Raw genomic sequence first — 54429 nt, 5'->3', positions numbered from 1 at the left:
AGTTTTGCAAATCAATTCATGGCCAATGCAACACTAACAACATTACTGCAGTTAGCGACTTAAACAATTTAGATTCGGATTGGATGCCAATATCATATTCGACTAATCAGTAGGGATGGCAGTGAATTGGGGCTGGAGCGGGGAATAAGGTCTCCACTCCCGCCCCGTCTCAAAATCTTGCCTTCCATTCCCACATGGGTTTTGATTTTAACCTTCATCACCTCATGTCCTCCATCGTCGGTCCAAACAGGGCAAAGCGAGGCTGGGCTCCATTTTCCCTTAGTCCATTGTCATCCCAAAAGAAGGGGCAGGACAGGGCAAGGCGGGGAGCGGGGAGTGGGGCGGGGGAAAGCATAACTCCATCCTTACCTTCATTCCCACACGGGTTTTGATTTTAACCTTCATCCTCGTTTCATGTCCTCCATCCTCGGTCCAAATAGGGTGAGGAGGGGCGGGGTGTAACGACCTCAACTCGTACCCATTAAAATGTGACAAAATTTTATTTATTTTTATTTTTTAACATAATTATGAAAAATATTTTGAGAGACCCGGAGCTTTTACAGTTATAATACATCCACAACCATAAGGGATCTTATACCCATCATTCAAACCAAACCAACTTTATTAATTGAATTAAAATAGTCTGAAAGTAAGTGCAAAATAATATAAATAAATCAAAACATGGAGCCACGATGTCTCAAGAAAATATTATGTCAAGTAGTTGTGCAGCCCTCCTAGCTCCTCGCAATATCAATTCTCTTCATTGGGCATCAGAGACTATAAAAATACAAAAGTAGGGGTGTCAAAATCAAAGATCATGCGTACATGTCTTTCTAATGAATCAAATAAGCAAAAAAAATATAAATAAGAATCATGCAATATTTTAGAAATATGCAACTATGGTAAATTCCTAATTCAATTAATCCTTCAACCAATAAAAAACAATTGCTAAATAATAGGAAACAACTAATAAGTAATAGAGAACATTAATTATGCAATAAATACATTTATCATGCAATAAGAAGCAAATATCATGCAATCACCAATACATCATAAGTAAGAAAACAAGTAATTATGCATGATCTAATGCATAACAGGAATAAATATGATTTCAGTGCACATGCATGAATAAATTATTATATTTTATCAGAGTTTTCTTTTATATACGTGTCTCTATTAAATGACACAAACTTTAGTTTTTTTATTATTGTTGCTCACGGATACTAAAAAATGGGTAAATAATTTTTGAGGTTAAGTTAGGTCTCCAGTTGTAACTTAACACATAACTTATATTTTATTACTAGGTTTCACACTTAGCCCACGATTGATATCAAGAATCAACATCATCTATCGTAACATTAGAAATCAACATCTAATGTCGAGACACTATAGAAATCAACAACAATAATGTCGTTTTCTTTGTATACCAAAATAACATTTGTGTCTACACACCACCTCAAAACAAAGTGGCAGAATCTTCCTAAAGCCGTGGTCGAGCGGTGAACCTCAATATTGGGTTAGGGATATAACAACGCACACAAATTTTAGTATTCTCACGGTTCCCAAAAATCACAATGTTTGAAATTCTTATACTAAAGAAAGGACATCGAGAAAGCGTAGATTACATTGTTCTCTTCTTTTATATTATCATTAATTCAACTTATTTGTTTTGTAAATTAACATGCAAAATTAATAACGCATATTCGCAAATCAACATGTGAAGCTCATCACGGGACCACAGCCCGTGGGAACATGGAACAGAGCAATTAGAACAATAATATCAAGTTTGATTTTTGTCATGCATAAACAACTAAACAAATAGCAACATATTCCCAAGGCTCACATGGCCTACGATGATTCATTTTTTATCAATGATGCATCCATATACAAAAATCACAAAGAACATGCCAGTTATGCATTCTTTTTACATGTTTTTCAATGCACAATCATATATGTTAATTTAGGAATGCACATGAACAACAATATTCATATGCATATATTGACATAATTATGCCAAAGTACATGCTTTTATTCATGAATTTTCTCAAAGTAAACTAGTGAACACCCGCGCAATGATGCACATGCCAAAACACATCAATTTCATGTATATATATGCATATAAGGTAACTTTGCATCAACAACTTGAGCATGCATAAGATAACAAGTTTAAGCATATGAGAAATATCAATCCTTTACATGGATAAGGCTAGCTATACAAGTATGAGCAATATGCATGAACTAAAAGATTTGATTATGTAACAATGTGCATATTATTTAGTCACAAGTGTAAACAAATAATATCAAACAGAATGGCACGCATTATTATTTTCTTTTAACAATTTTTTTGTAGACACATGACTCAGCTGACCCAGTTGGTAGGGTCTGGTACACTGTCAAACCCACCCAGCCGACTGGGTCGGTTGGGGGCTGACCTAGCCAAAATAGCCCCAACTGCCAATAATAAAGAAAAGAAAATAAAAAATCTATTTTAAAATGTTTTCCTATTTTTGTTTTTTAAAGACCGTGTATCAACCCACTGAAAGGGGTCTTTATATATATTTACTTTTTTTGTTTTTTTTTTTGTGTTTTTATACTTCTCATGTTTTTTTATACACTGCCTAGCCAACAAATGACTGGCCTAAACAAGATCACCAAGGCCTGACAGGCCAGTCGAACCTAGTTCGGTTGGGTTGCCAACCGACTTAAAGGTATCTATATTTATATCCAGTCAGCTCGGGTTTTAAAATCCCAACAATCACCCTGCTGAGGTGAGTCTTGTGCAGGTTTGCCAATCAACACAGCAATGCTACACGAAAAAATATGCAAAACTTCAGATGTGCATGAACTAATTATGTTCTATTTTGGATATGCATGCATTACAAATTCATATGGCCAATAGTCATACAAGTTCAGATGTTATGTTAATGTATACATATGAATGCCCATTTACAGTCATACATATGCAAGTTTTTAGCATTTAAAATTTCATATAAATCTAAAAAAATAAATTGACATGAAACATACAACAATACATGTTATCCTAGCATGAACAATAATCAAAACATAATTTTTGTTCTAGCACCATCATAAGCATACAATGAGATTTTTTTCTTTCAACTACATGCAGATCACCATCTATTTTTCTTTTTTCAAACCTTTAGAACACGAGATCTAAACCAAATCTTCACATGTTGAAAAAAACATGGCAGATCAGTCCAGCTCCATGGATCTGCGGCACATTAAAAAAAAGTTATATATATATATATATATATATATATATATATATATATATATATATATATATATGTGTGTGTGTGTGTGTGTGTGTGTGTGTATACTAATACATATTTTTAAACCAAAATAGATTTCAAAAAAGGGGAAACTACATTAATCCCATACGTATTTCTTAAAGTAAATATTCATATTTACTCATTTCTTATGGGTTTTTACTAAAACCTTGCATAAAAATCAAATATATACTCTCTTTCTCATTTAAAACAAGAAAAAGAACCCGCACCTTTTTTTTTCGAATTGCAAAGCCAAAAAAATCGATGAGTGTTTGGAGAAGAAGCCCTCTTCTTCTTCCTCCTCCTTCATTTTTCTCGTTTCCTATCTTTGCCTCTCTCTTTCTCTCTTGGAGTCCATTGTTTTTTTGTTTTTTTGTTTTTTTTGGGGGGGGGGGTAAACAAAGAGTAGGGGGTGACGCCCACCCGGGTTGGAGACAGAGAGCTCTCTTAATTGAGAGTCTCTACTCTACTTTCTAAAAATTTTAAAACTCTATCTTTGACTTTTCAAATCTTTTTTTCCTAATTCAATTAAACTTTCTGAAACCTTCTTTACCTTTCTTAAACCTATTTAAGGACTCTAATAAGGAGTCTTGATTAGTTTACAAAAAATTAAATTCATAATTAATTAAAAATAATTAATCAAATATTTATTTTTTATTAATAATTAAATATCTAGAACTTTTAGAGGGTACCTTATCCCTTTGAGAGTTTTTTTAACTATAATTAACTTTAATTTAAATATAAAAGTTGAATTTAAAGCTATAATTTTGTTGGGTATGTGTTTTAGATGTGGATACAGATCCAAGATCCAAATCCATATTCAAACCTCGATTGGATCCTGAGCTGGATTGAATTCTAATTAATATGGATCTTGGATAGAGTCTAGATTCATGTTAATTTGGATCAAAAGCATTGGATCTAGTTTAATCTAAATTTAGACCTGGCCCGTCGAGGCAAGCCTATTTTGAAAATATGTGATTTTTGGGCCAACTATAGCTCGAATTCAGAAAAGTAAAATGTCGTTGAACTCAGATTTTTTAAGCACATCTAACAATATACAATTCAAAATTTGCCTCCAAAATTTGCCTGAATTTAACCCAGATTTTGCTCAAATTGAAAAGTTAAAAATAAACTTTTTATCACATTTGAGTTGGCTCGTTTAACCCTTGTCGATAAGATCTGGGTCAAGTCTAGACTCAAATAACATATACCTAATATCGAGTTTTTTTTTATATTTTTACAACACTTAGATAAATTTTTAAAATCTCAAAATTTAACTAAGTATAAAAATACACGATATTACACAGGGCCCGTTTCTCCCCAAGTCCACTGCCATCTCTACAAATGAGATGTTGGTTAAATGGAAATTGAATTTAGATTCATATTTGGATAGTGAACATACTGGTTTAGCTTTTTTATATGTAATGGATTCCGATATTAGTCAAAATCATATATTTTTCATATTCGATAGCAACAAGTCAAAACCATATATGCATCCGACTATAATAAGATTTTGTTTTGTCTTACCAAATACAACTAAACCGAAACAAATTGGGTTAGATATCATAATTGAGAGATTGTTAGCAACCTTTTGGTGCAAATGGATTGATATCACCTTATTGTCGACCCAAATCCAATGCACTGTTTTTGGATTTGGATCATAAAGGAATCTAGAATGTACACTTGGATAGGAGTCACACTTGCGTAATATAACTTTTTCAAATATTCTTTTGTATTTGATTTGGTATTTTCTATTGGATTTACATTTGGATTTGGCTGACCTCTAATCCTTTTGCATTTTCTATGAACCCTTTTTGTTGGATCCTTTATGATCATGTCAATTATGGATACAAAAATTATTATTTTTTTTGTTATTTTGAATATTTTGCATTGTTGTTAAAATCAGTGGGCTTGAATTGGTCTGAATTCTTCCATTAAAAAAGGGTTGATTCGCGTGTCATTTTAATTCATGTTTTTTCCAATAGGTTAAAATTTTGACTAATATTGTTTAATACTTTTTTTGTTCAATGACATGTGTAATCCGATTTGATTTTCGGATTTTTAAAAGAAATTTCACCTACTGAGCTAATTTTGGCAACATTGATATCTTGCATGTCAACCTTTGTTAATGTGATTTGCATGATTTTTTTAGTAGAAAACATTGCTCTAATTATGAATTTGTGGCATGCAAATAGTTGATTAAAGGTTTTAAATGACTTATGGCTTACAATACACTAAAATGTTATAGCTTTAAATTTTATAGTTTTAGGTCAATAAAGCACGATCTGCAAGGTAATCACTATCCAACAAACCTTGTTAAACACATTTATATGATCATATCGTGTTGATGTGGCTTACAACAATGATTTAAAACTCAATAGTTCAGTATTTTCATTACTAAGGAATATTTACTTTGTGAATATGTTTTTGTGTGTGTGAATGTGTAAGTTGCCCAGTTACCTATTTTGGACCCAATATATTGTCAATGTATGACCTGCAAAAAATTTATGATTATTTAAAAACAATAAAAACTAATTTTATTTTAATTTTTAGATTTTAAAATTTATTTAATAGAATTTGAAGTGAATGAGAATCTAAATTATAAATTCAAATTAATTTAAAAGTTTTAATGAATTTAACTTAAAATAGAATTCTACGAGAATTTGGAATTTGAAGAGAATTTATAATTAATTTCAAACTGAATTTGGATCTAATTAAATTTAATTTGTTCTACTATTAAGATTTGGATCTCGGATAGATTCGAAATCCACTTGAGATTGGGTATGGACAAGTGTCTAATCCAAATTGGATTGGATTCAATCCAGACCCAGGTTCAAATAGGAAACCCATGTTAAGTATTTAATTCAAAATTTATATTTAAATCATAATTTTTTTTTATGGTATAAAGGATCCCCAAGAGGATGGGACACTTCTCAAGTGGGACCATCCTACTTGGTTTTAGTCTTATACTTCCAAAACTTGGAATTTACCATAAAAAGGATTTTATAAAAGCTTTCTAGAATAAAAATAGGGTTTAATGCTATTATTTGTATTTTTTTTCTAAATGGTATATAAAGGGATGCCCTCCTAGGTGGGCCCCTCTCACATAATGGGGAGTCTACTTTAAGCAGACTCGCCCTATTTAAACCAAGAGTGTAAACCCTGCAAAATCTTAATATTTTTATAGGGAATAAAGGCACATTTAATGATAAAATATTATTTGAACTTAAGATAAAATTTAATTATAATTCAAGCTTTATTTTGGATTTAGAATGAATCTTAAACTGAGAATTTATTTTGAATTGAGTTTTGATCTTTAATCATATTTAATCTGGATTTTAAGTTGGACTTGATTGAAATTTAATTTGAGTTTCAATTTAGTCAAGATTTGAATTGAGTGTGCATTTGAATTTGGAGTCTCGTTGAATTTTGATTTTAATTTTTGAAATTTAAATTCAAATTTGGATTTCATTTAGATTTAATAAATGGATCTTGGATATTCTGATTGAATTTAGATTTGATTGAGATTTTCATCTAAACTAGAATTAAATTGAATGTCAATTTAGAATTTGAATTATACAATACTTTGAATCTTTGTTGAAATTTAATTTGGATGTAATACATGTAAATTTTTAAGGTATTTTCAATGTGAATAAAATCATATTAATGATGTTTTTTATGAAAAAGAAATATAAAAATACAAATCATCATAAGATGAATGATAAAAAATAAAGTTGATTCTAAATGATTTTAGTAAAATTCATATTCAGAATCAAATTTATGAAAAAATATAATTTTAATAAAATAATTAGAAAATTTCATCAAAATAAAGTCGAATTTGATTTGAGATGAATTTAGGTTTAATTTGATATATATATATAATGTAATTTTGTTAAATTAAAATTTGGTTGATGTAGATTTGAAAACAATATTCTAAAATAACATAAAATATTAAATATAAATTTTATGAAATAAAAATTTTGAATTAATTACACTTTATAAAATTGTAAAGGTCCATAGGGTGAGGCATCCTTTTATGTGGGCCCATCCTATGTGGCTCCTCAAGTGAAATTCAAAATTAAAGTTAAACTTTTAAAAACATAAGAGAAATACCTTTTTGAAAGTTTTCCTAAAAACAAAACATATGTATCTAAAGATTTTGACATCGCAAAAAAGAATGGTGGTGGCAGTTAAGAAGAAGTACAATATAACTTCAGAAACTCATATCCAGTTTCTCCTCAAGCAGTACAATTCCTGCAAGATAAAAGAATAAAATAATATTGTTGATCATGTGAATAAATATTGGTAATGGCTAGGGACTTAGCCATAGCTATAAATGATATTACCAAGTGAATGTAAATTTTTATCATATTGAACAATCTTTCTTCAAAATGAAAAATGGTGTCAATTGTCATGAGACTTAACCAAAAAAGTCTATCTCTAACTAAGCTCTTTCTGCAACTGGCTCTTGAGCAAGAGAACATGACCAAAGAGAAGAAGGGAGAAATCACTAACACCCAAGAGTCCTTTCTAACAACCTCTTGAAGGTTCAAGCCTAAGGCCCCATTGTCCAAATAATGTAAGAAGAATAAGTTCAAAAAGGGGCGTCCAATGCAAACTAAGAATCCTGAGACTGTGACAAAGGGTGCATGTTTTTTTTATTAAAAAGGTTAGGCATTCCAAGAAAGATTGCCCAAACAAGTTCCAAAAAGACAATAAAAGAAAATAAAGAATGGGAGAGTGTGAAATTGTCTGGATTGTATCTAAGGCACTTACCACTGATGGCGATCTCCAAGGATGATAGATTAACTTAGGGGCAACGCCACATGTAACAAAGACAAATGAAAGACTTGTAGAAATTAATGAGTCAAAGCCTAGAAATCACAAAGTGTATATAAGAAATAACACCTGCAATGATGTGGTTAGGATAGAGACCTATAGGCTCCAAATAAAAGAGACTACTCTACTACTGACAAATATACTACATATACCTTCCATGAGAATAAATCTTTTAGTAGTACGAGACTTTGCTAAGAAAGGCTTCAAAAATCATTTCCGGGGTGATAATGTCACTATTGAAAAAGATAAAAAAGTGAAGCTCACAGGTCGCTATAATGTTGATCATGGTCTATTTCATTTAAATGTAACTCCTTCAATAAGTAATGCAATGAATGTTTCTGGTTATATTGATTGTGCACTTAATGTGAATGCATATTTATGACATTTAAGGTTAGGACATATTAATGCTACCAACATTAAAAAATAATTCACATTGAATTATTATCTTCACTTAAAAATGTATAATTTAAAAAATGTGAACCATGCATATCAGAAAAAATGATTAGACAACCTTTTCCTAAGGGTAGCAGGGCATGTGACTTACTAGTACTAGTGCATACATATAAATGTGGACCCTTAACAGTAAAAATATATGAAAAATCACATTTCATTATATATAGATGATTATTCGATGTATGGATACATCTACCTAAACTCTAGGAAATCTGAAGGTATAAAAAAGTTTAAGGTATATAAACATGAAGTTGTAGGATTATTAAAGAGAAAAAAAACAAGTTATTAGATATGACAAATGAGGTGAATATAGCTCTGATGGATTTAAGATCTTCTGTAGTGATAATAACATAACTTTTTATGCAACTATACCTTATACACCTCAACATAATGGTGTAGTATATATAATAAATAGAACCCTAATAGATATGATAAGATCCATGTTGGCACATGTAAATATTTTCAAGAAATTCTAGGAAGAAGCAATATGCATTGCTATATATATTCTCAATAAGGTTCCTTATAAAATTATAGAGCTTACACCTCATGAGTTGTGAACTGGCAGGAAGCGAGCCTTGAGTCATCTACGAAAGTGGGATTCGTTTGCTCATGTGTTGATTCCTAGTTAGATGAGAGTCAAGTTAGATAGCAAGACTATTAAATACATCTTCATGGGGTACCCCAAAAAAATAAAGAGATATCGTCTATATAATATTGAGATATGACCTATAGAAAGTTGAGAAGTTGATTTCATGAAAATCAAATGAAGTAGTTTTGATCCTGAAGATGATGGTGTCCTTTTGTATATCATAAATGATTATTGGGTACCTACTCAAGAGTTAGAGCATAATGATACAATTATGAATAATGAACAAACTTCACAACCAATAACTTAATAAAAAAGAACAAAAACTCCTTTATTTTATTTAAATAATTATTATATGTTCTTGAGTGAGAAATTATATTATCCCATGAACTTGAATAAAACTCTTGATAACTTGAGTTTTTAGGATACAATTGCTTCTAATAAATCTAAACATTGAAAGGAAACAATAAAAGATAAGTTGAACTCCACATAAAATAATAAAGTTTGGGAACTAACTACTTCACCTAAAGAAAACAAGGCAATTGATAGTAAGTGGGTTCTCAAGAAAAAGTTAAGGTAGATGAAACTATCGATAAGTTCAAGGCAAGATTAATATCAAAAGGTTGCTCTCAACAAAAAGGATACAAGGCAATTGCTCCATAAAATCATGGTTGGGAGGTAAACCACCATATCGGGTTCAGCGGTACAATCACACAAAAATTTAGTATCCTCATGTTTTTCCCAAAAATGTCATCCAAGATTCTCACACTGAAAAAAGAACATAAAAAAAATCATTAATTACATTGTTTATCTCTTTTGACTTTTTAACAATAGTCATTTTTTTTACAAATGAATCATTTTGCAAATCAACATTAAAAACACAACACGGGACCTTGGCCTGTTACAAATTTACGGTGCAATTAATTTAGAATGCCAATAATTTTAAAAGTGAATTTTGTAATGCATAATACTAATCTTGGATCTACACATCATCCTGACCTACAATGGTTCACATTTGACTACCGATGCATCTTAAGCGAAATTCTCAATGAACATACACACACACAACTATCAAAACATGTTCACAATGCACATTCATTCACACACAATAAAAAATACACGTATAAAACAATTTGCACATGCATAAAAACACTTGCTTGCAACATACATTTTGCTTTCATGATTAATCTCATGCACAACATCCAAACATGCACATGATCATGTCAATATAATATTGAAATAACTTTAAAATTTACGTATTTATGATATGCACATTTATACCTATCGAGGCTTGAAAATGCTTCGGAGAGAAAGGTTTAGAGCGATTGACAAATCTTTTTGACAATATTTGGCGGACAAATAAGATGCCTAATGAGTGGAGGAAGAGTACTTTGGTGCCTCTATACAAAAATAAGGGTGATATACAAGATTGCACAAACTATCGTGGTATAAAACTAATGAGTCATACTGTGAAACTTTGGGAGAGGGTGATTGAGTCTAGGTTGAGGAAGGTTGTCATGATATCAGAGAATGAATTTGGTTTTATGCCTGGAAGACCAACTATGGAAGCTATACATCTTCTTAGACAACTTATTAAGAGAAATAAAGAGAGGAACAAAGATTTGCATATGGTTTTTATTGATTTGGAGAAAGCATACAATAGAGTACCTAGGGACATTCTTCGGTGGACAATGATGAAGAAAGGTGTTTCTCTCAAATACATTAGTATAATTAAAGATATGTATGAAGGAGTAGTAACCAATGTCCGCACTTGTGGAGGGATGACAACCAATTTTCCTATAACGGCTGGGTTACATCGAAGATCTGCTTTAAGCCCTTTCCTTTTTGCTATAGTGATGGATGCGCTTACGAGATCAATTCAAGAAAATGTGCCGTGGTGTATGTTGTTTGCTGTTGATATTGTTTTGATTGATGAGCATAGAGTTGGGGTTAATGCTAAGTTAGAATTATGGAGACAAACATTGGAAGCAAAAGGTTTTAAGTTGAGTAAGAGTAAAACAGAATACATGGAATGTCGGTTTAGTAAGCAACAAAGTAGTGATAGGAGTTTAGTGAAGCTTGGTGAGCAAGAAATATCGGTGGATGATTGTTTCAAATATTTGGGATCTATCATTCAAAAGTATGGAGAGATTGGTGGAGATGTAAATCATAGGATAAAAGTTGGGTGGATGAAATGGAAAAGTGCAACTGGAGTGTTGTGCAAACGTAAAATGCCATTGTGGTTGAAGGGAAAGTTTTATAGGACGACTATTAGGCCCGCTTTACTATATGGTACGGAATGTTGGGCTGCCAAGAGACATCACATTCAAAAAAATGAGTGTAGGTGAGATGCGTATGCTGAGATGGATGTGTGAAAATACAATAAAAGATAAGATTCAGAACAAGGAGATACGTAAAAAGATAGGCATTGCACCCATTGAAAATAAGATGAGAGAGAATCGTTTACGGTGGTTTGAACATATTCGGCGAAGGCCTAATAATGCTCCAGTTAGAAGGATGAAGAAATGGGAAAATATATTAATTAAAAGAGGTCGGGGTAGGCCTAGGAAGACATGAATGGAGGTAATAAGAAAGGATATGAATGCTTTGAACCTCACTGAGGACATAGCATTGGATATAAATGATTGGAGAAGTATTCATGTGGAAGACCCATAATGATTTTCTTTTTTGGTTCATATTGCCGACCCCAATTGTTTTAGGATGAAAGTGTAGTTGTTGTTGTTGTATGATATGCACATTTATGCCAACATAATGTCCAATTGCATGAGTATATATAACCAATAACACTTTTGCCATTCATACAATAATTTTGGGCATGCTTGTGGCACAGAACACGAATTTTATATACCATAGACCATGGAAATCTGATTAGATTTCACAAGGCATGCCATTCAACGAATCTGATAAGAGCACACGAGTGCAATAATTGTCAAACCCATTCAGATTGCAGACATTCAAGCAATGCACAAGCATGGACAGCTTGGACACTTGCAAATAGCAACTTGAGCTGATAATAAGCAAGTACAATTCATTCTACACCATAACATGTTGTAAATAAGCACATTACTGATGCACAAAGGCAAGCAACAATATGAAGCAACAATATGCTGCTAGCAGCACGCTGTTGCTGCCCACCGTGCACCGTAGGGTGTTGTGAACAACACCTAAGGCTATACACAAGTTCAACTCGACTGCCCTGGCAGGTCGCCATTGTATATACTAAGCATGCAGTTGAAGACAGTTTGCACTAAACAAAGCTATCAACAGTTCAAAATAGCATAAAAAAAAATCAATTTTTGGTTTGCATATTGATAACATTATCTAGTCTTAGTTTGCATAACATTAAATTGTTTTTGTTTTGTAAACAAGACAACAAGTCACCCTGTAGAGGTACGCAAGACAACATTAAAAAAATATGATTTTAACCAACCTAATGACATTAAATACAATTTTAATATGAAACAATTATGATAGCATCAAAATATCTTCACTATAACATGTTACAATGCTGAAAGAATTTGTCATTCATCTTAATAGAAAATCATGTTCTCTTTTCTTTTAACAACCAAGGATTTTAGTGTATGCACATAGGCCTTAATGAAAATTTTTAAAACACAGTCAATAAGCATAATGGGATGTGAGAAAGGTCTGTATTCAAACAAAACAAGCGTATATGGTAGATCTATCTATCTATATATATATATATATATGTTGTAGATCTGTACCAGATCTGCATACATATATACATATATGTTCCATATCTGTACATGTATATGCCTGAATAGATCTGATAACAAAAAAAAATTAATTTCAGCTGCAAAAATATAACACTAAACATATCTGAATAAAGGCATATATGACTGCACACACACACACACACACACACACACACACACACATATATATATATATATATATATATATATATATATATATATATATATATATATATATATATATATATATAAACATTGTTGATGATAGTTTAAAACACAGTAAATTTCAAAAATAATCATATTTTTGCACGTATATGAATACTTTCAATGATAGTTTGCACATGTAAATAATGTTGGAAACTAACTTCATATCACTGCCCACTATGACCGAAAAGCACCACCACTTTATGATATAGCCAACCAATTTTCAGTGTTATTAAAAATGTAGAACAAATCAATTTTGCAAGCATATTTATATCAGCAGCTATCTATAAAAAAATCAACATGCTGGGGCTTTGCAACCGGTCTGGTTTTGGATAAGATATTATCCAATATTGGACTTTGAATGGGTTAGTCGAATGTACATTTAGTCCCCCCCCTCCACACACACACATATACATATACATACATATATATATATATATATATATATATATATATATATATATATATATATATATATATATATATATATATATATATATATATATATATATATATATGTTGGACCTATGGTAGGCCTGATTTGGGCCAAGTATGATCTCAAACCATGGCATCGACATATAGGGGGCTGATCCTTATATATATATATATATATGCCTATTAAGCAACTATTGTTATAAAATCAAAAGTTTAAACATGAATAAACAGAACACAAGCCCTGTATAAATCAAAAGTCAAGATTCCTACCCTCATTCATCAATACATGTGATTGAACATGCTAAAAAAAAAAAACAGATTCATGGTTTTCATCTAAAATCCCCATATAAGTATGATTTAGACTTTTTTTCTCCACTCAAATCAGTAGAAAAGCTCGTTACCCTTGAACAGAGACGAAAAAAGACTGGAAATATACGCCAAATGTGCGGAACGAAAGGAGATTCCTCTCCTTCTTCTTCTTCTTCTTCCTTCTTTCCTTCCTCTTTTTTCTTTTGTTTCTTTCTTTTCCCTTCTTCCTTCCCCCTCTCTATGTAAAGAATGAAATCTAGAGAGAGGGGAGAGTTAGACCATTTTATAGATTTTTTTTGTTGTCTTCTAGAGAGAGGGTGACGTCCCTTCTCAAGTTTCTCACCCATTTGGCTATGAGATAGAGTTCTTCTAATGTAGAACTATATCTCTAACCTTCTCTTAATTTCCTTTTTAACCATTTTTTTATCCAATTGGTATTTTATTTTGTTTTACTATTTTACCTTAACCTTATCTGCGCGCTTCTAGAACCCCTACGTATTAGGTAGCTACCATATTCAAAAGCAAATTTGAAACTAACTACTTTTTAATACTTAATTAATTATTATTTATTAAATAATAACTTTTCAGAAAGTTTTAGAGGGTATCTCAACCCTCTGAGAGTCTTTTTAACTTTGAATTTCATTCAATTTAACCTTTATATTGAATTTAAAACCTTAAATTTATTAGATTTGGATTTTGAATTTAGATCTGAATCTAAGATCCAAATCCAATATCCATATGGATCTCAGGCTAGACCAGATTTTAATTAATTTGGGTTTTGGACTGGGTCCCGATCCATATTAACTTGAGTTAAACAGACAAGATCAGATCAGTTCTGATCCAATCCAGAACTGGTTACATCGAAGCATGTCATTTTTGGAAAATGCAATTTTTGGGCCAACCGTAACCCAAATTCAGAAAAACAAAATATCAATGGTTTCAGAATTTTGAGACACATCTAATGATATATTACTTGAATTTTGCCTCTAAATTTTGCTTGATTTTAAAAGTAAAAAATAAAAAGTTTTACCAAATCTTAATTGACTCGTTTAGGTCTTGTCAATGGGTCCTGGGTCAAGGCCAGATTCAACTGACTCCATCTAAAATCGAGGATTTTATCAATTTTACCAAAAGACTTAGTCAATTTGTCATAAACTTTAAAATTTTAAAATAATAGAAAAACACACTATATTAAATAGACATCCTAAACCAGTGAGATTATTATCATGATATATATTTAACACTTCACATTTTATGCCATTCAGTCTCTTCTACCTTTTCTATTATGGCGAAAGTAGGTATTTGACGGATCCAACAAAACAACCAATTTGAGTGAATTCAATTAAAAAAAAAAGTCTTCTTATTCAAATCACTGGGTCATTTTGCTCCCAAACTCTGTTGCTTGCAGCAATTGAAGCATGAAAAATGGCAAATGCCACACGTTGATAGTGCTGAAAAGCTTAAAAGCCTGTGATGACAAATTTTTAGGAAAGCAGACCTGAAAACAAGGAGGACGATTGTTGGAGGTCATGAGGCTAATGGACAAGTCAGCTAATATTTTCCCAAGGCATCATTCATCTTTCGCAGACTCGAAAAGAGCTCTTTAGAGCTTCGTAGAGTCTATGTTCTGAAGACTCTGCTTTTGAGAGTGTTATCCTTTCTCCTAACCGTCTATTTCTTTTGGCTTCACTTGACTGACTTCATATAGATAGGAACTAGATAAGTTTTTTTAGTGTGAGATAGACTTGATTACTTAACACCAAACATGTTTTTATATCAGTACTGCTATTGCAGTTCATGCACTTAACTTCTTATCTTATCAATTATTATATGATAATTTTTTAATTTTTCACATATAAAAAACAGAAACAGATAGAGGGGAAAGATTGAATCAAGTGAAGTGTATGGAAGGCAGCTGCATAACAACCATCCATCTTGGCATTTATCGAGACGAGTGTGTAATCCATTTCGAGAAATGTTGATATGGATTGTCAGTACTATGCAGCGATGATGCATCATGCATCACCCACGCTGCCACCTATCTTGGCATTTCTCGAGAGAAAATGTTGAAACGGGCGGCTGTCAGCGGCACTGCATCATGCAAATGGAGCCTAGCAGCATAAAAACAATGCCATCCTTATGATCTTGAAAACAGAGCCTGTGACGTCGCTCACATGAACCTTGCCAAGTTCACGATATCAACGGGCTCTCCCGCCCCTCGTTCATGAACTCGGGCGAATTCCTGGGTAACTTCCAAACAGTATCCAATTCCGATTAAAGAAATAAAAAAAAAGCACTTTCTCTGTTTTGCTTCGGCGAGCCAACTGGCTAGAGTATCATTTTCCGATTAAAGAAAGAGAACTAAGGAAATTAAAAAAAGATCACTTCTGTCTTTGGCTTCGGCGAGCCAAATCATTTTGAAAAATCACGTCTCTCTCTCTCTCTCTCTCGCGTATACGAAACCCACCACCATCATTTTACAAATTCAATTGAATCGACCGATCGTGCGGTCCGAGAGACATGGAGCTGACGGTGATCGATCTAGAGCCGTACCTTCACGCCACCGGTAAAATTAGCTCCGCCACCAACACGGAAGAACCGCCAAACGTGACGGAGGATGTCACCCTCAGCGGCCGGCTGAGCAACCTCTGCTCGGAAGTCAGCCGGAGCCTGAAGGAGACGGGGGCGTTGTTGATCAAGGATCCCCGGTGTTCCGTCGATGACAACGATCGGTTTCTGGACATGATGGAGAGGTACTTCGAGAAACCGGATGAATTCAAGCGTCTCCAGGAGCGTCCGAATCTCCATTACCAGGTTTTCTGCGCGATCCTTTTTTTGGGGCTCTGCTGGTTGTGTTTTTTACTTTTTTATGGAATTATGATATTGATTATTCTTTCGTTCTGCTGTATCATTTTGTTGTTATTGATGTCAATGTCATTGTATTAATTAAAGTATTTTTAAAAATCTGTAATAAGCGCATCCTTTTTTATGGTCCCATTGGTTTCTTTTTTTGTGTGTGTGTTATTTTTTCCATGATATTCTGATATTATTTATTTTTTCCTTCTGCTACGCTATTTTGTTGTGATTGACGTCATGTCATTGTATTAATTAAAGCATTTTTGAAAATTTGATAGCAAACGTTTATGGACAAAGTTCATATTTGTTGAAACCAAGAAATGATGAAATTTGCTAATAAAGAGATTGTATTTGAGGCATCGATAAATAACTTGTGATCTGCTTTGTTTACTGCTTGTTTTGTATATAGATCCTCATCAATCTTAAAATCAATTGTCTCGAACTATGGGCAACATGTCCATTTTGGAGCTCATGAAATCCTCACCTAAACATTGGGAAATGCTTTAAAATGTTATTTGAACCTCTGAGCCAGAGAAGCTTGCCTGCCTAGTACTTTCAGCTCTAACATTATCCTTTATCCTGCTCCATGAGAAAAAGCCTAAAATTCCTTTTCACAATACTATAATCCAAATCAGAGGTACATTGGAAAAAGGGCGTCTGTTATCAATAAGAACGGGGCATCCACTATTTCTGGATGTCAAGAAGGGAATTTAGAAATAACGACTTTAGGCTATGATAAGCACAGTGGTAAAAGAAATCATCAGGACAAGAGGGACAGAAGAAAAGAAGAATTTTTTATTAAGAAACCCATGACAGGAGGAAAATCGGTAGAGATTTACAGAAGAAGCAGCAACATTCATTCAACAAATCCTCCAGCCAATAGAGGAACTAGCGATCCTTCATGATTAGGACCTAAAGTCCTTGAGTTCAGAGACCCGTGCACCCAAGGATGATAAAAAAAATTGTTTCCTTCTATATAGACACTAGATGGGAAACCCAATGTCATGACAAACCATGTTGTGTGATTGATTCTACCTTTTCCTTTGACCCAAGATAGAAGCAGCATAATGAAGTCAAAACTTGGGCGTCTCCCTCTGGGATCGGATAAGGAGATCCAACTCAAAAAACCTGTACATAGTCTAATTTAAAAACCCTGAAAATGAAAATGATTTAAAATCATTAAAATCTATAAAATAAAAAAAATCCCTAAAAACTGAAAAAAAATAAAATTTGAAAAAACTTTGAAATTTCCAAAAACACTGAAGAGGAACAAAAATTCCTTAAAAATTGAAAATTCTCTAAAAAAGTCCTAAATTTTTTTTGAAGGAATCAATCATCAAGGAACATCCAAGTCCAATTTTTGAAAATTCTATTTTTCTAAAAGGCTTTTGTTCAACATTTCGAAAGAATTTCCTAATTTTTTCGAGAATAATCATTTATATGGTCTGCTAAAAGGTTGCTATCAACACAAAAAGTTTGCTAATCATGATTAAATGATCATTCAAAATTTGTGATTTGGTCTTTAAATAGATAAAAAACGAACATTTGCCATCGAACAAGCCTTCAGCTTCTTAACCCAGTCAATTTCATGGAAATTCATTCCTAAACTATGGGCAGGAGCATTTCTTTTAAAAAACCTTTTTGAAATAGATCTTGAGTTTTACAGAGATGCTTTATCCTCTCATTTTCTAAAACACGACGGCTTTTAAATTCAGTCAGTCTTAAAAATTCAAATGGATGGCATTATTCTGGATTAAGGAATTTGCCAAGATGCAAAGAGTTTTAGCCTAACTAGACTGATTGAAAAGACTAAAATAACAAAGATATTAGTTCACAAAGGAACCCATAAGTGAATATTTGGTGTGAAGTTTTGATGGTTAGACCAGACAAAGTAAGATGTCATCATGTCAAGGTTTAAACATCTTGCGGAACAAATGGAATCCGGCGATATGCATCTTGATACTACACATTTTAACTACAGAACAAGCTTGCTGTATATGTTTTTCCATTCCATCATGACTAATCTTAAACGCTCTCTCTGGTGGTGAAATATAGCAGAAGATAGGGAAACAAAACCACTAATAGGGGATCCTATTGACCAATACAAGAATTTATTTGAGTTCAGTAGGAAAGTTAAGCACACAAGCTTAATGGAAATCCGACATAAATACAAGGACTCATCGAGCAAGCATAGAAGCCATTACCTGAGAAAAGAATGAACACGGGAAGGAAATTAAGATGTTCACATGATTTTGATCACTTGCATGCTTAATTGGTGGCTGGTATTGCAGGAAAATTTTAGCCATAGATAGCAGCACAAAATTATTAGCCATGTAAAATATGAAAAATGTAATGATTACTGTAAGTAGTTGATGATAAACCATTGACTCATGATTCACATATCTCATGGGGTTGTGGTAAGGTGGAGAGGATTGGGGGGAAGTGGTGGGGTGTGCACATGTAAAATACATCTAGGCATTAAACCTAATATTTTCTTGAGTAGGAAATTAAAACCCAGGGCGGTGACTGAGAAGGGTTAGAGGATGGGTATTGATAACAAATAGGAAGATCAAACCGAATAAGACCTTCTTTTATGAAAGGAAGTGAACTTATTGGCTTAATAAAAAGTTCGTTGGAGCCACCTCATTTGTAAGGTGAGTGCAATTGTTTTCCAATGCATACATGATTGACTAGATTTTGATAGGCAAATAGTTATTAGAACTCTTTGTTAACCACTCCCTCTCTTTTGGAAGAATGTTCCTTGATTTTTATTACGTGTCAGTAAATACATTTGAGTCTCATTGGCACTTGTCATGTGCACAAATATTCAGTACAAAATTTATCTCTCATTATTAGCTCTGGGAATTCTTTTGAATAGTTAGATATGTACTACAAAGCTGAGGGTAATGTTTATGGCACTCCATGCTTAGATATTTCACTTTCTAACATACACAATTTAGTCATACTGTGTGTTAAACAAGATTTTTTGTCACTTGAACAGGGGATATTCCTCCGATGAGATATGCTTCCTCTTCTTTTTGAGATTGTGGTTTTCACATTGGAGAAAACAAAAGCTCCTGAAGTTCCTTGTTTAGCAGCTGTGCTTGATCCTGGACAACTTGCATGTGCATTTTTTCCTTGTGATTTTTATATTGGTTTTTATGACAGACTCACGTTACTTGTCCCAACCAGCTGTAAAGCTGAGATGGCTTGAGTGGTTGGCTAGTATTGTGACACAACAAGGAAACATCCTCATGAAACCAGAACTGAGAAACCATGGTGCTTGCTTGTATGTGATCTAAGTCAGACAATAGCTTGTTCCAAAACTGACTGGAACTGCATATTGGATAGTTTCTTTAGCCTTTTCCATAGCTTGTTATAGGAAAGATTCACTTAGCTGCATTGCAGGATCAGATCCTGATACCACCTTGTCCAGATTAAGGCCAAAGTTCCAAGTTCATGTGATCATGCTCAGATCGTTAATGCATCACAAAAATCTTAGCCAAGACTCTCACTCGACATAGTTAGGACCTCAAGTAAATACACATGGTGTGTGTGTAGAGCTAAAAGCTAAGTTATCCTCTGAAAGTGCACTGACACCATGTTCACTAGGGACCCTCCCACACACACACAGACACATAAAAACACCCAAGTATATCAGGTGTGTGACTGTGACATGATAGTGTTTCTGCCACCATCCGGCACCAACTTGGCTGAAAACTGATGGAATAGATACTCTCTACCCTATATGGTGCTTGATCACTGATTTCCAGTAACTCCAGTCCGAAGTGCTGCTGGTTAGAGGGCTCATTGGGCAGTTGAAACTAGAGCTGAGCTGACCTCTTCCACTTTGTGGAATCCATTGGTAAAAGTTCAATCAGCAGCCATATTGGAAGTGACAACAAGTTTTCTTCCTTCTGCGTGACATCAAACTTTGTGCTCCATATGCCCAGATACTAGTTGTGCATGTTGATGCTCCAATTCTCTATGGTACCACACACAGAAAAAACACTTGTACAAGTGTGCTGCACACACACCATTCACAGAGAAAAACAGAAACACAAACATGCATGCTTATACTGATACACTCACGTGAATGATATTGCCACATTATGGTTATGTGCATATATCTGTATCTAAGTTCTGCTAGCCATTTAGATCACTCATACAACATGTTTCCTATTGGATCTCACTTCTAACATTTATGAAACATAGGTATAATGTGTGCAATTAGTAATACTGTCCTTTGCATGCGATGTCATCTACGCCTTGCACTTCATATATCCTTCTAATGTCTCAGACTCTCAGCATAGTGTGTAAACATATTTCTGTGATTGTTTGGCTTTCTGGGAAAATCTTATGGACCTTTTCTCAATAAAAGACCTCCACCTGACTAGTCGCTCATTTTGATTCCTGATTGTTTAACCTAGCTATTGAAGATCATGGTTGTTAATTAGATTTTGTGATTCTCAATATAATCTTGCTTCTTGATTATGCTTCCACTGTGACAGATATAGGCTTCTTCTGGTATGCCGTTATCTTGTATCATGTTATTTATGTAGGTCAATGCCACTGATTAACTTAATGTGGTTCAGAATTACTCCCACATATGTCAATCTCTGTTCGGTATATTACGTGAACTTTGTGGTAACTTGGTGCAGTCAGCTATTGTTTCTAATGAGTGTTTTCTTCTTGAAGAAACTATGAGAATTTTGTGTATCAACATTTGGTTCAAAATTACTGTGATATCTTTATTACTTAAAACTTTGTGGTTACTTGGTGCAGTCAGCTATTATTTCTGATGAATATTTTTCTCTTGAAAACTATGAGAATATTGTGGATCAACATTCAGCAATTCCTTGAAGCTTAGGTTTCTGAGGCATGCTATCTGTAATTATATCAGAATTTTAAGGTTGTGCATGCCAATAGGTCTCCTAAAAGATTTGCATAAAATACTTTACAGACTAGATATATTCTTTTACAGGTGAATAATTGATGAACTTGCTTAATCCAAATTCATTTATTCATAGATATTCAATTTTATTTATAGAAATAGCTTTCTGTGAGTGGTCATGACAGGTTGGTGTGACGTCAGAAGGAGTTGAAGTCCCTCGTAGTTTTGTGGATGGAGAAATGAAGCAGAAAATAAAACTGATGCCAGAGGAATCCCAACCAGTAATCCCTACAGGCCCAGACCCTAAGTGGAGGTACATGTGGAGGATCGGACCACGCCCACCTCAGACTCGCTTTCAGGTGTTCTTCCTTTTCTCTGTGCTGAAAAAGTTTCCAACTACATCAATAGTATTATTTGATCATTATTATTGTTTATATGTAGGAATTAAACTCAGAACCTGTTATACCTGAAGGTTTTCCTGAGTGGAAAGACACCATGGATTCTTGGGGATACAAAATGATATCTGCAATTGAAGTAAATAAGTGTTGCTTGAAATTCTCAATCATGCTTATAATGATCTTCAGTGACAATGAGCATAAGTTTCTTTTAACTTTGATGATAATGCTACATCATTGCTCCTTCAATAGGTTGTTTCTGAAATGGCAGCACTTGGTTTTGGCCTTCCGAAGGATTCATTCATTTCTTTAATGAATCAGGTAACTTTTTGATACTATAGGATTTCTGTCAATGTGATATTTCAATTTTGGTTACATCCAATGAAGTTCCCAAATGCACTTTAATTTCAGCGAGGCCATATGCTGAAAACACTGTTTTGCAGTTCCATGCTTTCTTGGCAACTCTGGTATTTCTTGAGCATATCCTTTCACAAGATGTTAATTCTTCTGGGGAGACTAAATATATCCAATTTCTATGACGAGTGGAAAGGAAAAAGTCCTGGCTTGACCAACTCAAGTTGAGAACATTGTGTGTGAATTATTTACATGATTCAAGTCCATGAAAGCACCAAAATGGAGCAAAGAAACATTTTATGATATTTCAGTTCTAAATATTCTCTGTTGGTGCATCTTCTCAGCTTTTAACTTGTCTGAAAAAAATGAAGTTTGTTCACAGTTTTGTTTGTGTATGTACGTGTTGGTGTGTGACAGAGTGAGTAGTGATGAGATAGCGCCTTAAAATGTCTAAAATTCAAGGCAAAATGTAATGGTTCTGCCATGTGTGAGGTGACAGAGACAGTCAGGGAGTTTGTTAAAAAGGTTGAAGTGGCTTTTTGAGAGGAAATCACACTATAATTTTGCAGGTGCTATATAAATTTGCAGCAACTATTTTTAGCCTGATTTTGCATTCACACAATTATATACATATGTGTGTATGTGTGCATGTTTGTGCATGTGTGGGGGGAGGTGGGATATGATTCTATACAGTTGAATGTAGCCTATACGCTCTAGCATTTCCTATGGCGGTGATGCCATAAAGTTGGTGAGATTAGGACCTTCTCAAAGGATGGTATGCCTTTCTGTCCTTGCCGTGGCTTGAAAATGGTGGCAGGGTGGGTTCTGGCAAATCAATAGTCTATCACTTGTGTGATGCAACAGTCAAGTATGTGAGTTGGTTTTTGCTACCTTGGAGTGTACCATCTAGTAAAACCCTTTTTTATAGCATTTCTTTATTTTCTTTTTGTGGATCAGGACCTGTACCTATGGCCTACATGGTTTATTTCAGTTTTGAGCTGTCCAATTTTGTATTTTGTAAGCATGATTCTTTTAAGAGCTTCAGAAATCGTCAGCTAAAACACCAATTCATGATTTTAAAATTTTTATGTTTACATCAAAACAGTCAATCCAATATGTGATTCCTGGCAACATACCATGCCAAAGACATGTTTATGGTCTGACTGTTAGGTGAATCTCGCAACCATGACCTTGGTATGATGGAGTGACCAATTTTTTTTCTTTAAAGTAAATCTGATTGTGGAGATGTGTTCTACATGCTTGCTTTTGTAGGAATCCGCTCTTGGATTGTCCAATTATGACATGTGAGCAAGTTTTTGAAGGGCTTGAAAAATCAACGACCTGCAATCTTTTTTTGCTATTTTCAAGGCTAAAAAAGGTGTGTGTGTGCGTGTGTGTGTGTGTGTGTGTGTGTGTGTGTGTGTGTCTGTTTGTTTTAAACATGATCCTGGTGCCGGTTCCTAGCAAATGAACATGCTGAGCAGATCTGTGGGGTCTGATTTGTGCAACAACATCCAGAAAATGGATTTCCAGCATCATCTGCATGGCATGGATATTCGTGCCTACACCTCTCTCTGTATATATATATGTATGTATGTATGTATTATGAATTTGTTGAGAAATATAAAGATTGTTCACAATCTTGTCTCTGCACAGGTATCCAAAGGAGATTTGTGTAACTGTAGACTGTAATAAGATTCCCTATATGATTGTGACACTATCACAAACTTATGAAGTGGCATACAGGTGACTTCATCCATTTTTGTGCCTCTCTTAAGTTATATTATATGATGAACCAACAATTGGACCAAAGAAAATCATAGTCAGGTGTGATACAATATAAAGGGACTCAGTACCGTGATGTTGAGAAAGATTAAGCATATGGCATGACAATTTTTATGAGAAAGGTGTATATAATCAGGTGTCACCGATAAGTGTTCTGTACATCTCAAGAAAGCTTATACATATCTCGTGATATGTATTGTGGCAAAAAGTAGTATGTACAACTGATGACTTTCCATCCCTGGAATCTCTGAGAGCCGATCATAAAGCCTTGCAATATGCTTCCTGGTCGGTGGTTTCCATCTAAAAGATGCATGTTGCTATCTCCTTGCTATGGATTGAAAAAAGAATCTCCTTTCTATGCAGAACTAAAGATGTTCTGAAAATGAAGTTCAATGCCAACTGATGAGCAATACCATTTGATGAATGTGTTTTTTGGATATAATTTAGGTTCTTGCACAGACAATAAATGGACTGTACTATTAATCTAGTAGAAAGTAAATGTGCATGCCAAGGCATATGTTGCATGTTTCTCTTCTTTCCATTCCTTTTCTTTTTCCTAGAATACAGTTTCAAACTTTCAAGTTTCTGCATGACTTTTAATTTGCTCTTCTCTGTGCCAGCCTGTGAACCTAAATTTTTTATGATCATGAAGCATCACTAGTTTCCATCATGCCAATAGTAAATGTTGCAAAGGTTTTTGTTCAAATGCATATCACTAAATAATTATAACCAAGGTTATAAGCAGTGTTGTAAAAAGCGTTGAGGCATAGCTAGACGCTCCACCAAATAAAGCGTAAGCCTCAATTTTTTTTTTGAAAACTTAAAAAAAATTATAAAAAATATCTAAAAATACAAATAAATAAAGAAATGCTTTATTGATGAAGTAACAACTAATAAGAAATAAAAAATCTCAAATCAGTACTAAAAAATATAAGATTAACATATAAAAGTAACTAAAAAACTGATTACATAACTGGAAAACTAATTATATAATTGAAAAATATAATGTCCTATAAAGCAACAACCGATAAGCAATAGAAAATCTTAAATAAGTACTAAAAAATATCGGATTAACATATAAAAAGAAAAATAAATTAATTAAAAACTAATTAAAAATAAAAGTAAAATAATCTAATTAATTCAAAGTAACTAAGAAATTGATTACATAACTTGAAAACTAGTTATATAATTGAAAAATCTAATGTCCTATAAAGCAAGCAACAACCAATAAGCAATAGAAAAACTCAAATAAATGCTAAAAAATATAAAATTAACATATAAAAAGCAAAATAAACTAATTTAAAACTAATTTAAAGCTTACTAATTAAAAATAAAAGTAAAATAATCTAATTAATTCAAAGTAACTAAGAAACTGATTACATAACTTGAAAACTAATTATATAATTGAAAAATATAATGTCCTATAAAGCAAGCAACAACCAATAAGCAATAGAAAATCTCAAATAAGTACTAAAAAATATGAGATTAGCATATAAAAAGCAAAATAAACTAATTAAAAGCTTACTAATTAAAAATAAAAGGAAAATAATCTAATTAATTCAAAGTAACTAAGAAACTGATTACATAACTGGAAAACTAATTATATAATTGAAAAAGCAAGCAACAACCAATAAGCAATAGAAAATCTCAAATAAGTCTTCTTCTTCTTCAAAGTAACTAAGAAACTGATTATATAAATCGAAAACTAATTATATAATTGAAAAAGAAAGCAACAACCAATAAGCAATAGAAAATCTCAAATAAGTCTTCTTCTTCTTCAAGGCGTGTTTTTTATAACACTGGTTGTAAGTATCGTATGGTTACCCATATCGGCCGGGCCCAAAATAACACCGTATCGTAAAATATTGTAAATTTTTAATAAAAAATTTTCAAAATCAGAAAAATGAGAAAAAATTCTAAAAAAATCATATCACATGAAACAATGATGATTTGCACAAAATACAACCATAAAATCACATATGCAACATTTATGTCTCTGTGAGCCGCATAAGACATCATCAAACATCAACTAATATAGAATCATAGATAATATTGCATGCATATCTCACAAGAATAATGCAAAATATTAAATATCTAAGAACATGCCACAAAACTCATACTTTCATATTACATAAACGAAAACAAAATAACTAAATTTATAAACAATTAAGTGTTAAATAACCAAGTTTTTTTAAAACAATATTATATAAAACCTCAATAATCATAATCATCTTCTTTATCTTCTTTATCATCATTATCTTCTTCTTCTTCTTCTTCTTCTCCTTTTTCGACATCCACATTGTCTTGAAGATACGTGGGGTATTTATCATCTATCTCCTGTGCTCCTTCGATGTTAATCCATTAAATGTCCTCTTCATTCAAAAGAGTCCCTGCTTCTTCTTCAACCCATGCATTCAATTCATCAAAATGTTCTAAACTGATGTGATCAAATTACTTTTTGTATCTCCTTGATAATATCTTTTCGATTTGCCTAAAAAGATGACATGAAAAAATTAAAATTAGTTGTATTTTGAATAATATAAAAAAACTTTAAACAAACACATGAAAATAACAAATAAACTTTATAATTTTATATACCTATGCCTTAGTCGTAAGTTGTAGCGAACATAGACGAGGTCATTGAGCTTTTTGTGCTCTAATCTATTTCTTCTTTTTGTATGAATTTGCTCAAAGACACTTAAGTTTCTCTCGCATTCACTTGCACTACATGTTTGGCTAAGAATGCGAATGACAAAAGCTCTCAAATATTGAACATCACTTCCAAACCTGACACACCGCATGTCTGAAAAAAAAACACGAAAATGAGAAATCAACAAGACAATAACAAATACAATAATACAAAACATCATAACTAAATAACAATATGAAATTAAAATTGAAATAGACAAAATAAATTACCTAGATGCATCGTGGCACAATTTCGCATTGCTGCAGGTCTTCTCTTATCATACAATGTATTGTCATAAGTTTTTATTTTCTTGGGAATTTGATATTGAATGCTATAATTAGGGTTCAACCTTTCGATGCAATCCAAAAGTCCCTTGTCTATTTTAAACATAAGAGAGTATTTAAATACAATATTTAAATAATATGCTGCAACATGAAGAGGTTGATGAAGTTGCCCAATCCACTTATGATCAATGATGTTCTATATAGGTATGTACATTTTTTTCTTTCCCTTTAAATTATCTATAAGGGCCTCTTTTGCCTTATTTATGGCCTCATAGAGATAACCCATAACTGATATGTTTTCACTGTCAACTAATCGAGAAGCACCTTCACCAAAGGTATAGTTATTCTCAACAACTTAATGCATGAATCTCATAATTTACTTTTGAATATAATATCTATAATTTCTCTAGGCTTTATTTATTTTTGCATGGGGATATGCATTCCACTCATACGATGACAACATTTTTTTAGTGCAACTCTATTTTTTACCAGACTTTGCATTGTCAAAAAATTCGTAGCAAATCTAGTAACTATACTACGAATCAACTCAGCACCACCAATGTACTTTCTCATTAGGATCAATACCAATGCATGATTGTAAATAAATTTAATAATTTCTTGACAACATTTAATTGTCTGCTTGATCTCATCTATGCTGCCGATGTTCTCAAGAATGAGGTCTATACAATGGGCAACACACAGGGTCCAAAAGAATGACACAAATTTTTTTTGCCAATTCTTTACCTACTTCCTTATAATTTGCTGCATTATCACTAATAAATTGCATAATATTTTGAGGTTGAACCTCTTCCACAACCTTATCAAAAACTCTGAGCAATACATATGCTGTCTTCGGCGTATTAGAAAAATCAATTGACTTCAAAAACATAGTTTCTTTGGGGCAATAAACAAAAAAAGTTATCAAGGTCCTTGACTTTTTGTTTGTCCTCCTATCTGCCATGATGCTACACCCAATTTCTCTCCATAAGTGCCTCATCTCATCGTAATATGCCTTTACTTCTTTCACATTAGTATCTAAAACTTTTTCTTTCAAAGCATGATATGAATGTTAAAATAAACTATATATATAATTCTTGTATTACCCTTAAAGGATATTTTTGTCTTTTTACAATATAACCTTTTTATATTCTTTCTTTTCTTCTTTTTTACTTTTTTATCTTCTTTATTTTTTTATGTAAAAGAACATGGGCTCTATGGCCAAAAGACTATAGAGTCATTGGGACTCCCTGTTGGGGGCTCCCAACGACTCTTTTAGGGGCTTCCCAATAGAGTCTATGCTCTCTCTTTCCCCTCTTTCATTTTGTATAAATAGAGGTGAACTCCTCACATGTATTCCAATGATTTTTCAAAGCATATTCATTCAATAAACTCTTTATTTTCACTTTTGTTGTTATTCTAAGACTCTTTGAAGTCTTTGTGTGCACTCTTGTGCTTGTATTGTGCCTTCGTGTCTTTGTATTATCCATTCTTGGACTTGTATATTTGCTTTTACACTTTGTCTTGTAATTTCACATATCTCATTACATGGTATCAAAGTCATAGTGCTCTTGGTCTTGTGGAAAGTGACCATTAAGTGTTCGTGATGTGAGAAAGCATTCAAAAGTGTTTGTGGGTTCATGGTGACCTATGTCACATGGGTGCGGGTACGGGTGCGGCGCAATTTCAAAATTTTTGTACACGGGGACTCAGCTATATATATACAATTTTTTTTAAAATAAAATAAATATAATTATATATATATAATAATAAATTAATAATAAGATTGTAAATTTTAAAGCAAAAATAAAAAAGTAATTCTTAACAACACAAACTTACCAAAATATAACACATAAAGAAGCTTGTGAGTGATAAACAACAAAACTTATCATAAATCTGCCTCATCGTCTGAATTAGAGGGAAGAACAAGATCGAGGTAGTCCATGTTGAGAGTATGCAAATCATGTCCTCCCTCCTAGTCAAAATCTTTTGGATTTACATCCCAATACTTGGATGATCCACAATTGCATAAAAAATGACTTAGTATCTAATTTCAAACTTTGAATACAAATATTTAAATACGAACTTTGAATACAAAAGAAAAAAAGTACCTATACTCATCTTTGGTGCTGCGAGAAATTAATCGTAGATTAGAGTGAACATAAACCAAATCCTCTGCTCTTTTACTAGTGAGTTTCTTTCTTTTAATGTTGTGAATTTGAGCATATGTACTTCAATTTCTTTCACAACACGATGATGTAGCAGGTTGAGATAACAACTTCATTGTAAGACGTTGCAGATTTGGTGTCTCTGATCCATATGTTGCCCACCAATTAAGGGGATCTTCATCGTCCCTTGCCACGAGTGCTGCTATAGAATCAAATCTCTCAGTAGAGAACTTTTCAAACTCACTATTTACAACCTTATACATGTGAGGATCATTAAAAAGTCTTCCTAAACATATCATTTTATTCCTTGATATCTCAGGATCTTCATTTAGAGAAACACGATCAACACCTGCTGTCAACCATTTTTTTGTATAATATTTTGGATTGAGAGTGTGTGCCATGCAATACAAAGCTATATTGCTTTTATCTCATCTTCTCACTAAAACTGAATGTACATGATTGTAAAATTCTGAATCATCAAGTGCAACATCTTTTTTCTCATGTTTAAAAATGATACTTTGAACTTTTTCAATCATATTGTCCCACATTTCATAAATTCTATGAAGCATGGGTACATCTCTGTCAACTTCTCTCAACATTTCCCAAATAGGCTCTGTAAATTCAAAAAAATATGTAATTTTATCCCACCAAAAATCATCACAGATGTATTTTTTGATAGCTTGAGCTTTAACATCATCTTCAGTACAATACAAATCCCAATCTTGATCAGCCACCATCATCATTAATGCATTTTTGAGTTGCTTAATTTTTTTCATCATAATAATGAGAGAAGCAAAACGAGTTTCAACAACTTTTAGTAACTTGAGATCAGAATGCCTATTAAATACAGAAAGGGCATGATGATGGTTTATAATAAAATTTTTAATATTTTGAACATCATGCTCTATTTCCTCAATCTATAAACAGATTTCACGTGCATGTGCATCATCTTTTGATGGATTACATATACTCTTAAGTGCCAAATTTAAACTGTGTACTGCACAAGGAGTCCAAAAAATATGTGAATATGTATCTTCACTTGCCAAATTCATTCCTGCACGACTGCAAACTGGAGCATTGTCAGTAATGATTTGCACCACACTTGCTTCACCAACTTCTTATCATTTCGACAAATAATCTCTTTAAATATTCAACATCTTTATACTACCAAAATGCGTCAACAAACTTAAAAAAGATTGACCCATTAAGTGAGTAAGCAATGAAGTTTATGATTGGTCGCCTTTGTATATCAGTCCACCCATCAGAAACAATAGACACTCCATGTCGTTTTCACGCAAATTTTTGGGTCTCTAACAAGTCTTCAATTCTATTTTTTTCTCTACAAGAACGAATGTTCTTAGTTTTTCTGAACTAGGAGGTATATAACCACTCAAATTACAATTAGCCAAAGATGTAATCATATCTTTCCAGTATGAACTTCTAGCTACATTAAAATGAATTGAGCTTGAGTAAAAGAATCGACCGATCTTTTTTATCAATTTCTGCTCTTGCCATGTTTTTGAATGACGCTTGTATTGTTTTATTGCTTTCCATCTTTCTTTTCTTCAAAAGCTCTTCTTGTACATCACTAGTAATAGGTAAAGGCAGATTAATCGAATCGCTTCTCATCTCTGCAATCTTCTTCTTTTCAGCTTCCTCTTGTTCTTTCTTTAATTGCTTTAACAAGTGTTTGTCAACCCCAGAACATGCTCTAATTCCTTGACCACAAATATGCAAAAATGTGCTTTCACACGCGTATAAGAACCCGTGAAAACAGTCTTACATAGATTACAATGAAACTGCACATTCCCACCACCACCACCACTAGCTTTTATCCCTTTTGTCACAAGCCTCCAAAGTGGTTGAGAAACTTCTAATTCAGGGTTAGAACTTGAATCAACTGTATTGACACTGCCTCTAGAACTTTCCATTATATCTGAAAAGGAAAAATTGAAAAGAAAAGTGAAACTGAAAACTAAATACAAAATCAAAAAGTAAGAAGGGGTAGGGGCCCTTTGCGCCTGCCTGCGCTGCAGGAGATAGCAACTAGCAGGGCGTCGCTCCTGCCAATGTTGGAAAAATTGAGCGGCAGGGGCGAAGCCCCTACCGGTCGAGGCCCCTACCTACCTAAGGGTGCTCAGAGGCAGGGGCATCGCCTCTGCTGAAAAACCCCAATCGGCAGAGGGCATCGCCCATGTCGAAGACCCACGTGTGGCAGGGGAGATGCCCTTGCCATGCTGGGCAAACAAGCAGCAAGGGGAGGCGAATCCCCTTGCCGAACACGAGGAGGGGTTGAGCCCCTCCTTTGCGGAATAAGAGGCGCAGGAAGGGGCCAAGTCCCTCCTCTGCGAGCAATGGGTGCAGGAAAGGGGGGGTCGAGCCCCTGCCTATCCTGCAATAAGGAGGGCTGGCAGGCCCTGCCTGCTGACAATGAAGGAGAGGACGAAGAGGGGAGGGGGAAGCGACGTAGAGGGCGAGGTCTCGGCCCCTCCCCTGCGTACAGAAGGAACAGGGAGGCAGGGAGGGGCTCGACCCCTCCCATATGGAAACAGGGCAGCAGGGAGGGACTCGGCCCCTCCTCTGCGCAAACAAGGAGGAGAAGAAGAAGAAGAAGACAACGAGACGGAGAGAGGGATATTACCTTAGAGGTGGCCGGAAAAAGGGGAGTCGCCGACGTTGGGAGGCGCACGGGGGGTGTTGGCGTCGACTGTCGGAATACGACGAGCGCGAGGGGGGCTGCCGACGTTGGGTGGCCAGGAAATGGGAGAGAAAAGAGAGGCTCGAGGGGCGGTGGCAGAGGGTCGCTGGCGGCGGCGGTCACCGGTGGCCTGTTGAAGCTTGGATGAGAGAAGACGTAACCCTAAAAAGAATTCAGGGAGGGGGGGGGTATTCCCCTCCCCCTGCGCCTTTTAAGGATCGGGGCCCGACCCCTCAACTGTTTTGGATCTGGACCGGGTCCGGATCCGGATCCGGACACGACCCGAGTCCAATTTACTTTTTAAAATTGGATGAATATAGACTCGGTCAAAGTTGATCGAGTCTATAAAGTAGACGGACTCGGCTCAGGTGCGTTGACCGAGTTCGACACTTGTTGATCGAGTCCGCCTCATGTCCGAAGCCGCACCCGTGTCGGGGCGTGTCGACGCGGGTGCGTCGACCCCCTAGCCGAGTCCGTGTGACATAGATGGTGACTCAAAGTGAAGGTACTCTTCTGTGTTCCTCCACATTCTCCTTGTAAAACCCATAATTTTTAAGGATTATTAATAAATAAAGAACTCATTTTTTTATCTCCAAATTAGAAATGTGTTTCAAGCTTTTGAATTTTATTTATTTATTTATTACATATTCATTTGTTCATTCAAGTCAATCCGGGTATAATTTGCATTTATAGAACTATTTTGGGCTATAAATCACTATTTATATATATATATATATTATATGTTAATATATTTTTGATGGAGTTTGTAAATTATTGGAGTGTATTTGTGTCATTTGGCTCTTGGTAATGATTTATAGGGTAACTTGCTATTTTTGGCTAATCTTGTTATAATTGACATTTTTTTAGTTTTTGGCATTTGCGATCGCACACGAAGGGTTCGTTGTATTACTTGGGTAGTGGTCTTTGCGGACTTCAAAACTCCTCGGTCTTTTGAGTTTCGATTCATTGTTCTTCATATTATTAAGGTAAGATACCTTAACTGAACTTATAGAGAGCATGTTTAGGCACTAATTGTGTAAGCATGATGTTGCACTGAATATCTAAATGAATTGCAAATACAAGTTATGCTCACACACTTCACTTAGTTGTGGATATCTAGGACTCTTGTGATTGTAGTTCGGAGATCATGCTTGTCATGATTGTAGTTAGCAGAATATGGAGTATGTTTGCTGTAGGTACACCTGTGTGTGAGTTTGAATGCCTGTGCACTTATGAATGTATAATATGTACACAATGTGTGTCATCATACTTTGGTTTACGCATACTATGTTGCTTTGTGTGTTTGTATGAATTTGATACATGGTGCATATATAACTACTATGAACATGTATAAGTCGTGTTCGATGCATACTGTGAATGTTATATATATTGTCTTATCATATGATGGACTCATTTATTCTTGTATAGAAGAAAGCATGCGAATGTTATAAATTGTTTTGAACGTGTATGTCTTGTTTGCTTGAGAAATATATGTGTATGATGTACGGTAGGATGATCAATGCGATTTTGACCAACCCTTACACAATTATATCTAAGATGATATATCGATTCATGTGGTGAAAAATGCATATGAGTTTTATCGTGTGTGTAAATCTCGAACTACGTAGGAGTTATGTATGTTGAGGTTTAGTTGCTTCGTATTATGAAATGTGCACGTTCACGTATGCATGCATATAACTCATGTTTTGTTTACGCATGTTTCGAGGTTCAATTTACGGAGTGCAATGTTCTTTGTGGCGATGATATGATGCGTAGGATAATATGCTTATGTATGATATGATTTAAATGCCACGTGAAATAAAATTATGAATGCATGCGCTAAATGTTTAAGTTCAATAGTGAACTTTGGTTCATGAAGCCTTATTGGTTAAATGTGTGATTTTATAGTTTTAATGCCATATGAAGTGATGTATGGTGTGATGCTTTGATTGTATACATGCTTATGTCGGTGTTGATGGCTATCAACCCTGAGAGTGGTCAATTGTATTGATGCATGTATCACAATAGTTTTCACTGGATATGGTACCCGTTGAGGAACTGTTCCTAAAGGATTCTCTATGAGAGTATGCATGACCAGATAAGGTAATCCGGCTAGAGTGGTAAGCCTCTGTGAGGAAATGCATTGTCCAAGACCAGACAAATCATCCGTTTAGGGCGGTTACTCCTTGTGAGGGTGTACATTTCTCAGACCAGGTGATCCGGTGTGGATTTTGTAAATCTTTATTAAGAATAAATGAAATGTTATGATGAATTGTGATGATCTTCTGATTTGATTGAGATAGCCAGTTATGAAACTATAGATTTGACTTTTCTATTATAGCATGATTATATATTGAACTCAGATATGATAATCAGTTCCTTATTGATTTTAGATCTTGATGTGAGGTTATGATTATGATGCTTATGTTAGCGTATAGGTGAATGACACATCACGCCTACAAATGACTAGTTTTGACTTATTAGGTGAATGATACATCACACCTACATAGTTTCATTGCAAATGATTACATTATGATTGTCTGAGTAAATATATCACACCTATGTATCATGATTGATGTGTATAATGAATATCTAACTAAATTACTCATAAGGTATGTGCGTGTGTTTCACGTTGGAATGGTCAAATGTGATTTGACTTATTGTTTATAAGAATTATGAATACATATGAAAATGATGCAATGATCTGAATGTCTTAGATGCATATATATATATATATATATATATATATATATATATATATGCGATGACTTGTATGACTTGAATGCATATAGATTATGCTTTATTACGTGAGTTAAGGTTGAATAGAATATTAAGTGATTGAAATGCTTTTAAATGCTTTATGTTCGAATGCTTGAAATGAATGACTCATACGACGTTGTTCCCTTGTCTATCACTTGATGATGGATGAATAATATATCTTTACCTTTAAATGCTTGATATGTTTTCTTTAAGTTTGAGTTTGGGTTGCTTTACCAGACTTTAGCGAGCCTGACCCTGTTTTATGAGGGACAATTAATGCAGGTAAAGTATGATGAGTAGTTGGAGCGAAGGACTGGTCGAGCTGCATCCTCGAGGGTCCACTTTTACCTTGCGATCTTGGTATTCATGATCTTTTCGTTTTAAGTACTTGATCATGTAGAGACTGAAGTATTTTTTCATACTCTGATTTGAAATAAATTTAAAACTCTTTATATTTCAGTCTTATATTGTACGTGGTTTGAAATGTGTAAATCCCGTACATTTTGATTTGATTGTTATCTTTAGTGTAACCGCGCCCAAAGTCTTAAACATTTTTAAAAATCGTTTCCGCATTATAAGATCTGATTTACTTATACTTATAAAAAAAAATTGGTTTCGAAATTTCAATATTTGAACTATAATAAAGGTTAAATTTTTTGGGGCGTTACACTCCTCTCTCTCTTCTATCAAGTCAAAATGGAGCATGAACATAAGATTGACCTCTCTTTTAAGCTAAATAGTTCCAACTACATGATGTGGGCATCCACTATAGAAAATAACCTCAAAGAGAAAAAGCTTTGGGGATATGTGATGGACACTATCCCAGAGCCTCATCTCAAGCTCACCAAGTTGGAAGGAACTCAAGAAAAAACCTTAAGACGAAGATGCTCACATTAAAGCTATTGAAGATCATCAATCCAACGTAGAAGATCGTGAAAGTAACCACACAAAAATTATTGCTTGGTTTATGAATAATGTTGAGCTCAAAATATGTGCTAACATTGCTAAATTCCGCAAAGCCAATGAGGCATGGTTGTTTATAAAGGGTATGTATACCTAAAAAGACAAAAATTTTCATTATAAGAGAAAATACAAACCATCTAACAAAGGAACATGAGTGACTTCGATTATTTTAGTACACTTGGCCCTTTATGGAATGAGTTGACACTTCTTGAACCCAAATGGGTTGCAAGTGAAGACGTGAAGCTAAGAAGAGAACAAATAACAAAAAACAGTTTTTCCAATTTTTACATTAGCTTCAACCCGAATTTGAACAAGTTGGATCTTCTCTTGTATATAGATCTAAACCTCTTCCTTTGAAAGATGCGGTTGCTGAAATATGCCAAGAAAAAACTCGTCTTGGTATGATTAAAGGAGGAGATGAAGTATTGGCCGTTTTTAAACCCGACAACCATGTGAAGACCTATAAGCCTTCATACTTTAGGAGGCAAAATAACTATAATAGAAATAGTGGTGGTTATAGGAAAGCTATTTGTCATCATTATCATGAATCGGGACATATAAGACCTAATTGTCCAAAGCTCAATGACTCTCTCAATAACTAGGTGGCTTCTGTTGAAAAATCCACACCAAAGAGAGAAGAAACAATTAAAAGGGGAGGAGGCACTTTTTCTCTCTCTCAACTATCGGAGGCACTTCAACATTTACTCAAATCTTCATCAACTTTGGGTGTTGCTATAGCTTCATCTTCTCCTCCAGGTATGTGTTCTTGGATCCTTGATTTAAGAGCCTCTTTTCGTATGACACCACATGAAGATATCCTATAAAATTTGTGCACTAACTCAAAACTATCTTATGTTTTTACTGTTGATGGAACATCTTTGCAAGTTAAAAAAATTGGAACCTTAGACTCTTCTCAAACTTTTTGTGTTTTAAAAGTTAGGGTGGTTCCAAAATTAAATTTAAATCTTTTTTCGGTTTCTCAAATCTCCGATCATGGATGTAAAATCTCCTTATCTAAGGGTTGCTCGGTGCAGGATCTCCGGTCCGGGAAGCAGATTGGGCAATGCCATAGGAGGGAACATCTCTATTTCATGGATTCTTTAAATCTTCCTTTGAAATTCTTATGTAATTATGTCCAAGATAAAGATATTGAAACTTGATATAAAAGACTTAGACATCCGAGTTATTCAAAGATATATCTTTTCCCTTTTGAGAGAAAAGTTTGTAATGAAAAAGATTTAATTTGCAAAGATTATATTCTTGGCAAAATGAAATCTATTCATTTTCCTAATAAACATTTGTCTCAAAAAGACCTTTTGAATTAGTGCATTTGGATGTGTGGAGACCTTCTCTTGTAATATCAAAAGGAGGTTATTCATACTATGTTACATTTATTGATGATTTTACTAGATAAGTGTGGATCTATTTTCTTAATTTCAAATCCGATGTATTTTCTTTTTTTAAAGAATTTCATATGATTGTCAAAATTCAATTTCAAAAGGATATTTTCATTCTTAGATCCGACTCCGATGGTGAATACTTATCCAATGAATTTCAAAACTATTTAAAACAAAATGAGATTTGTCACAAAAAATCTTGTCTTAGAACCCCACAACAGAATAGACTAGCCGAAAGAAAACATAGGCATATTATGGAAACGGCTAGGACTTTTCTTATCTCTAAGGATATTCCCAAAAGTTTTTATACCGAGGCCGTTCTAACATCAACTTATTTGATAAATAGAATACCCTTATCTTCTTTACAAAAATGTTTCTCCATATGAAAAAATATTTGAAAGAACACCCAATTTTAAGAGATTACGTGTGGTTGGTTGTAGGTGCTTTGTTCTCTTACATAAAAGGATAAATGATCTCCTAAAGCCATTGAGTGTGCCTTTCTTGGTTATGGAGAAAACCAAAAAGGTTATAGATGTTTTGATTTTAAAAATAGCAAACTTTATGTCTCGAAAGATGCGACTTTCTTAGAAAATAAAAGTGAACTTGAGAAAACTCAAGAAAAAGAAGAAGTTGATTACACTTTCCTATTTGACTTCTTGCCACAAGAAGATATAACTTCTTGTGATGTTTCTTTAAATAATGAAGAAAAATTAGATGGTGGTGAACCTTCTAATATTGAGAATGCCGAATCATCATTGAGAAATGATGATATTATTGATAGACTTATACAAGTTTATACCCAACGTGAGCAAAGACATCCCCAAAGTGTTTTCGAAAAATATTCCCATGACTCATCTATAGAAGAAACTCTTCTTAGAAGATCCAATCGTACCTCTATCCCATCAAGTTGGTTTGTATCTTATTATACTTTGACACCAAACTATAGAGCATGTTTGATAGCTTTACACTCCCGTTATGAACCAACACATTATAATGAAGCCAAAATCCTTCCACAATGTTTTAAAGCTATGAATGTCGAACTAGATGCTCTTAAAAAGGCTAAAACTTGAGAAGTGTAGAAAGCTATAGGATGTAGATGAGTCTTTAAGGTTAAAACTAAGAGTGATGGGTCTCTAGAAAGATATAAAGCTAGGTTAGTGGTCAAGAAATATTCTCAGAAATACAAAATTGACTATAAGAAAACTTTTGCACCGGTAGCTAGGATGACTAGTGTTAGGACCCTCATAGCCATGACATACATCAAAAAATGACCCATTTACCAACTTGATGTTAAAAACACTTTTCTCAATAGCGAATTAAACGAGGAGGTGTATATGGACCCTCCACTAGGATTTGATATTGAAAAAGGTAAAACTCTTAGACTTAAAAAGGCCTTGTATGGTCTTAAATAGGCTCCTAAGGCCTGGTATGATAGATTTAGTAATGAAATGACTCATCTGGGTTTTCATTCTTGCTATACTGACACTGCTCTTTCTGTCAAAAGTAAAGGTTCTAAAGTTATTCTTCTTCTACTATACGTAGATGACATGATTATAACATGAAGTGATAAACAGGGAGTTACTGATATTAAAAATGTTCTAAAAGGAAATTTTGATATGTATGATTTGGTTTTTTAAAGATATTTTTTAGGTATTAAAGTTGCTTACTCTCCCGGAGGGTATATTTTTTCTCAAATGAAGCTTGTTGCTGATATTTGTATTAAGTTTGATATTTCAGATGATAAGAAGGTGGTGACACCTCATATGATCAATGCAAAATTAAGACTTGAAGATGAGACTCTTCTTGAAGATCCAACACCTTATTGGCAACTAATCGAGTTACTCACCCACTTATCTATCACTAGACCAAACATAGCCCATGCTATTCATTCCGCGTGTCAGTTTCAACATGCTTCAACCATAGTACATATGAATGCTGTGTTAAGAATTGTCAGATATATAAAGAATACCATAACTAAAGGTCTTTTCTTATCCTCATATTCTTCTTTAGATTTACTTGCTTATATTGATGCTGATTGGGAAGGAAATCCCAATGATAGAATCCCAACTACTGATTTATAAGTCTTTCTAGGAGATTCATTAATTGTTTGGAGCAGTGTTGTGAAATGCGTTGAGGCGTAGCGAGGCGCTCCACCAAAATCTGAGGCGAGGTGTAAGCCTCGAGGCGTAAAGCGTAAGCCTCAATTTTTTTTAAACTTAAAAAAGATTATAAAAAATATCTAAAATTATAAATAAATAAAAATTGCTTTATTGATGAAACAACAACCAACAAGAAATAAAAATCTCAAATAAATACTAAAAAAATATGAGATTAACATGTAAAAGTAACATTAATGCAATAACTTGATCTACGTAAGTATCTAAGAAATAAAATATGCGCATTCATTCAATAAAAATTTAACAACGAAATGCATATTAGCATTAACAACATCATATGGACATAATTAGAAAATGCATGTTAGCATTAACAACTAATCAATTCAATGGATTCAACATATCTTTTGATTTTTTTTTCTTCCTCAACCGAATGTAGCAAGTTGTGCATGGCTTGCCAAATCAATTCAACGACTGGCAACTTTTAAATCTTTTTTTTTTGTCACCACAATAACGTGCTCAACTGACTACTAAAAGAGATAAAAACCATTAAGAATTGATTTAGGATGATGACCAGCCAGTGGACCCACTAAGTTTTTTTTTTGTTATGAGAAGCACCCTTGACAAAACGGTCTGGACCAAAGGTCTGCCGTAGTAAATCAAAAGAAAATCCTAATTTAAGCAATTTAATCTAATAAACTAGAATAAATCAAACAAAAAATAATTAATGTTAAAAACCTAAAGAGGATTCTTAAAGTTGCAGGAACAAAGTCTCATAATCAACACTCAAAAGAAGTAGGGCATTTATCCCACACCTTAAAGAAACCTAAAAAGATGACCAACATATCACAATCTATATAGGAGATTTTGGACAGAGGGCTGCAGTCCATTCATCCTTTGCAAATCAAAGATGAAAAACCTATTTTGTGAACCAATGCTTTGTCCAAAAGATGGAAAGATAAGTCAAAGAAAAAATAGAAAATATAAACTGAGAACAAGAATGGGGAAAAAGTGAAACTTACCCAAAATGTACAAACTACGTGTTTCAAATGAACGAACTCGTCTCCTCCTTTCTCTCCGACAACAAACCCTAATACACTCAAACAAATTTTTGGTCCCCGAACTCATCTCCTCCTAACTCGTCTCCTCGGCTCTCTGTTTTTCAGAAAATAACAGGCCCCCAACTGTGTGTTTCTCAAAAAATATAACATTAGGGTTGGGGGCCCCTGTTATTTAAAACCTAATTTTTGGTCAAATGAGGGCTTTGACCTTCATTTGACCAAAAATCTGAGGCGTATACGCCTCACCTTGAGGCGCGCCTCGCCCCGAGGCGTGCGCCTCAAGGCGTTTGAGGCGCATGCCTTGGGGCATTTGCGCTTTATACCTGCGCCTCAAGGCATAAAGGCCCTTGCCTTGAGGCGAGACACACTTTTAATAACACTGGTTTGGAGATGCAAAATGCAATAAAATGTATCACTGTCATCAACAAAAGCTGAATATAGAGCTATGACAACAACAATCATGGAGCTAGTATGGTTACCAAATCTCCTTAAAGATATGGGAGTTGGCATATCCAAACCTCCGAAGATTTGTTGCGACAATAAAAGCATCATTTACATTGCCCACAATCACACATTCCATAAGCGTACTAAACATATTGAGATGGACTGTCACTACGTTCGTGATGAATGCTTGAGAGAAACTATTGAATTGCCATATATCACATCAGAATATCAACTCGCAGATATTTTTACCAAAGATCTCGCTACACCTCGCTTCTTGTTTCTTCTCAACAAACTTTCTGTGATCACACCGTAAGTTTGAGGGGGGTATTAAAATAGACTATATATATGATTATATATATAATCATATATATATGATTCTTACTTGTATTACCCTTAAGGGTATTTTAGTCTTTTCATAAAACCTTTTTTGTATTCTTTTATTTATTTTATTTATTTATTTATTTATGTCTTTTATGTAGCCATAGAGTTGTTGGGACTCCCCAACGATCACATTTGTGACCGTTGGGAGCCTCCCAACCAATGTTGTGAAAAGCGTTGAGGCGTAGCGAGGCGCTCCACCAAAATCTGAGGCGAGGCGTAAGCCTAATTTTTTTTTTGTAACTTAAAAAAACTATAAAAATGATGTAAAATTATAAATAAATAAGAAATGCTTTATTGATGAAGCAACAACCAATAAAAAATAAAAAATCTCAAATAAATATGAAAAAATATGAGATTTTTGTTAGATTTATTTTGAATCTTTTAAAATTGTACAATATAGAAAAAAAATCCCTAATGCTTAAGTAACTAGATGCAAAGATGTTAAATTCATCTCTGTTGTAGGCATTACAGAATCCAACCTAATAAGATCTTACTTTAAATTAAAATTCAAAGTCAGATGAAAAAATATAATACGGAGCCCACATTGACTGTTTATCAAATACATTCTATATGTAATTAGTTCATTATCCTATGGATTTAAATTCCGATTTGGTTCAGATTCAGATGTAAGACTGCATATTGAACTCGAATCTGATTATTTAATACCTGCTAGCTCTACTGAATCCTGCTATTTGGATATGGATTTGTTAGATATCCAACTTAATCCGAACCAGAACTAAGTTTGAAACCTGATCATTCCAATGCCCCCAAGGCCACACTAAATCTATTGTAAAGAAGTGTAAAATCTCTTATTGCTTCGGCATTTCATGCACAACCAAAATCAATACAAGAGTGCAAATGGATCAGATTTGAATTTTTTTCCCAAACAGAAACCTTAATTAAAATAAAATCAAATTTGTATATCTTGATACTTTTTTCAGATTTATGATCTCAGGCTATTCCCTTTTTTCTCAGTTAGAAATTTTGGATTTCTAACGGTTTTGAGATCTCAGAGATCCCCCAGTTGAATGAAGGTCGGATCTGGGGTGGTCCGCATGTCTAGATCGGATCTTGAACCGCAAGCCATGCAGACACACCCTAAGTGTGTTTGTTCCTGTGTATTTCATCTTCCCATCTCCCCTTTTTTCTTTTATTAGAACATTTTGAAGAGTTTGAGCATGCAGGGCAGTGAAACAAGCTGAGCCACTCAAACTCATAAAAGAGGCTTAACAAGCTGAATGTAAACAATGGCTACTTGGCTCAGCTTGACTCGTATATGCTCGTTACAAATTTTAATGCTAAAGGAGATTAGAACTCAACCGAACTGCAGACTGAAATTTTGCACAAAAAAATAACATAAAAGAAAAATATATACAAATATATAAAACATGTACCTCTTATTCTTCCGAAACCCAAGCTCGGGGTAGGTTGACAGACGAGACGAAGAGAGATGGGAGAGACCGAGACGAGAAGTGGGAGACGAGTGAGGGACTGTGAGAGAGAGATGAGTGAGAGGCGAGTGAGAGACTATGAGAGACAAGTGAGGGACTGCGAGAGAGAGATGAGCGAGAGACGAGAGAGAGACTACGAGACGAAATGAAAAATTAGGGCTTAGGGTCGGGGGGGGCTGATTTAATAACATCTAAGTTTTGGTCAAATGGGGGCTTTGACCCCCGTTTGACCAACAAAATGAGGCGCATGTGCCTCTCATTGAGGCACATTTCGCCCCGAGGCGTGCGCCTCAAGGCGTATGAGGCGCACGCCTTGAACCTTTTGCGCTTTATATGTGCGCCTCAAGGCATAAAGCCCCTCGCCTTGAGGCAAGGTGCGCTTTTTGCGCCTTGAGGCACGTTTTTAATAACACTGCTCCCAACGATTCTATTGGGGGATTCCCAATCGAGTCTATACTCTCTCTTTCCCCTCTTTCATCTTGCATAAATAGTGGTGAACTCCTCGCATGTATTCCAATGCATTTTCAAAGCATATTCATTCAATAAACTCTTTATTTTCACTTTTGTTGTTATTCTAAGACTCTTTGAAGTCTTTGTGTGCATTCTTGTGTGTGTATTGTGTAATGAAAAGAGGCGGAAGCACCAATAGAGCAAATGTCACTCTTAAAGAGTGACCACTAAAGCCAAGAACACAAACACCAAATGTGCACACACAAAAACTCTCAAATATGGAAATGACTTAAAGTCATAAGTTGGATATTATTGAAGAAGAGAAGAGAGAGGGGTATAAACCCATACATTTAAGAGGGGAAGACCTCCTCTATTTATAGAGGAGGGAAGCACTAAAGGAACCACAAGGGGGGGGCTCCCTTATAGTTGTTGGGAGTCCCAACGGTCAGAAATCTGACCGTTGGGGCCCCAACGACTACAAGTGTGGGGCCCCCTTGTGGTCATTTCAAAAAAGGAAAAATAAAGGAAAAAAGAAAAGGAAAAAGGGAAAAAGAGAAAAAATAAAAAGAGAAAAATACATAAGTGGTTTTACAAGAATACCCCTATCGAGTATTTATCTAAATGAGAAATAATATATATATACATATATGTATATACATATACTTATATATATACGGATGTATATATATATAAGTATATATAAGTATATATATATATATATATATATATATATATATATATATATATATATATATATATATATATATATATATATATATATTTTAACACGCCCCCTCAAACTTTACGGGGAGAAGACCGAAAGTTTGCTAAGGAGGAACATAAATCGTGGAGTTGGAAGCGCTTTGGTGAAGAAGTCAGCCAGTTGATATTCTGAAGTAACATATGGTAACGAAATAGTCCCTCTGAGATATTCGTCTCGAACATAATGGCAATCCATCTCGATATGCTTTGTCCGTTCATGAAAGGTGTGATTGCTGGCAATGTATATCGCACTTTTGTTGTCACAGCAGAGCTTGGTAGGAGTGGAAATGAGAACGCCCATGTCGGCAAGGAGACTTCTGAGCCATACGATTTCCATAGTTGTCATCGCCATAGCCCGATACTCAGCTTCAGTAGATGATAAGGAGACTTTCTGCTGCTTCTTACATCTCCACGAGATGAGAGATTCTCCTAAAAAAATACAAAGACCCGTAATTGAGATACGATCATTGGGATTGCCTCCCCAGTCAGCATCAGTAAAAGCAGTCAATTCAAGAGATGAGGAAGAGGATAAGAAGAGTCCCTTTGAGATGGTATTTTTTATATATCGCACAATTTTCATTACGGCCGCCATATGAACTGTGGTAGGTGCGTGCTGAAACTGGCTTGCTGCATGAACCGCATGAGCTATGTCAGGACGGGTGATGGATAGATAAGTGAGGGATCCAATTAATTGACGGTAGGGAGTTGGATCTTCAAGAAGAACACCATCTTCAAGTCTAAGTTTTGCATTGATAACTTCTGGAGTCTCAACTTTCTTTTCGTCAGATATTCCTGATTTGGTACAAATTTCAGCAGCTAACTTCATCTGAGATAAGATGTATCCACGTTCGGAATAAGCCACTTCAATACCTAAGAAATATCGTAAATAACCAAGGTCAGACATATCAAAGGTATCTTTTAGCATAAACTTAACATCATTTACTCCCTTTTTGTCATTCCCAGTGATGATCATATCATCAACATACAACAGAAGCATAATAATGGAGTCACCTGTTTTCTTCACAAAAAGAGCAATGTCAGTATAACAAGAAGAAAAGCCTAAATTTATTAATACGTTACTAAACCTATCATACCAAGCTTTAGGTGCTTGCTTAAGACCATATAAAGCCTTTTTTAATTTCAAAATTTTTCCATTTAAATCCATACCTGGAGGTGGTTCCATATACACTTCTTCATTTAAATTACCATTCAAAAAAGCATTTTTAACATCAAGTTGAAAAATTGGCCATTTTTTAATTGCGGCTATAGTAATAAGAGCTCGAACACTAGTCATTCGAGCAACGGGGGCAAAGGTTTCATCATAATCTACCCCATACTCTTGGGCATATCCTTTGGCTACCAACCTAGCCTTATATCTTTCCAATGAACCATCACTCTTAGTTTTCACTTTAAAAACCCATCTACATCCAATGGGTTTCTTGCCATTGGGAGGATCAATGATTTCCCAAGTTTGTGCCCTTTTGAGGGCATTAAGTTCAAGTTGCATAGCATCATTCCAATGAGCATATTGCTTAGCATCATTGTAATGAGATGGTTCATGAAAAGAGTGAAGAGCAAGAAGACATGCTCGAAAATTAGGCGAAAAAGAATCATAAGAAACAAACCTATTTGGTATTTTAGAAATTCGATTTGACCTTCTTTGAGAAGTCTCTTCGATGGACTCATTTTGGGAAAATCTTTCAAGGGCACAAGGAGGATTCCTTTCATTCCTTCTAGAGTAGACTTGTATTTGTCTTGAACCATTTTCTTCTAAGTTTTGATCATCGCTTGGATGTTCAACAAGATCTTCACCAAGGAATTCATTAGGATCAATATGATCATCTTTAGGCAATAAGTCAAATAAGAATGAATAATCGATATTTTCATTTGGTTGGGGCGAAAAACCACTTTCCTCTTCAAGGAATGTGACATCTTTAGAAATATAAAGCTTGTTTTTAAGTATGTCAAAACATCGATATCCTTTTTGTTTTTCGCCATATCCCCAAAAAATGCATTCAATAGCCCTAGGGGAGAGTTTATCATTCTTGTGGGTTAAAACAAAGCATTTGCATCAAAAAATTCTTAGTCTTTTATAATCGGGAGACATGTTGTAAAGTTTTTCAAAAGGAGAAAGATTTTTCAAGGAGGACGAAGGAGTTCTATTGATAAGATACGCAGAGGTTAGAACCGCCTCGGCCCAGAAAGATTTTGGAATGTTTCTTGAGATCAATAACGTTCTTGTAGTCTCTATTATGTGCCTATGCTTTCTTTCCGCAAGGCCATTTTGTTGTGGAGTGTTGGGGCAAGAACGTTGGTGAAGAATTCCATTTTCTTTCAAATAGGTTTGAAAATCATTGGACATATATTCGCCTCCCGAATCGGATCGAAGAATAGATAGATTTCCCAAAAATTGGTTTTTGACCATTGCATGAAATTCTTTAAAGAAGGAAAAAACTTCGGATTTACGACTTAGGAAGTAAATCCATGTGAATCGAGTAAAATCATCAATAAATACCACGTAATACGAAAAACCACCTTTAGACAAAATAGGGGAAGGTCCCCACACATCGGAATGAATAAGTTCAAATGGCCGAGTGGTAAAGTAACTTCTTTGAGAAAATGGAATAGTTTTAGATTTCCCAAAAATGCAATCTTTATAAGTCATGTGATTGTCTTTACAAGTATTGTTCAAAAACGGAAAAAGAGACATTTTTACAAAATTTGGATGGCCAAGTCTCTCATTCCATATTCCAATACTTTTGTCCTTTACAAGATTACATGATGGCTTAGATGGAAGAGTAAAAAAATCCATAAAATAGAGGTCACCCCTTCTATGGCCTTGCCCAATCAGCTTCCCTGACTGGAGATCCTGCACGGTGCAATCCTTGGGTGAGAAAGAGACTTGGCATCCATGATCGGTAATTTGAGATACGGAAAAAAGGTTTAAATTTATTTTAGGAACGATTCTTACTTTAGGAACAAAAAAGTTTTTAAAATTAAGAGATCCAATACTTTCAATTTTTAATGATGTACCATCGGCGGTTGAAACACAAGAAGATATAGGTTCGGAAAAAACGTTTGAAAGAGAATTTTTATGAGATGTCATATGAAAAGAAGCACCGGAATCTAGAATCCACATACCTGGAGGAGATGAAGAGTAGGCAATGGCGGCCCCGGATGTTGAAGGAGAAGCCTTGAGTAGATGTTGGAGAGCTTCGGAGATGTGATTTAGAGTTTCTTTGATATCTCCTTCTTTTGTGCAATCTTCCTTCTTTGGAGAATCTTCTCCAACGGCGGCAACTTTTCCTTTAAGCTTTGGGCAAACCGGTCTTATGTGCCCCGGTTCATTACAATAATGGCATATAATCCCCTTTCTAGGTCCATAGTTATTTTTGTTAAAGTGGGGAGGTCTATATGCTTTAACATTAGATCCGGGCCTAGTAACGGCCAAAACATCATCACTCTTAATGCTCAAACCAAGCCGAGTTTCTTCTTGACATATCTCGGCAAGGGCGTCTTCAATAGGTAGGGCTTTGCTTCTATGGAGAAGAGATGCCTTTACTTGTTCAAATTCCGGGCGAAGACCATGAAGAAATTGAAAAAAGTGCTCATTTTCAATTTGTTCCCTTCTTAGCTCAATATCTTGAGGAGCAACCCACTTAGGCTCAAGAAGAGCAAGCTCATCCCAAAGGGGGGTTAGAGAGCTAAAATAGTCCCGGACACTCATGTCCATTTGTTTGGTAGAACGGATTTTCTCTTGACAAAAAAATTGCCGAGCAAGATCCTTTTGGGTATACATACCCTTAAGGAAAAACCAAGCCTCATTGGCCCTTCTAAATTTGGCAATATTAGCACAATTTTTAAGATCTACATTGTTCATGAACCATGCCAAAATTTTGGCATGGTTACTTTCCCAATCCTCAATTTTGGATTGATGTTCATTAATGGCTTTGATGCGCTCATCGCCATCTAAAGCCTTCTCAATCTCGTTTTCCATTTTGGTGAGAACAAGAGAGGGTTCGGGAGTAGTTCCCATAACAAAACCCCAAAGTTTCTTACCTCTTAGGTGATTTTCCATCGCGGAGGCCCACATGAGGTAGTTGGACCCATTTAGCTTAAAAGAAAGCTCCACTTTAGAGTCACGTTCCATCGGCACCAACTATTCTTCTCTTCTTCAAAAAACTTTGAGAGGCACGCGTTCCAAGATGATAAAAGAGAAGCCCAATCACCAACCGAGCTTTGATACCATGTAATGAAAAGAGGCGGAAGCACCAATAGAGCAAATGTCACTCTTAAAGAGTGACCACTAAAGCCAAGAACACAAACACCAAATGTGCACACACAAAAACTCTCAAATATGGAAATGACTTAAAGTCATAAGTTGGATATTATTGAAGAAGAGAAGAGAGAGGGGTATAAACCCATACATTTAAGAGGGGAAGACCTCCTCTATTTATAGAGGAGGGAAGCACTAAAGGAACCACAAGGGGGGGGCTCCCTTGTAGTCGTTGGGAGCCCCAACGGTAAGAAATCTGACCGTTGGGGCCCCAACGACTACAAGTGTGGGTCCCCCTTGTGGTCATTTCAAAAAAGGAAAAATAAAGGAAAAAAGAAAAGGAAAAAGGGAAAAAGAGAAAAAATAAAAAGAGAAAAATACATAAGTGGTTTTACAAGAATACCCCTATCGGGTATTTATCTAAATGAGAAATAATATATATATACATATATGTATATACATATACTTATATATATACGGATGTATATATATATATAAGTATATATATATATATATTTTAACATATTGTGCTTTCGTGTCTTTGTATTGTCCATTCTTGGACTTGTATATGTGCTTTTGCACTTTGTCTTGTAATTCCACATATCTCATTATAATGAAGGCATCTTGTATCCAGGCCCCATACTGGTTATAACATCTGCCATGGCCTGAAAATGAAAGGAATTTACCGCATTGAAAGGAATGTATGAATCATAAAATCATCTTCCAACCGTGACATTCGCCTCCTCGACTAAATGTTGAGGAGTCATAACAATACAAGTGTTGGGTTGCACCCTAAGGGCATTCATAGGATGAAAAAAGCAAGGTTTTAAACCCAGTGACTCGGGACTCGACTCGTTCTTTATTGACTCGTGACTCGGCGGGTCAACTTGGTGACTCAGACTGGGTTTTGTTAACTTTTGATTTTAAAAGAAAAACAATATATAAATTGTCATTTAATCATATAAAGGTTTGTAGAATGACGTAATTACTAGTTTAATTGATCATAACAAATGCCGAGAAGTCCCTGTAGCACCAAAACCTATTTCTTAAAATAACATTTGCAACACAGACAAAGACGTGTTAGGGATGATTGGTAGTCGGTACCACATACAAACAAATCCACCCCACCGAATATGGGTAGGTACTTCTCCAGACCAATGCTTTGATCTATATGATACATTCTGTATCTGGAATTGTTAATCATAATGGTTGGTATCTTCAATGCAGTGTTGGCCACAGGCATGCAAACACACATGCACATACACACATATGTTCAAGTTCATTATCCACATTATTGGTAGCTGAAATTTGCATGCTCATAGTAGAGCATCACAAAAATTAACTGATAAAAGCACAATATCATGCAAATCACATCTCTGGATAATCATATATGTTTGGATAAAACATCAAACAACAGAAAATATGATCTAGATCATCTTAACCACTTAGCATCTATCTAAAAAAATGCCTTCCCATAATAAATCGCCAAGCCTTACTGCATTTATATGAATTAGCCTTTAGAACATTGTCTTAACATAGATACCAGTCTGATGAAATTTGAAATTATGAATATAATTGATAGATTTTAAGAGCATAACTTTGGGTAAAAAACTAAAAAAAAGAATTTCAATCTTATATGTTTCCAATGAAGTTTTTTATTCATTCTAATGTTGTGTGCTTCTTAGCAAATATAATAAACACATCTTAGAATTTTCATATGCACTAAATGTGAGATAATTTTCATATGCACTCGAAGTTTTTTCTTCAGTATGATCTAAGGCCCAGCACTCGCCCGAGTCAGGCCGAGTCGGGCCCGAGTCTTGGCAAACCGAGTTTGCCTTGCCGGGTTGACTCACTGGAGGGCTGAGCCGAGCCGAGCCAGCCGAGTCACCGAGTTGACTAGGCGAGTTTTAAAACCTTGGAAAAAAGCTCCTAATAGAGCTTCTAGCTTTGCCTCATCTCGAAGAACTCCTTTCTCCTCCTCTTCTTTTTGTGCCTATGATAACACTACTATTGACACTAACAACACCTTTTTCCTTCGCTGCAAAACTTTCTACTTCTTATCTTATGTTAAGAGTTGTAGGATCAAAAGTAGAGAGCTCATATTCGTAATACACATCCTCTCAGGGATTTGCGTACCTCATTTCTGTCTCATTCATCTCTGTTTCTTGTCTTTTTCCTTTCAGATCATAAAGTATTTGCTGACATTGCTATTTCACAGCATTCGACAATTTTCTTAACGTGCATGTTTGCACATTATGATGTGTTTAAGCTAAATGATGCTTCAACCAAGAGATACCACCCGAAAAAGAATTTTGGCAATAGTTGCACATGATTTTAATCAGTTTTAACTCATTATTTGAGTGCCCCCATTTCCATGCATCCTCTGATGCCATCTTTTCCCCAAAAAAACTTAATAAGAAGCAAAAAATAAGGATTTTTTACCTTAACACACTTTCTTGAGTGAAAAAATGGTGAAAATGCATTCCTACTTGAGGAAGCCCTCTCTTTTGTGTACGAATCAATCCCCAAATCAATCTCACGGCTCCTAGGGTGAGTAGGTTCCTTTCTAACAGCCTTTAGACAAATGGAGAAGTTGGCCTTCAAGAAGCCTTTAAAACCCAAAACTTAAAAAGTAAGTTTCGGGTCCTTTTTAAGTGCGCCACACTTGTATCGTACAATATGACACTATACAGGAGTGTATAGTATGATACACTCGATATGGGTACGATACACACTCGTATCGCGATACGAGTGTGTATTGTATTTCCAAAAAGTAACGATACATATCCTACTCTCTTGTATGATACAGTAAGATACAACACTGATTATAACACATTCTGAATTTCACTTATTAATACTTTTCATCTACTTCATATTTTCATATCCATCTTTTCTTGTCCAATGCTGAATAATTTACTGCCTAATAGTTTGCCGTGATTAAGGTAACATCAGATTCTGCTCTTTTTAAAACCTTTTGTTCATGATTATTCCAGAGTTTGCTAAGTTACAATTTTGTTTCCTACATTCAGGGGCCTCATTTGCTTGCTCCAACAGGAAGTAACCTTCAAAAATATGGCAAAGAAGGAACAGTGTTTGCAGGATACCACTATGACCTTAACTTCTTAACAATTCATGGCCGGAGCAGGTTTCCTGGCCTAAACATCTGGTTAAGAAATGGCCAGAAAGTCGAAGTAAAAGTCCCTGTTGGTTGCCTCTTGATCCAGACAGGAAAACAGGTAAGTTCGATCTCCATTTGCTTGGATACAAATCTGAGCCATGGTGCCGATATGCACATGCAGATGAATATACGCATAGCTAAGAACACTGTTCTGTTTTGTGTCCTTTTTCAGATGGAATGGCTGACAGGAGGAGAGTGTATTGCTGGCATGCATGAGGTTGTGGTAAGTAAAAGGACCATTGCTGCTATCAAATCTGCACAGCAGGAGAATCGTAGTACGTGGAGAGTTTCGTCAACAGTAAGTGGACTCATCATCAATCTCATGCCGGATTATTTTACAGTATGTTTATAAAGACTTTTTGTGAAGATCTGACCTGCCGCCAGTCCTTGAATATGGTGTGATGCCCATCAAATTGCAAGTTGGGCAGTCAGATCATAATAAGATAAATATAATTTCCACAGTATTTTCCTTGTTGGAAAATATTGGGTGCCTATGGAACTAAGCCAGCTCAAATATTAATCTCATCTTCCTTTCCTAATTATCCTTCCTGTTGCTGTTCACAGTTGTTTGCACATGTTGCATCTGATGCTGTGCTGAAGCCCTTGGGCCACTTCTCAGATTCACCTCTTTCTAGCAAGTATCCAGCTGTTTATGCAGGGGACTTTGTTGAGCAAGAGTTGGCAGGAATAAATTTGAAAGGGACGGGAGAATAAGAGATGAAAGTGTTGTAATGCTAGTTAAGTGGGGTTTATTATTGTTGGCCAGGACCAAGTCAGAGGCCAAGGTACCTTTACTCCTGAGTTAAAAAATATGTTATGCAAATGACCCTTTTTTGTATTAAGAGCTAGAAAATAAGTGGTTTGATGAAAACTTTGTGACATCAAGATGTCATCCAATGTAGCAGGTACTGTCATTATTGGTGCATGCGCTTGGTGGCCTCGTCTTCTGAGATAAGTGTTTGATCTGGATCTCTTCTATGCTAACTCTGCCATTTTCTTGTCTCTGATTTGCTATTTAATAAAGAATTCCGAACAATGCAACAGTTGCTATTCTCTGCTCTGCATGGGTTGTTATGTCATCATAAGGAGTTTCATGGGTGTTAATGTCTTGTGAGTAGCTTGCGGAAGATGATCTGGGCATTTTGGAACAACAGTAGGATTGCTGTTCTTGGGATTCCAAGTTCATGTGTCTAATATCTTGATAACAAAACAATCTCTCTCTCTCTCTCACTCTCAATATCATAGGTTCTCTACATGTACAGCGTCCTAGGCATTGCATCAATTTCATGATTTTAGAATATGCTGAATGTAGATGAGTTTTTTCTCTTTGCCACCATCCATCTATTTTCGATATGGCATTGTGCTCCAATATTAGCACACACCAACTTATCCAAGTTTTTTCATAACTGGTCGATCCAAACACCCACTTAAAGACATGCCTGGTGGGTACCTTAATTTGCAAAGAAGTGGAGGAATGAAAGTGAGAAATTTGTCATTTTCAAAAGTTATGGCTACACGATCAGTTAAGGTGGGAGGTTCTTTCGAGAACTCGTCGGAAATGGCCTGGGGCTCCTGTTAACTGGATTGGGAAGAACCAGGTTATAATCTAGCTAGCATAACTAATTGTAAACTACATGTGTCTCCTGTCCCATGTACCCTGTTTTCCGTCATGTTCACGTGCTGTTAACAGTCGGTCACTGCTGTAAATGGAAACTTCTGTAGTTGGGCGTGATACCTCATCACGCCCCACCATCGCTGCTTTTGAATATTGAATTTTCTTCTCTCTCAAAAAAAAGTTATGCTTGAAAATAAAGTAATTTTGAGTGTATTCATGTGCAGCAAGTTTAGGCCAATTTTGTGCAACACTAATTACTGACTAAATGTTACCTTTGGTATTCTTTGCCCAAAGCCTACAACAGACGCTGTGGGGAATGACCAAATGAGAGCTATGTTCTTGGAGGGTTGCTATTGCATAAGGTGTTTTGATGGTCTTGTCAGACTTTAGAATGGCTTGTAAACCATGGGAATTCTAAGAACAAAAAACGGAATGGATTCATTTACAAAGAATGATGATGATGTTAAGTGCTCCTTGACTTTTTTTTAAAGGCAAGCTGGGGTTAGGCAGACCCCTACCAGTTATACAACTTTGCCATTGGGTTTTGAACCTGCAATGACCCAACACAAGGTGATGTGTACTAGATGCTGCTACCAGACACGCGGAGCCCCTGTTTAAGCGCTCCTTGACTGTTGAGTATATAATCGACAACTGATTATAGTCGAGTGTTCCTATCCTCATGGATAAGCCAACCGGAAATTGAGGCTTTAAGGCTCCATTTCGGAGATGGATTTGAGAGGGAGATGAGGATTCACTGAATCTCCTACCTCTGCTGCTGTTGATATCATATATTTGGGAGATGGGAGTGGAAATGAGAGTGGAGATCGCTTCCCATCTCCCTTATCCTCAAGAGGATGTAGTTGATAACTCCACTCCATTACCCATTTTCATCTCCACTTTGCTCCAACACCGGCTCCCAAAGAGAGCTTAACATGAGCTGAAACTCAACAATAATTAGTATACACTCTAAGTTGAGACTTCAATATGAGTTGAAACTCAATAAGAATGCTTAGTATACTCTAGTGACGATATCTGAAATAACAGTCTCCTTGCATTGACAAAGAAATTGTCAAGCGAAATGAGAAGAATCCAGTATTTTTGGATTGGTATTTGTAAATTTGATTATGGAGGACTGTTCACTTATCGGAACATAATGTGATTCTATTATATTGGTTAAAACATACCTGTGCAGTGCAAATGGAATCCCCTAGCTTGTGACCATCTTTGGAGAAAATATCCAAAAGATAGATAATTGGGGATAGGATCTTGAATCTAGATTTGAAACCCAATTCTAGCTTCAAACACATGCAACACACACACACACAAATCGATACTACTAATCAAAGTTGGGCAACATCAGAATTTTAAGTATATATATCAGCCACATGTTAAATGCCATTGTCTGTTCAAGGTGTTTCATTGGATATGTTGCTTAGTATTTATGATCAGTAGAGGATGAACCCAAGAAATTGAAAAACTAGAGAATACTCCAGACAAACAAAGTTTAAAGAGTTGGTAGAATAAAATGCAGGATACAACTTAAAGTGAAAAGCTAGTGATGAAGATATTACAATAGGAAGGAAGTCTTTGCAAAGCAATAGTGA

General features: G+C 34.9%; 1 protein-coding gene across 2 annotated transcripts; it reads left to right on the top strand.

Annotated features, from left to right (window-relative positions):
• The first annotated feature begins 16170 nt into the window (after positions 1 to 16170).
• LOC149828965 (2-oxoglutarate (2OG) and Fe(II)-dependent oxygenase superfamily protein) lies at positions 16171 to 52246 on the top strand. Of its 2 annotated transcripts, XR_016434373.1 has the most exons (8): positions 16171 to 16664; positions 21786 to 21959; positions 22042 to 22134; positions 22248 to 22316; positions 51062 to 51268; positions 51383 to 51508; positions 51775 to 51995; positions 52113 to 52246. XR_016434373.1 is itself a non-coding variant. In XM_090017827.1 (7 exons), the coding sequence occupies exons 1-7, from the start codon at positions 16371 to 16373 to the stop codon at positions 51922 to 51924; spliced, it is 1113 nt and encodes a 370-aa protein (XP_089873953.1). In that variant the 5' UTR covers positions 16171 to 16370; the 3' UTR covers positions 51925 to 52246. The 2 variants fall into 2 exon arrangements, 1 of the variants encoding a protein (XP_089873953.1); XM_090017827.1 differs by having other exon boundaries at positions 51775 to 52246.
• Positions 52247 to 54429: the final 2183 nt, after the last annotated feature.

This window comes from Nuphar pumila, chromosome 9 (assembly GCF_984573655.1).
Source record: "Nuphar pumila chromosome 9, dmNupPumi1.hap1.1, whole genome shotgun sequence".
Classification (NCBI taxonomy): Eukaryota; Viridiplantae; Streptophyta; class Magnoliopsida; order Nymphaeales; family Nymphaeaceae; genus Nuphar; species Nuphar pumila.
The sequence above is the reverse complement of the archived record's forward strand: the minus strand, read 5'-3'. Positions and strand labels throughout refer to the sequence as shown.

Excerpts from the sequence above, each read along its gene's own strand:
- LOC149828965 (XM_090017827.1), top strand. The coding sequence starts at position 16,371 with ATGGAGCTGACGGTGATCGATCTAGAGCCGTACCTTCACGCCACCGGT. Across the intron at positions 16,665-21,785 it reads GTCCGAATCTCCATTACCAG|GTTGGTGTGACGTCAGAAGG; the intron begins GTTTTCTGCGCG and ends TGGTCATGACAG. Across the intron at positions 22,135-22,247 it reads AAATGATATCTGCAATTGAA|GTTGTTTCTGAAATGGCAGC; the intron begins GTAAATAAGTGT and ends CTCCTTCAATAG.